Below are 72,089 nucleotides of genomic sequence, written 5' to 3' on the forward strand. Positions count from 1 at the left end.
TAATAGGGTACGATTTCTCCTTTCAGACACACCATTATGTTGTGGTGTTCCAGGTGGAGTAAGTTGTGAAATAATTCCACAACTCTTAAGATGATCTTGAAAAACACCACTTAGGTATTCACCTCCTCTATCACTACGAAGTACTTTGATTGTGGTCTTGAGTTGTCTTTCTACTTCAGTTTTGAAGTCTTTGAACATTTCAAAAGCTTCATCTTTGTGTTTCATTAAGTACACATAACCATATCGACTATAATCGTCAATAAAGGTAATGAAGTATCTTTCACCATTCCTAGTCATTGGTCTAAAAGGACCACATACATCCGAATGTATGATACCCAATAATTCTTTTGACCTTTCAAAAGTTTTATTAAAGGGTTGCTTTGTCATTTTGCCTTGTAAACAAGATTCACATACATCAAATGAATCATACTCATTTGTTTCTAGAATACCACTCTTGCGAAGAGTTTGCATGCGATTCTTGCTTATATGTCCAAGGCGACAATGCCAAAGATAGGGATCACCCAAGTCCTTCTTGAGTTTCTTGGTGTTGACATTGTACATTGAACTACTATGTGACATACCACTTTGATCTATTTCATATATACCATTCATGGGTATAGCTTTAAAATAAAATATGCCATTCATCAAAACATGAATATCATAATCCATAAATTTAAAATCAAAGCCACATTGTTTTAAAAGGGACACGGAAATAATGTTTCTCCTTAACTTAGGAGCATACAAAACATTCTTCAAAATTACTTCCAAACCACTTGGAAGCTTTAACATGTAGTCTCCTTGAGCTTGGACTTCAACTTTTGCTCCATTGCCCATAAAGAGACTAATGTCCCTTTTGTTGAGTTGTTTACTTCTTTTGAACCCCTGCAACAAATTGCAAATGTGAGTTCCACATCCGGTATCAAGTACCCATGTATTTGAAGAAATAACATTCAGTTCAACATATATAGTAAAGATAATACCTGAGGTATGCCCCGCATCCCTCTTATCTTTTAATGCATTGAGATAGGTCGGACAATTCCTTTTCCAATGACCTATCTCTCCACACTCAAAGCATGGATCTTGCGTCGCAACCTTTTGCTTCTTTTCCTTCGGTTTGTAGGGCGTGATGGCTTTCCTCTTTCCCTTTCCTTGGACGTGGCCCTTGCCCTTAGCAACACTTGCTTTGGGTTTGGAGTTATGTCCCCTTTTCCCTTCATCGATTGTTAGAACGGGTAAAACCTTTTTACCCATTCCCGCTTCGGCCGTTCTTAGCATTGCGTGAAGCTCACCAATGCTTTTGTCCCATCCATTCATGTTATAATTCATGACAAAGGTTTCAAACCTTTTGGTCAAAGAGTTGAGGATCAAATCCGTAGCCAACTCATTAGACACGGGACAATTCAACCTACGAAGCTTTTCGATGTAGCTTTTCATCTTTAGGACATAAGATGAGACGCTTTGGGTTTCCTCCATACGACATGCATGAAACGCTCGAACCGTTTCGAAACGTTCGGCTCTAGCTTGTTGAAGGAACATTTCCTTCAATTGAGTTATCATGTCGTATGCCCCATGATGCTCGAAATCCTTTTGGATTTCGGGAATCATAGTCGCTAACATGAGGCAAGAGGCTTGCACCGAATCTTTGGTGTAGTTGACCCAATCGTTATAAGCCTCCTCATCTTCCACGTTAGGCTCGTCGGGAATGGGATCGTCTAAGACATATGATATCTCTTCTTGTTTGAGAACTATTCTCAAGTTGCGATACCAATCCATAAAGTTATTATGGTTTAGACGATCCTTTTCAAGGATGGTTCTTAAGGATAGGTTACGGGTGTTATGGGTAGAGGTGTTTGCATTGTTAGCGGCCATCTACAAAATTTAACAAAGTTTTATTTTAGTATTATAAACAATTTAATTATTAATACCCTTTTATTCCAAATTTTAAAATAATAATTAAATTCTAGAATCCAATGATAAATCAAATTTCGGTTAGGTGACCTTTATCCCGTTATTTGATTTAACAAGGTAGTCAACCTTGACAATTGCAACCCTTTGCAACTTCTAGAGGTATGGGACCATTCGAAATCCTTATTTCGTGTTGGCATGTTTATCCCATCAACACCATTGGACCCCATGCTTAGGTGACCTTTATCACATGGTTTCCAATTCAAGTCGTCCTACTTGTATAAACATGTAAGATTAACATACAAGTGGTTAGGTGACCTTTATCCCACAAATATGTTAATATTACCCTAAGTATATTAGTTTGCTCAAAATGGTTAGGTGACCTTTATCCCATTTAAAGTTCCCTAATACGTTAAGTGTCATACAAAAGGATGGTGTTAGACTTGTTTCCTTGGTAATTATGAAAAAGGGATTTTTAAGTTTTCCAATATTCTAGTTTGAAAAACATTATGCCATATCCTAACATGCATTTAGTAATATGGCGATTTTGAAAACCAATTTTCAAGGTTCAAGTTATAATAAAACCAATTTTATTATATGTGAGTAATCGCTTAGTTTTAATAAACCCATTTAATTAAACTAATTGACGCGATATTACCAAATATATATTAGAACCCGTTTCATGCTTGTTGTCGTTCCTATGTGACGGTTTGGATATCCTAATATCTATCAACCACACATTACATAAAGTAAAACAAACAACCAAGCATACATATGCAAAATATAGTCATAACCGAGAACCGCTAAGTTTGACCATACTTGTTAGCCGAAACAAGTATAGGTCATAAGTCACACCTAAGGGACAAAACATGACACAAGGATGGAATGTTGACTCCCACTTGACCTTGCATCCAAATGCTTCAAGTATCCTTTCCAAGTTGTTGTGTTCTTGTTGGGCTTGTTAATGGGCTCCAAACTTCCAAAAGTCTTCTTGGGCCCAAGAGTGAAATTTATGGGCCTAATGGGCTTGAATCCCATGATGGGCCGGTGAGGCCCAACAAGCCCAAAATTTCGGTCCAAGGCCCAAATCCACCAATTCTTGCATCTTCAATTTTTACAAAATGTATCCTAATACATATTTTTCTAAAAAAAAGAAAATGCAACTAATCTATTTATTACAAACCAACTTATGAATAAATAAATTACACAAGCCTAAGATTATGAATTATTACAACCATATTGAATAATAAACATAATCAACACATCCAAGGTCTAGGTTTCGGTTATGACACATCCAAACATACCAAATGTTCTAAGCATGCAACCTAAGCAACCAATGCCCAAAATCACCAAATAAAATCGGCCCCCCCCCCCCCAAGAGGCTACGGCCCAAAATTTTTTTATTATTTTTTTTTTATTTTCAATATCCAAATGTTAATAATGGTTTCCTAAGATCTTTCATGCATGTCAAGATCTTACAAATCCATGAGGGGTAAAATCCACCAAAATTTGGGACCCCTTTTCACCCATGAAAAAACCCGAAATTTATGAACACAAAAGAAGCATAAGTCCTTGTAACCGGCTCTTGATGCCATTGTTGGGTTTTATACAAGATTATCAAAGTTCAAGTTAACCATATTTAACTAGAAAACGCAACGGAAGCTTAGATTTTAAAACTTGTTATGAACATACCATTATGTTAAAACTAAAACCCGAAGACAAGGATCAAAATTACAAGAACAAGATGCTCACAAAATGTAAATTATACCTTCTTCTACCTTTAGAAGAACAAGAGGGTTGTTGAAGGGATGGTGGATGAATGACAAGCCTCCAAAGAAGAAGACCTCAAGAGTGTGATACCCCAAGCTATTTGTGACAACCCAAGTTGTTTTGCTAGGATTTATGAACACTTAACAAGCTCACAAAGACCCCTTTTTTTCTGCTGCTGCTGCCGTGGGTTTTTGAGAGAGAAAGAGAGAGAGTTCTTGCTTGTTTTACACTTGAAATTCAAAAGGGACAAGACACACATGCATGTGAGTTGAATGGAGGATCAAAAAGAGAGCCCTTGTTAATATGCAAAGAGCATCTATATTTTGATTGGGTAAAACCACCACCCCCACATGGGTGGCCGGTTTTGTTTGTTTTTTCTTTTTTTTTTTTTTTGTATTTTGTTTTAACCATTTAAAACATCTCCATTCATTTTATAAAACTCATTTTTATAAAATGTACATACATTTATATATAATTATTTAACCAATTAAATAATTAATTTATATAAACAAATTATCCAGATAATTTATTTAAATCCTCAAGTGTGTTTGTTTAGAAAACCAATTTTCTAAACACGTAGTGTTCGGTATTCGTTTAAATGATCAAATCATTAAAGGAATACATTTGGTGTTGTCTAGCTTGTTATTGGGTATGACCCGACTTGGATCAAACACAGTTAGCCACATTAGTATAAGTATGTGTCTCGGGTATACGTAATTCCAACAAATTTTGGGCGGAGATCTAGAGTGTACCGAAGCGATACATTTTTTACGGCGACGTACAAAGTTGGCCAGGCACAAATTGTTGTTCCCCGGGCGAATAGCACAGCCGTTGGTTCCAGGTTCCTCAATTCCTTTTAGAAGATAATATAATTTTTAACAAAAACAAACAAACAAACAAACAGTATATATACACACACACACACGTAGCACGTGCTCGTGCTCGTGGAGTTTCTAATATTATAGCATGCTACGTGTTTTTGTATGTTGAATATTTTGTCTGTTTGTTAACTATCTTGCAAATTAAAAAAAAATAGTTACTTTTTATGTACTAAATATTCTATTAACTCAACAATATTATTTTTTACAACACAAACTTTAAATACTATTTTATAAAAATAAGGTGTGTTGTGGATTCCTTTTTGTGTAACCGGGTGTTCCTTGACTTTGTGTGTGCTTACCGGCTTGTTGTGTGTTTTACATAATTGCGTTTGTGTGATTAGTTGCAACCATAGAACGTAGGAGCCATGACTATTCCTTGAGATCATGTCCCAGGAAGAGGGGTGTAGGTAAGGGTAAGGATAGGGATCATACTTTGCGTGTGGCGTCTTGGAATGTAGGATCCTTAAATGGTAAGTTGCTAGAGTTGGTAGATGTGCTCAAAAGAGATAGGGTTCAAAATGCATGCCTTTAGGAAACTAGATAGAAAGGGCATAGAGGGACCGAGTGCAATGGGTATAAGTTGTGGTACTCGGGGTCTAATGAGGCTAAAAATGGGGGGGGGGGGGTGGTTCTAGTGGCTAAGGAACTACTCACTAGTGTGGTATAGGTGATAAGACATTATGATAGGATTATGGTGTTAAGGCTAATACTAGGGGAAGTAGTGGTGGCAGTGGTTTGCGCTTATGCTTAACATGCTGGACTAGGGTAGCAGGAAAAGAGAGAATTTTGGGAAAGCTTAGATGCGATTATGAGGGACATACCGAGGAATGAGAGGATTTGTATAGGAGGTGATTTTAACAGACACATTGGTGAGGATAATGATGGCTTTCAATTCGTACATGGGGGTTTTGGTTTTGGTGATAGGAATGACACCGGCATGGATCTTCTAGACTTTGTAGTGGCTCATAAACTTGGTATTATAAACTCGTTCTTTAAGAAGAGAGAATCACATTTGATCACTTTTAGCAGTGGGGGACGCAACACGCAGATCGACTACCTTTTAATGAGGCAAGGAGATCGACGTTGGTGGAGGGACTGCAAGGTTATACCTGGGGAGACGGTCGTGGCTCAACATCGATTGCTTGGGGCTTATATAGGCTTTAGAAATAAGTTGACGGAAAGGGCGAGGAAATTTAGACCTAGGATTCGCTGGGGAGCTCTGAAGGACGACAACCTTTCACTTTTCAAAGATAAGCTAATATCATCGACTCTGGTTCAACTAGATGGGGACTCAAATCAGATATGGGAAGCCTTGGTGACAAAGATTACTCAAGTGGCAAAGGAGACTCTTGGGGTCACAACAGGAAAGGCAAGTGGTCATAAGGAGTCTTGGTGGTGGAATAAGATAGTGCAAGACAAGATTAGGGATAAACAAGGAAGTTTTAGGGAGCTTATGAGGTGCATAGACGAGAGGGAGCGTGCCGGATTGAGGGAGAGGTAAAAAAGGGCCAAGAAAGAGGCGAAAAAGGCAGTGTCAGAAGCAAAGAACACAGTCTATAAACGGATGTATGAACGCTTGGAAACAAAGGAAGGGGAACACGATATGTTTAAGATTGCCAAAGCTAGGGAGCGTAGAAGGCAAGATCTAGGCGGCGTGAAGTTTATAAAGGGTGAGGATGGGCGTGTTTTAGTCAAGTAGCATGACATCAGGTTGAGATGGCAAACCTACTTCCACAACCTTTTCAACAGCAGCAGCGCTCACCAACAACAAAATGACAACACATTCATACATCCTCAAAATCATTGCTACTGTTGACGTATCACTCAAGAAGAGGTGAGGAATGCACTTAGGAAGATGGGAAGGGCTAAGGCAGTTGGTCCAGACAACATACCAATCGAGGTGTGGAAGTGTTTGGGAGAGGAAGGAGTTATTTGGTTAACTACTTTATTTAACACTATTATAAAAACCAATAACATGCCGGATCAATGGAGACGTAGTGTCGTAGTCCCGATTTATAAGAAGAAAGGAGACGCACAATGTTGCGGTAATTAGAGGTATCAAGCTCCCAAGCCACACCATGAAGCTATGGGAAAGAGTTATTGAGGCTAGACTTAGACGGGAAACTCAGGTATCAGTGAACCAGTTTGGATTTATGCCTGGAAGGTCAACTACAGAGGCGATACACATCCTAAGAAGATTGATGGAAAAGTATAGAGAGAGAAAGCGTAACCTACATATGGTGTTCATTGACCTAGAAAAGGCGTACGACAGTATTCCACGCCGACTTCTATAGGATAGCCTTGAGGGTAGAGGGGTTCCTGGGAAATACATAGAGATAATTAAGGATATGTATTCCAAGTCTGAAACAAGCGTTTGCGCACCTGTGAGGGATACTGACTTCTTCCCTGTGAAGGCAGGACTTCATCAGGGATCAGTGTTGAGCCCATTTCTTTTTGTAGTAGTCCTAGACGAGTTGTCAAAGTCAATCCAGGAGCCTGTCCCATGGTGCATGCTCTTCGCAGGCAATATTGTGTTGATCGACGAGAGTAAACAAGATCTCAACATAAGGCTAGAGGAGTGGCGAGCTGCTTTAGAGAGTAAAGGTTTAAAGATTAGTCGGTCAAAGACGGAGTGTCTTTACTGTGACTTTGGTGGAGTAAATGATGATGAGGACATTCAAATCACCATTGAAGGCCAAGAGGTTCTGCAGTCAACCAAGTTCAAACACTTAGGATCGTTTGTACAAAGTGATGGGGGGCATAGAGAGCGATGTAGTTCATCGTGTCCAGGCAGGATGGTGTAGATGGAGAGCTACCACAGGGGTATTGCGTGATAGGAAGTTCCTAACTAAATTAAAGGGAAAGTTTTATAGGGTCGCGGTTAGACCGGCGATGCTATACGAAACAGATTGTTGGGCCATCAAAAAGACACATGCGCGTAAGTTTGAGGTAGCAGAGATGAGGATGCTAAGGTGGATGTGTGGGCACACAAGGTTAGACCGAATAAGAAATGAGGCGTTTCAGGATAGACTAGGGGTAGCTAGTATGTCAGATAAAATAAGATAAAATAAGAGAGGGCAGATTGAGATGGTTTGGATAAGTAAAAAGAAGACAACAAACGGCTCCCGTGAGATCAGTGGAAACTATATTTGTAGAGGGGAGAAGGGGTAGAGGTAGACCCAAATTGACTTGGGACGAGAGGATTAGGTATGATTTGTAGATTTGCACCTCTCTGAGGACACATGGTTCAGGATAAGACTTCCTGGAGATGTAGAATTAAGGTTAAGGACCAGTAGGAGGAGGGGTTATCTCTTGTTATAACTTTTTATTATATTATTTTCATTATTAGTGTTTTCATTTCCTATTTAGGGTTATTATCTTTATTATAGTAGTTATTATTCTTATTATTATTGTTATTACTATTACTATTTATTATTATTATTATTATTGTTATTACTATTACTATTTATTATTATTATTATTATTGTTATTATTTTTGTTATTATTATTATTATTATTTAGTCTATCTACTATAAATGTTGATTAAATGCTACCACTAGTATATTGTTTCTAGTATAGTATTAATAAACTACTATTTTTTTTCTTATATATATATATATATATATATATAGGGGAGGGTTAACGTGCAAATGAAATTAACGTGCTAAACATGAGAATCAAGTAGAGTAATTATATATATAAGTAGAGTAATTATGTAATTACACCATAGAGTAACACGTAATTACTCTATGGTGTAATTACATAATTACTCTACTTGTATATATAATTACTCTACTTGATTCACGTTAATTTCATTTGTATTTGATCCAAACCCTATATATATATATATATTATCTACTTATTTTTGAGTTGGGGTCTCACTGGAAGCAACCTCTCTATCCTTAGGGATAGAGGTAACGTTTGTCTACATCTCACCCTCACAGACCCAACAGATAGCTTTAGTTATTTGTAGGATATGCTGGGTATGATTGTTGTTGTTGTTATTGTTCTGCAAGCAAGGAGGTTCGTAAATTTGTGATCTAAAAGCAGTGAAAGTATAGGTGCGTATTACTTGTTTTCTGATTTCATTGATTATTACTTTTTTCTGATTTCATATATGATCGTTCGTGAATTCGTGCCTAATCCAAATCTTATATTTGATTATTACTTGTTTCTGATTTCATTGATTACGCATGTTTAAGCTGTTACGATTTGATTGTTGATTATTGATGATACGTAACCGTGTGCAATCGATGTGTCAAAATCGTTCTATGGAGTGTAAATCTGGTGCGTGTGAATGGTAATTAACTTGCTTGTATTGTTTTTTGACAAATTGGTTTTCATGACCTGAAGGAATGAAATTAGAAGCCCTTTACTTAATCATGTTTCTGTATATTTTAGATTAATTGCCTAATAGGAAGCCCTTTACTGATTATTGACTTAATAATAACTTGAAATTGATACATATATTTAGATAATTTGGGAATGATTGTTAGGACGTCGTCTTGTTGCGAGGCATAATGTGATTATTCAGTTGCAATCTCGTTAGGGGTGCAAATGAGATGTGGTATCCCCGGACCCACATTTAGACAACTGCATATTAAAGGAGTTAGGGAGGTTATTTTTTTAGCCGGCCCTAACCCTATTGGGCCCAATTGGGTTCTAGCTTGTTTAGCAAGGGAGTAGCCCTAATATGCGGTCTATAAATAGTCTCTTGTACTTGTTATTATATATCACCAAAATAATACAAACCTAATTACCCCGTGGACGTAGGTTGTACACCGCAACCGAACCACGTAAAATTCTCGTGTTCTTTATCGCTTTGATTTCTTGTTCGTGTGTGCCTTTTGTTCCTAACAACTGGTATCAGAGCAAGGATCACACTATAAACCCCAGCCGCCAGTCGCCACCAAACCCTAATCAGAAACCCTAGCCGCCGCTACAGTACCGCCGCCGCTACAGTGTTTCCGGCGTGTGAACAGTGCGCGCTACAGTACAATCTGTCTTTTGACCAGAAGAGGTCAAACAGTTCTGATCATTATTGCAGGTTGCTTCCGTTAGAAACTCGGTAAAGATAATGACTGAGGACGGTAAGATCAGAATCGAGAAGTTTGATGGGCAGGATTTTGGATGGTGGAAGATGCAAGTCGAGGACTTGTTATGCCAGAAAGATTTGCTTCCATGTTTGAGAGGTCAAAAACCCGAGAATATGAAGGATGAAGAATGGGCCGATCTAGACAGGAAAGCCCTAGCAGTCATCAGATGCACGTTGGCTAAGAACGTTGCTTTCAATATAGTGAATGAGACCACTGCTAAGGGTTTGATGACCGCGTTGTCAAACATGTACGAGAAACCTTCCGCGTCTAATAAGGTATTCTTAATTAGACAATTGGTGAATACGCGTATGCGGGAAGGTGCGTCTGTTACCTCTCATATAAATGAGTTCAATTCTATCATATCCCGGTTATTATCTGTTGATATTAAATTTGATGATGAAGTGCAAGCTTTGCTATTATTGTCCTCGTTACCTGAAAGTTGGTCAGGAACAGTCACTGCCGTTAGTGGTTCAGCCGGAACCACCAAACTCACGTTCGAGGGTATTCGTGACTTGATCCTAGGAGAGGATATCAGGAGAAAGAATGCAGGTGAATCATCCAGTACTTTGCTAAGTACTGAGGGAAGAGGTAGAAAGAAAGATAAGAGGGTAAGTAACAGGGGAAGATCAAAATCAAGAGACAGAAAGGGGAGTTCAAAAACAAGAAACGACATAAAGTGTTGGAACTGTAATGAGAATGGTCATTTCAGAAGTCAATGTACAGAACCACCCAGAGACAAGAAAGAAGTGAATGTTGCCTCCTCAACAGCATCAGATTCTGATGATGCATTGATCTGCTGTATTGAGGATATAGTCGAGTCCTGGATTATGGACTCAGGTGCGTCGTTTCATGCTATCTCAAGCTCGAGAAAGATGAAGAATTTCAGACGGGGCAATTTTGGTACTATAAGTCTTGCTAATAACCAAATCTTGGAAATTACTGGGTTGGGAGATATTGACTTGAAAACAAGTTTTGGAACAATTTGGACATTGAAAGATGTCAGGGTAATTCCAAAATTGAAAAAAATGTTAATTTCCATTGGGCAATTAGACGACCAGGGTTATGATGTAACATTCGGGGGAGGACAATGGAAGGTCGTCAAGGGTAGCATGGTAATTGCAAAGGGAAAGAAACGGGGGTACTTTGTATATGGTTGAGGTTTCTGCAGGTAGTGCTAATGCAGTAACGAGTGGACCGAGTCTATCAAAGTTGTGGCATCAACGACTCGGCCACATGAGTGAGAAGGGCATGAAGATGCTTGTCGCCAGAGGAAAGCTTCCAGATCTTAAAAGGGTTGAATCTGAATTCTGTGAACCATGTGTTTTTGGAAAAAAGAAGAGGGTATCTTTTGTGAAGACAGGGAAAGCACCTAAAGCTCAGAAATTAGAGCTTATCCATTCAGATGTTTTCGGACCAACACGTGTTGAATCCTTGGGAGGCTCGAGATTCTATGTGACTTTCATAGACGACGCCACACGCAAGGTATGGGTTTACTTTCTTAAAAATAAATTTGAAGTATTTGATGTTTTTAAGAAATGGAAAACTGCTGTTGAACTTGAATCTGATCTGAAGGTAAAGTGCTTGAAGTCAGACAATGGAGGGGAGTACATTAGCTCAGAGTTCACTAGCTTTTGTGCTGAGCATGGCATTCGGATGATAAATACAGTTCCAGGTACTCCTCAGCAAAATGGAGTCGCAGAAAGGATGAATAGAACGTTAAATGAAAGAGCCAGAAGTATGAGGATAAATGCAGGGCTCCCTAAAATGTTCTGGGCAGACGCTGTTAAAACTGCTGCCTATCTTATCAACCGAGGTCTATCAGTTCCGTTGGGTTACAAAACACCTCAAGAAGAATGGAAGGGGAAAGCGGTTAATTATGAGCACTTAAAGGTTTTTGGGTGCAGTGCATATGACCTAGATCCGAATGCTGACAAGATAGATTCAAAAGCCAAGAAGTATGTTTTCATTGGTTACGGGTCAGACAAGATGGGCTACAAGCTTTGGGACTCGAAAAGCAGAAAAGTAGTCCGCAGCAAACATGCTACATTTAATGAGGCTGAGTTGTACAAAGATGTGATAAATCCAAACTCTAGGGTTCAGAAGCAACAGGTTGAATTCAAAATTGAAAACCAGAGATCTGAACCGATCCCCGAACCGGTTCAGGAACCCGCTACAGAAACTGAAGTCGACACAGTTCCTGAGTTTGAAGCTGGTGGAAATAATGAGTCAGAAGAAACTTCTGACAGTGGGAGTTCAGAGTCTGAAGACGAGGAGATCCCACAACAGCCTGACCAGACTGAAAATTGGGTCAGGAGATCCACCAGAGTTACTAAACAGCCAGAAAGGTATAGTCCCGGTCATTCCAATCCTTCAGTTAACTATATTCTTTTGACAGAAAACGGTGAACCCGAAAGCTACTCTGAAGCAGTCAAGATGAAGGATTCTCGCCAGTGGGAGAATGCTATGAAGGATGAAATGAGCTCTCTAGAAAAGAACAAGACATGGGACTTAGTCAAGCTTCCGCAGGATAAGAGAGCGTTGCAAAATAAATGGGTCTTCAGGGTCAAAGAAGAACATGATGGGTCTAAACGATATAAAGCCCGTTTAGTGGTCAAGGGTTTTCAACAAAAGAGAGGAGTTGATTATGATGAAATCTTCTCTCCCGTGGTGAAAATGACTACCATCAGACTTGTTTTAAGTCTTGTAGCAGCAGAAGATTTACATCTAGAGCAACTAGATGTGAAAACGGCATTTCTACACGGTGATCTTGAAGAAGACATTTATATGATGCAACCTGAAGGGTTTCGGGTTGTGGGGAAAGAAAATTGGGTCTGCAAACTAAAGAAGAGCTTGTATGGTCTGAAACAGGCGCCTAGACAGTGGTACATGAAGTTTGATAATTTCATGGAGAGGTCGGGGTTTAAAAGATGCCAGATGGATCATTGTTGTTATCTGAAGAAATTCAACAACTCTTATATCATATTACTGTTGTATGTTGATGATATGTTGATTGCAGGATCTGATATGAAGGAAATAAGCAAGTTGAAGAAACAGATGTCCCAAGAGTTTGAAATGAAAGACTTGGGTGCAGCAAAACAGATACTGGGAATGAACATCACTAGAAACAAGAAGGCAGGTACTCTAACACTATCCCAGGAAAAATACATAGGGAAAGTGTTAGAAAGGTTCAAGATGAATGATGAAAGAACCAAGCCTAGGAATACTCCATTGGGAAGTCATTTGAAGCTCACCAAAGATCAGTCTCCTAAAACTGAAGAAGAAAGATCGAAGATGACCAAAGTCCCATATGCATCAGCAGTCGGGAGTCTAATGTATGCAATGGTTTGCACTCGACCAGATGTTGCTCATGCCGTTGGGGTTGTTAGTCGGTTTATGTCAGATCCAGGAGAAAAACATTGGGAGGCTGTCAAATGGATACTTAGATACTTGAAGGGTACTCAGAAGATGGGGTTATGTTTCAGAAAAAAGGATGCCATACTCAGAGGTTACACAGATGCTGATCTGGGTGGTTGTAAAGGGACGTTCAAGAGCACTACCGGGTATGTTTTCACAGTGGGAGGGACAGCAGTTAGCTGGATGTCTAGACTTCAGAAAAGTGTGGCTCTGTCAACTACAGAAGCAGAATACATGGCTGTTGCAGAGGCCAGCAAAGAACTAGTTTGGTTGAAGACTTTTCTTGAAGAATTAGGAAAACAACAACCCGACTACTCATTGTACTGTGACAATGAGAGTGCAGTTAAACTTGCAAAGAATCCAGTGTATCACGGAAAGACAAAGCATATAGGGATGAGATATCACTTCGTGAGGGGGTTGATCAGTGAAGGAACAATCAGTCTGAAGAACATCCCAGGTGCTAAAAATCCAGCTGATATGTTTACCAAGTGTGTGGTGCTGGATAAGCTGAAGCTTTGCATAGCTTCAGCTGGTCTCCAGGAATAATGTTGAGGAGACAAGGGTAATTAGGATGGTTTGAAGATCAGGAGGGATTTTCATTTACAGAAGTACAGAAGAGATGGTGCATTTCTAGGTCCGAAGACACCAAGTGGGAGATTGTTGGGCGATGTGGTATCCCCGGACCCACATTTAGACAACTGCATATTAAAGGAGTTAGGGAGGTTATTTTTTTAGCCGGCCCTAACCCTATTGGGCCCAATTGGGTTCTAGCTTGTTTAGCAAGGGAGTAGCCCTAATATGCGGTCTATAAATAGTCTCTTGTACTTGTTATTATATATCACCAAAATAATACAAACCTAATTACCCCGTGGACGTAGGTTGTACACCGCAACCGAACCACGTAAAATTCTCGTGTTCTTTATCGCTTTGATTTCTTGTTCGTGTGTGCCTTTTGTTCCTAACACGTATTACTTGTTTTCTGATTTCATTGATTATTACTTTTTTCTGATTTCATATATGATCGTTCGTGAATTCGTGCCTAATCCAAATCTTATATTTGATTATTACTTGTTTCTGATTTCATTGATTACGCATGTTTAAGCTGTTACGATTTGATTGTTGATTATTGATGATACGTAACCGTGTGCAATCGATGTGTCAAAATCGTTCTATGGAGTGTAAATCTGGTGCGTGTGAATGGTAATTAACTTGCTTGTATTGTTTTTTGACAAATTGGTTTTCATGACCTGAAGGAATGAAATTAGAAGCCCTTTACTTAATCATGTTTCTGTATATTTTAGATTAATTGCCTAATAGGAAGCCCTTTACTGATTATTGACTTAATAATAACTTGAAATTGATACATATATTTAGATAATTTGGGAATGATTGTTAGGACGTCGTCTTGTTGCGAGGCATAATGTGATTATTCAGTTGCAATCTCGTTAGGGGTGCAAATGAGCCCAGTCGAGCCCGAGCTCGACTAGGTTTTAGCTCGGTTCATTTAATTTACCTAGAGCTCGAGCTTGGCTCGTTAGTTATAGTTAAGGATGACTGTTCTTGAGGAGCATTGAATGCAAAGCTTTAGGTAAACAAACTTGTGGAGTAAATAAGCTAATAATTCAATCTCTCTTTTAGTAAACAAACAGCTACCAAACTAATAATTCAATCTATCTTTTAGTAAACAAACAAACTTGTGGAGTAAATAAGCTAATAATTCAATCTATCTTTTAGTAAACAAACTGGTAAACAAACAGTTCATGGGTTTATTAGTAAAAATAACTAGGTAACAGCTGCTGCATTGCGGCGGCGCACCGATGCGGTTTGATCGGTATCGTTTAAACTTGTTACGTATCCGACACTAAGTTCTAGAAATAAATCAAGAAAAATCTAAAATGGTATGTCATACGTATAACTTATGATCAAAACGACACAAATTTATTCGATATTGGTTTGGTTCGTTACATCGGCTTTAAAGTCAAAAAATGCAGAAATGATCAAAAGAAAAATGCTTATTTCTAATAAGCCAAACTTATAATGGGCACACCTTTTGAATAACTTTTCTATGATATAACACATACATGGAATGCTCGTTAAACCCGTTCACCATCAAATATGTACGGTATATTAAGGATAAGGACATAATATTAAATTATTAACACAACATAATAAAAAAGAAACTAGTTTTTACCTTGCAGAGTCTGCAATACAGGTAGCATAAAGTAGAGCATTTGATCACACAATTAACAAAATATAATTAAAACCTGTTAGGAAACAAATTTGATCTCAAGGAAGAATAAAAGTAAAAATTGGAAAACAAATCTAATAACTTTAGGACAAAACGGTTCACTTTATTAATTTGTTACCTCATAATTGCCAACAGTTAGTTGAAATCCTCTGCAAGCAGTTAATTTTAATTTGTTACTTCATAATCGCCATTCCACCTCTACCGGTATCGGTACCGAAAATCACAAAATCTTGGTACCGGTACCGGTACCGAAATATTCGGTTCTTCACAGCTGCCCGTCGGCAAACGCCTAAGCCTCGACCGATTCCAGCGGTCAAAGTCAAACAAAGCACTGAAGCAGTGTCTTTCTTCACTTGCTCACTCACTGCAAATGCAGTCCAGATTCCAAAAATCAAGATTATATTTTCTTTTACCAAATTTTGCTTCTAAATGAAATACTATAAATTTGTTTTTTTAGTGTAAACAAGAGTCTCTATCATATAATACAATAATATGTAGAGTTAAACACAAACATAACAATATCTAGAAAATTTAGAATCTGATAATTGAGTAAGTCATTATCAACAATTTGTAGTAAGTCCTAAACCAACAAAATCATACTATACTATTGGGATCTGGTAATTAATTATTATGATCAAAAGATAACATGAAAATTAAAAAGAAAATAAAGAAAAAAGGTAGGGGCTATTTGTCCTTTGATGATCCAAGGGGAAAGTAACACAACATCCATCGGCACCGGTATTGAAGGTAAAAATTCGGGAAATACCGGTATCGTACCGATCCCGAAACTCAAAACTTTGGTACCGATTCGGTACCGCTGGTACCACATCGGTACCGAACAAAAAGGTTTACCCCTGCAACCAATACACAAGAAATCTAGTAGAAATGGTGGCCAGAACCTAATAACTTATTTAACAAAAACGGAATAACTATCCAATTCTAATGGTTTAAGTTTGACGGGCTTTAACGAATTAGAAATATCTGGTTCTAACTATATATTATTGATTAAGATAATTTGTTACTCTGTTAGTAATGATTAACATAACTTCTTTAATAATAATTGTAATTCACATATTACATACATTTTATACCTGCACTATGGTTGTTTAGTGTTATTCTGTAAGTTTGACATGTGGAGAGGGTGGGGCTGGATAAGTAAAGACCCCAATAAGTTAAATAGTTGAAAAAAATTATAATAAAGTAACAAAAAAAATACATGGAAGAAGTGTGAATCGAACACAAGTCTTGAATTTGGAAGCAAAGATGTTTACCACAAGGAAACTTTTTTATTCGGTTTTCTTTTCCAATTTTTTATTTGTTGAATTTAGTCTTGTGTATATATGTATGCATGGTTGCTAGATGGATTCTAAAAAAGAGAAAGGGAAAAGGGAATGTTGGTCAAAAGAAATGGTATTAGAATTCTGTCGGTTCTTAAACAAATATATCACGAAGCATGGTCGAACTTCCTCATTCAAATGGGTTTCTCTTCAATCAGAGTTTGAAAAGGTTATAAATCACAAATTCATTAGTGACAAAGCTATGAAGAACAAGTATGACGGTATGAGAAAAGAGTACAACCTTTGGAAGTCACTTAAGAACGAAGAGACTGGTCTAGGTTGGAATGAAAGTACCAGGCAACTTAATTGTTCTGATGAATGGTGGAAAAGAAAAATGAAGGTGAAATAATATAACTCATTTAACATTTAAATACTGTATAATATTATACTCATAATGATAAATAACGTTTAACCATTATATTTTGTAGGAAAACCTGAAAGTTCTAGCAATTCATAATAATCAACCATCTATACAACTATAAGAAGAGTGGGATCAGTTATTTGGAGATGCAGTTGCTAGTAGGGAAAATTGTGTGACATCCTCTATGGATCCAACGACATTAAGTGAGGTGCATGTTGAGAACCTTGAGGATGACAATGTTGACGGAGGTGATAATGCAGGCGATTATCAAGTATACAATGATATACCTTCTAATCTAGAAAACTTGGAAACCCAAGAAAATAATTTCTTCAGTGACTAGATGAAAGAAGTACGTCAACCTAATGCATCAACATCATGCCCAAGTGAGGTAGCAAAAAATTTTGAGAAGCCTACCAAAGTAAACACTAAGCCTAAACCAGTTAAGATGAAACGTAAAGGGAGAGACTCATTGGGAGATTCAATGCTTAAAGACTATTTGACTCAAAGTAACATGAATCAACAATGTGCTCTAGAAATATTAGAATCAGATTCTTCCAAACTTAGTCAAAGTACTAAGTTTAGTATTGAAGCTGCTATAGGTGTGCTTAACCGGATGGTAGATGCAGGATTAATGAGAGAAGATGAGGAGTTGTGGTTCTTTGCAATGGGTTTATTTGAAGATACCGTTAAAAGAGAAATGTTTATAAATATGCAACATGATGATAGTAGGTTAGCGTGGCTGCAACGAAAGCAAAGGCTCACCAACTAAAGTTTTCTTTGAGGACATGTTACGAAGACATTATTGTTTCTATTTATTTGAGCTTTATTGCTTTTGGATTGACTTATTGTTTTTTTACCTTGATGTTTTAGTGCCATGACTATGGAAGTTATTTGATATCTTTTCATTTTAATTTATATTTATTCGAGAATATTATTTATGTATTTATATTTATATTTTAATATTATTTACGTCTTTATATGTTAAGCTATATATGCTTTTATGTTTTAGCTATTTACGTGTTTATATGTTAAGCTGATATTGAATTTATTATCAAGGTTATCATGGATAATGAAACAAGCAAGAAGAAGCACAAATTACATTGTTATAACTTTTTGTTGGATTCAACTTATACAAGTGATCTAGTTGGTGCATACTATTATAAGCATATATACAAGGAACCATGCATGACATCATCACAAACGGGGCAGGCTTGGATAATGGAAGTTTTAAATGACAATCCTATACGATGTGTAAATGCATTTAGAATGCATCCAAACGTGTTTATGAAATTATGTAAAGAGCTTGAATCAAACTATGGATTGCAATCGAGTGATAGAATGTCAACTTGTGAGAATGTGGGGATATTTCTATATACATTGGCATTGGGATTATCTAACAGGGATGTTAGGGAGCGTTTTCAATGTTCTGGGGAGACTATTAGTAAAGCATTTCATGAAGTTCTAGAGGCAATATCTGGTAGAGATAAAGGTTTTCAAGGTCTAGCACGCAACATTATAAGACCAAAAGATCCAACTTTTCAATTTGTACCACCTCAAATATTGAACGACAAAAGATACATGCCGTATTTCAAGGTATTAAATTGATTAATGTCATTTATGCTTGTTTACTTTGTTATTTAACTAATTTCAAATTATATTTAAGATTGTATCGGATGTATTGATGGTACACACATAGGGGCCTGCATCCCAGAGAGTTAACAACTACCTTATATTGGTAGAAAAGGGGGTACCAACTTTCGTAATGGCAACATGTGATTTTGATATGTGTTTCACATTCATATCAATCAGATGGGAGGGTTCAGCACATGACACACGTGTTTTCATTATCGCGACCCAAGATAGTAAATTCAACTTTCCACACGCACCTAAAGGTAATATTTATAATTTTTTACACATGTATTTGGAACTGTTTCATGTTACTTTTAATAAATTTCAACGTCTTTTGTTTTTCAACTCCTTTATCAGGCAGATATTATTTGGTTGATAAAGGATATCCAGGCAGAATAGGGTACCTTCTATATTCCAAGACAAGATACCACCAATCTCAATTTCAAAGGGAGCCCCTGAATAATATGCAAGAAGCTTTCAACCGATCACATTCATCTTTACGAAGTTATATTGAGAGGTCATTTGGAATTTTGAAGAAACGATTTAAGATACTTGGTACAATGCCAAAGTATAGCGTGAAAACACAAATTGATGTTATCATGGCTACATTTGCATTGCATAACTATACACGTAATTCTCAAGAAGATATCATGTTTACTACAATGGAGCAACATCCAAACTACATACCACAAGATGAACTTCATGATGTTAGTAACCATGACACAAGCACCAGCGGTCTATTTAAAGGAACAACAAATGAGATGAAACATGTTCGCAACAATATTGCTACTTTGATATGGAATGCACGACAATAATGATTTAATAATATTATATTTTATTCTCGACTGTTTGCCAATGAATGTGTTTTATTTAATAAAAAATAACGAAGCTTTATTTATTTGAGAAAAAACTTACACACACACACACACACACATATATATAATATATATATCTGTGTGTGTGTGGTTACGTTTACCATTATGTTTTTTATTTATGTCCATTTTGGTCATTTTATACATTTTATTAAAAGCTTCAGCTACTCTGCTAAACACCTAAATATATCTAAAAAGCTACAGCTACCAGCTTCCAGCCACCAGCTAGTTTTGCCAAACATACCCATAGTAACATATATATCCTAGATATAAGTTTGCTACATCCCCACAATCAAAGCAGGAGGGGAACAAATGCTAAGAATAAAGAAAAAATCTTGAAATAGTATATAGTACTGTGGGAGACCTGTAGTGAAGATATTGTAAGAATTAATATAGTTTTTATATATTTATTTATATGATCATCATTATCATTCATATAATATTATATCAAAATATTAACTATACCTTAATGTATATTAGTTTTGTAATTATTGATAGGTCATACAACCTTTAATTAACTAATAAATGATTTCCCCTTGAGTGTATATAAAAAGAGATAAAGATTAACATCATAACCTAATCACATACATATAACAATTTTATGTGTCTCCTCTCTCCTAAGACCGGGTTCTTCTCAAAAACCCTAATTTCCATCCTTAACTATGCATCCTAAATGGGAACTCGACTAAGCTGACAACCATGTTGTCTACATCCTTCTCTATTGCGGTTACTACTCTCCCTGCTATAACGGGTTCATAGGTTTAATATTTATCATATTTTTTTTATTGCTTATATGAATAACTGAGAGCGATGTTGATTAATCAGTTCTTCATTGTTTTCCCTAAATCTGGAATTAAAATCGAAGACATGAATTTTGATTAAAACCCTAATTATTTTGGTTTTCTGTTTTCATGTTTTGTTAAGAAAACTGGTTATAATTACTAAAATTCATATATAAAACTCCAGTATACTCGATATTTGTTACAATATGTTTAAGATTTCGATTCCATAGAAAAGTGACTAAAGATTCTTCGAAGATGTTCTTCATGTACATTATAAAATTCGAAGAGTCGTCCTTATTTTGGATAAATCGTAGGACTAAAATGTGTTGTTTTCAATTTTGATTAATTTTGATCTATTAAAAAATTTTGAAACATGATATTGTTTATCAATAAAAGATTTCAAATCTTGAATAACTATAATTAAATTATTTAAATCTGGAAACAAAATAATCCATTAAAATTCGAATTCCATCTTTATCATAAATTAATTTATGCGATTTTAAAATAATTTATGAGATAAAATAGTTTATGGGGTAAAGGATTTAAAAATAGATTTTGGTTTTTTCTAAAATGGTTTATGAGTTACCAAAATCCCGAAAACCTTATAAAACCCGAAAACTCTCAAATCCTGAAAACCTACTAAAAGACACTCAAATTTCTGAGAACTCATAATTTCGGAGAACTTCAAATTTCCAAGAAGTCAAAATTCCCGACAACTAATTTCCAGAGAACTCTAATTTTCCCGTAAATTGTTCCTATCTAAATGTTTTGTAAACAATTAAATCTTATAAAATTTTATAAAACATAAAAAGCTTAACTTGAATGAATTTTGATGTATCACTTCTGCCCAAAGGTGATGTGTTACATTTACCATATCATTCAAGTCTAACTAAAGCTTTTGTTAGTTTTGCTTAATATGATCAAAATGTCTCACTTCTTGCCAAAGGTAATGTGCTACATTTATATCTAGCAAAACTAGCTTGTGCATAATTAAAATAATTGTCTAACTTCTACGCAAGTTGATTTGCTACAACTGTTTTGCATACACACTTAAATAAATTTTAATTTTGCCAAAGGTGATTTATTTTTTGTTTAAGTCAGTGACGGATGTTGAAAATTTTCTCACAGAGGTCGAAAATTTTTTGAGTTGTTACTCAGTTGAATATTAGTATAAAAAACGGTTCAGTTCGGCCATTCGAGTCGGATTAAATTGGTATATAAATTTTTTACCGGTACGGTTGGGCTGTTCCGCTCGAGTCAAATCGGGCGGGGTAATATAGAAAAAATAATCATACAAAATCTCATATAACCAAAAAAGATACGTGAAACGTCTTTAAAAAGGCATAATCAAAACAAAATATACTTAAAGTCATTCTCCATAAATGTTAATTTTTTTGAAATCTAGCCACAACATTATCTAGTTTGACATTCATAAGTAACTAAAACAAGTGTTTTTCAAAATACAACTATTGTATAAATATATATACACTAACCATTAAAAGAAATTGTTAAAAACTAATAAATCATCTACTAAATGAAAAAATAGACAGTGAAGAAATGTGATAATACAAACTAAAAGTTTGTTTTTCAGCCTAAATTAATTAATAAAATAAATAAATAATATGTCTTTCACCTTAGTATGCATTTACTATTGGACCAGACTTTTGCAAAAGTCTATTTAATTAATTAATTCACCTTTAAATATTTTAATATTACCATCTTCTTCATATCGATCTTAACCTACCTCCGCCTTATCTTCCAGCCACCGAAAAATTTCAGAGTCCAAATTCAAGCTTTTGTTTCCACCTTATATTCTCACCAGTTTCACATGGGTCGGCGTTAAAATTTCACAGGGGTCGGTCGGAATTTTAGCACACAAGTAGTATAAAAAAAGAAATTTCGCAGGGGTCGGCCGACCCCTGTAGCACCATAGTAGATGTGCCTCTGGTTTAAGTAGAATTTTAATTATAGTCTATTAGTTTGATGTTAATAATAGACATATCACATCTTCAATAAAATATATGATCATCACATTAATGATCCTTTATTAATCTAATAATCATAAATTTTAATTTGTATTATTTTAATGCCCCGTAACATTGCTCACTGTAACTTTCTTCTATAAATTAGTATCTCATCTAAATCATCTACTCTAATCTACAAAACCTAAGATGTTTTGCTAAAAAGTTTCTATAAATTTTGCTCTTATTGACTTATGATTTTCCCTCAAGACATGATATGACAATCCTACCCGCTCTTTCTGATAATAGTACTATAGAAGAAAACTAGAGCATGACAAGTTGGACGAGTCAAACATAATGCCTATTATGATAATCAAGAACTTATTTAAATAAATGCAATCACTAAAGTTATTCTAGATTCAGTTTTTCTTAAGACTAATAAAATAACTCCTAAGATGCGTGTATTTTGTGACATTCGTCAAATTTGAGTCTCGTTCTATATTCATTTTTTTGTAATCTTTTTGTAACATGCTGATTTATTTCGCGTTTATTTTAAATAAGTTATACTTCGTAATTGTGTTTAAACTTGTAAATTCGAATCGGAATTCATCAACTCATTGATACTATCACTCTAGCGTGGGCGAGGTTTGTCAAAATAAAGTTATTTATAGTTTATAAGCTCGGTTAAATAAACTCTAGGGGCTAAAGTGCATTTCCTTAAACCTATTCAAGATTTAAACCATTTATAACTAAATACCAAACTTGAGGGGCCAAAAACGTAACATTTATACCCACCTATAAAAAGAACAAACCCTAACCCTATTTCATAAACATCAAGCCGCCACCCCTCCCTCTTGCCGATTTCCGGCGACCGGTGAGGAATTCCGGCAGCCGCCGCAGCCACCTTCGCCGGCCACCATCATCTCATTCCTCGCATCCGAACACCACCCACCACCTCCACCGCTGCCATCACTCCAGCCGCACCACCACCACTTCCCTTTTCCCCTTCTCGGCTTTCCGGCAGCCCACAACACCCCCTCCTTCCCTCCTTTCGTTCTCCAGCGAGCTCTCCCCCCCCCCCCCGCGCGTTTTTTTCAGGCAGCTGCCATGGCCCCCGGTGCTCCGGCCACTATCTTCTCCCTCTCGGCTCTCTCCCTCTCGCTCTCTCTGTCTTCGTATCTCTCTCTCTCTCGTGTTGTCTCTCTCTCTCTTACTCCATCTCTCTCTCGGATCTGCCGGAAATTTGCTCCGGCAACCCTTCGTGTCTTCATCTCCGACGACCTCATAATCACCTAATAGGTAAACTAATTCGGGTTTTGTTATTATTAATTTTCATGTTGGTTGTCGGATTCAAATTTTTAATAAATGGATATATTGTTTGGTTATAACGAGTTGGATTGGATATAGTGTTGTTTTGAATTTGATTAGGGGTTTAAATTTAACAATTGTTATTTTGGTTCGGTTGGTTATACACAAGTTGTTGAGCTAGAGGTCTCGGGTTCGGGTCTCATCCTAGACCGGTTTTGGCATTATTTTTATATTTAACAAAATTGTATTACTATTAATACTAACATTACTACATAAAAACTATTATTAGTATTAATATGTTGAGTTTACTATTATAGGTATTTATTATTAATATTATTATAAATATTGAAGTTAAAACTATTATTAACAAGATTATTATTATTATTATAAATATTAAAATTGTTATTAATATTATTAAATGTCATATTATTATTATCTATTAAAAATCATATTTTATCATTAATTACTAGCAATAATATTAATATAGTTATTTTGTGAACTCGTTTAGAAATCGAACTGACATCGAGTATATTTTTATTATTTATTATCAATATCATTACTTATTATTATTACTATTTTTATCAACAACACCTTAAAATTAATACCAAGATTTTATTCTTTACTATCATTATTAGTAATAATAATAATAATTATTGTTATAATTATTATACTATATTAGTATTATTAAAAATAATTATTGTTTTTATTATTAACATCTTTATCTTATGTATATATATATACATATAAACATATATATATATATATATATCATATCTTTTTAGAATTATTATTATCATTAATAATATTATTATAAACTTTATTATCAATTCTTTCTTTTTATAAAAAACCGAACCCTTGTTTTAAACCCGTCTTGCTTATATTTAATATTGGTTAATTATTTAAAAGCTCAATAAAATAATATTATTTTATTTTAATTGTCATTTAAGTACGAGTCCCTAACCATTAACCAATTAACCGATAATCCGATTTACAACCGAACCTTTTGTTCAATGTTTCAAATATAGTTTCACAAAAGTTCAAGTTCATTAATATATTTTATTTATTTGTTTTCAATTAGCTTTCAAGTCGGATTTGTTCATTTCGTTCACAAGCTTTTATATGTCGATCATTTATTATTTCCCGATTCGTCAATCGAGGTGAGTACTTTCATACCCCTTTTTCCATCTTTCGTTTTGGGGTGACATTTCATACTTATCAAACTAAATGTTTTATTTACTTGAGTCTTAAACCCACAAACGTGATTGTATACTTGACTTGAATAATTGCTCGATTTGGTGTTCTATGTTTATTTGTCTATGTGTTTACAGCTTTTGGATGGTGGAACTATAAATCCTATACCATTTGGCAATGGCAAGGTATCGTTAACGTAATGCAATTAACGATAACTATAAAATCCTAGACTATTTGGCAACCCCTTGTAGCTAGGTGGTGCTAATGTAAGCTTATTAGCAATTGTCAATAAAATCCTAGACTAATTGCCAATAGCTAGGTGTCGCTAACTTGTTTAGCGATAACTATTTTATCCAGGTTTATAGCTCTTATTTATTGTTTTGTATACAAGTTTTGTGGCTTTTTATTACTATATACTTATATGCTCAAACTTATGAATTGCTCACCAACCTTTGTGTTGACAAACTTTATTTTATGAAATGTTACAGGTTTGACTTTTGTTGACTCGAATGCTTGATGGAAAACGTTACCAAGACTATTAGGGTATTAGTAAAACGAACAATATGAATGCTATTTGTTCATATGAACGAGATGTGTTGTTATTGATTTGTTGAAATAAATTGAGTTGAATAAATATTGTCACTTTAAATAGTGTCTTGTGTAATTGTCCAATCACGTTGCACCCCGGCATGTTCCGCCGCCTTTGGTCGGGGTGTGACATATTTCTTCTAAATTCTAACTATAAGGTTAAATGGTATCCCTGAAAACATCATAATTTTAGTATTATGACCTATAAAATTAAGGGCTCACAAATGAAAACAAGTACAATTTTCCATTACATACTAAATTTTTCAATAGTATACTTTGATGTCTTAAGAATCAACTACAACACTCAGAAGTACCAAAGGAAAATGAGTGTGTTGATCAGAAACATATGTATAAGAAAAAAAAAAGAAACGTCTGGTGTTGGAAAATAAGATGATATTCAACTCACTACCACTAAAACCTAAAAGAGGATAATTCTAAGGTTCATAGCCGAAATACAAGTATTACTTCCAGCTTTAAGTTCTCTGAGGAGAAGTCTTATTGCAAAAATATGCTATCAGACTAAGCATAAACAACGAAACTATCCATAATTCAAAAGAACAATTGGCTAAAATAGGTAGTTTTGTATTAATGATATTTGAATACGCTAATCTTATTATTCCAATTAACAAATGATAGGTTGAGTCTATTTCTATACGTTTTTTTTACCGTAAATCAACAAATAACTATCACGAGAGTTAGTGAAAACAATAAATGTTAAACCTATTAGAACCATAATGAAATGTCTTCTTGTTATGCTTTATGATACCTTACAGATTTTAAAGATTAATCAGAATTTAGTATCAATACTTAGGGGCTGTTTAGGATTCCTTATTTTTACCTCCTTATAACTTATGATAAGTTAAAAAAAAGTGTTTGGGTTTCCTTATTATGTGAGAGGAAATATTGATAAGTTACACTTTTGTAACTTATGACTTCTCCTTATAAGTTATAAGGAGGTGAAAATAAGGAATCCCAAACAGCCCCTTAAGCTACATTATGACAGTTTTTGAGGTTTACATAGCCAACATAAAGTCAATCTTACCTTAAACTCTCATATTATTTTTATCAATATCTGGATAGAAACATTTATAAGATAGAACTAGATAATACTATACATTTTCACATATTTTGTTATCATGCAAATGAGATTTAACGAAAGGCAAATGAGACCTAAAAAGATTTCATCCATTGAAACCAAAATTCATGAGAAATCATGACATGATTGATGAGGATAATTTTGCATCTAGTCTCATTCTCAGGGATTTAAATAATGTGTTAGATGCCTTAAATATTACTCGAGGAATAAGTATGGGCCCATCAGAAATATTCAGACTTAATTCATTATTATTTATAGACTATTTAGTTGTATCTAATCTATCTTCTATGGTCCACAGTCTTAAAAAAAGATCCATTTATATATACTTAATACGATTTCTTCTAAATACGCCCCTAAGTTTCTTATGACATATAGACGTTAAGAAAATCAAATCAATTGAGCTTGATTAACATAATAAAGGAAAAGGCTAAAAAAACAATAACAAGAATAAATACATAAGCGAGTCAAGTTCGTTTTTGATAAACCAACACTAATGCTAAATCAATTTTAACATTAAGTTCTAAACGACCCAAACAAGCAGAAACTACAAACATGATATACCCGAAAGCTGGGTATTCGCTCAACATCGCTCGAATTTTACCACCACCCGGGTTTGCAGATCAAATAAACATTATTTTAAATATCTAGTTTTTTTAATATGTTAATCTTTTTATATGATAATTTGACAAATTAATTTTTGGTTTTAACGCTCAAATTTTATCAGCGGTGTCTATATCGTAGCGAGCCTAACCGATACCAACTGAATTCGCTTCATCTCACCGTCGTAATGCCTAGGTTTTACCAACGCCCGGGTTTTAACACTGAGGTTTTTCCGTTGGGCCGGGTAAAAAACTAGTTTGATACAAATGACCAAATTTGGGACGACCCAATTTGATATAAATGACCAAATTAGGTTAGGGCGACCAAATTTGATAATGACGGTATCAAATTTGATATGGACTTTCAACTTTGATACTGAAGATCGAATTCAACCAACTTTTGGCAACTTTGTGATTCCATAACATGCATAACAAAATAAGAAAAACAAAAGTTTCGATCTAAGCTAATAGGAAGCTTAACTCAAGGGGCATGGCCTTGCTGTTTAGCAGCTTCGTCCATTTATTAAGTATATATTATGAATTTCTTAACCTGTATCAATGTATATTTTGTCCTCTCGTTTGGTTTCAAGTAAATTAATATCAATATATCAAAATGACACGATGAAGTTTGTTTCGTCAATGGTAGTATGACTAATGAATTTGTTGATGCTTTGATAGGGGTTTAAAGTGTAGGGTTGCTAGACACGTTAAAATTAAATAGCATGAGTACTGTGCATGACATTGTTGAAAAGTCATGATTCGTTTGCAAAACTGATAATGTTTAATATAGGCACCTATATTAACTGAAAAGATAATCTTTTGCTAAATATTCGATAAAAATAATGAATATTTGTATGGTGGGAAGCCACCAAAATAAGGCATGTGAGTCTGACGCCTTTTGCTTCAAACAAGCGGGAACACACCACTCAAATCAAATGGCTCCCTCTCCCCACACCAATGTTCCACTCATTAATTTATGTTTCTTCCACTTCAGCCAACTTATTTTTCTCATTAATATTGTGATCATTATAGAAGAGCCAACATAAATCCTACTCACACTTTCACTGATCCATTCTTTCATTCCTTGTGATTTTATTTTTTGGATTTCATTAAACATATAAGAAATATCATTTATCTAAAACATATATTTTATTTCTTAATTATCGGACAAAAAAATATTATTTCTTTCACCAAGACTCCTGTTTTTCCAACAATATTTAGGGACACTAATTTAAACACTAATCTCTAATTTATTCCAAAAGTTAAAATACATCATTATGCTTAAGTTGTTTGACTTAGTAAATCATAAAATCAACTTTTTTCAAGCTCTTTATAAAATCTGAGTTTGAGTTGTGAACAATTTTAAAACTTGTGCAGAATCTTAAATTCATCTTGAATCAACGAATAATCACAAATACATAAATTTTTATTTTCCTAAAAATTATTATGATCTAATTACTTTCATCAATCAAATCAAAAATAGAATTATGACAACCAACATTTCCATTTTACACAATAATAATTTTGTCAAAAGATCCTTTAACCACAACCAACTAAAGTTCCCATGAATGATTAGGCTGAGAGGTGTGGGGCTTCAGCGGGGGCGCGAGAGCCACCACACCACCGAGGCGCGAGAGGGGCGCGAGCACGGGAACCAAGGCGGGCGCAAGGCCGGTGGCGTGAGGAAATGGCGTAAAGGTGGCTTGGGAATGCGTGAAGGAGCCGTTGGGATGAAGAAAAGAGCCGTTGGGCTCTTTAATTTTATTAAAAAAAAAAAGTTTTTCCTCTATATAAACCTTACCACACCCAATATCACATACCACACCCAAAATCACATAAAATAATTACCACAACTTCAAAAAAAACCCAAAATCAACCCATCTTCCAAACCTTTTTTTAAAAACATGGCTGGAAATTGGTACCCAAACCTAGATTCAGATTATATTGACGATTTATGGTCGTCACCGGACCAACCGATGTTTTATTCGGAGCCGCAACAATCATCCGGCTTTCAACCATCCAACATACAACCGTCTCCTAACTTTGTTGTTCCGGAGACACAAGAATCACACGGTGAAGCTGCGGGACAAAGAAGACGCGTCCACCGGAAAAAACAAGTTGCAACGGACGGGTCGGGTTCGGCTTCGACTCCGAGGACGAAACGTAAAACCACTCCGTGGTCATCGGATGAGAAGGAAGCCCTGTGTCGGGCTTGGATAGTCATTTCTGAGGATCGGCGTTGCGGTAATTGTTTTAACGTTTTTAAAAATGATTTTTAATAAAAAAGTTAAATAAAAAAGTTAAATGACTTACAAATTTATTTATGCATTTTGCAGCCGACTACCAAAAGAGCAATGTCTTTTGGACAAAGGTTAGGGAGACGTTCTATTCGCTCGTTGGGAGTACAGAGCGGAACGTCGATATGATTTCGGGTCGGTGGTCCGAAATCAGAAAATTTGTCGGCTTGTTTACTAATCTTTTCAACAGGAACGCCGGTCGTATGAGACCAAGTGGCAGTGATGATTTGGCGGTTTACAATTTCACTGTCGAAGAGTGGAAGCAGGAGTGTCTGCGGAGGTATGGGACGGTGAAGACGTGGGACGATGTAAAGTTGTGGGAGAGGTTGAAAATGTGTTCCAAGTGGGTTGAGCTGGTGGCGCCGGACCATGATGCGGAAGTAGGGCCGAAACGGACTAAAACTAGTTCGTCTGGAGCGTATAGCACTTCTGCCGCGTCGGATTGCCGCGTTGGATTCGACCTAAACATTGCGGGGGAGGAAACGTCTTCACCGCCGAGGAGGCGGCCATTGGGACGGGACGCCAAGGGGAAAAAACCGGCTGAGGGGGGAGCCGTAAACATCGTCGATCTTGTTGAATCCCTCAATAAATTCAACAAAACCATGGAGGTGGTCTCTAATGACAAAAAGGAAAAAAGTCGAATGAGAGATTTGGACTTCCTTACAAGAGACTTCAGTAACCTAAATCCGGTCGATCAAATGCTGATGGAAAAGCAAAAGGAACGTATCCGAAAGAGGTTGATCGAAGAAGACCAAGCCGAAGAATAAGAATAATGTTTTTTTAGTACTTTAATTTTTATTTTATTTTTAGATATTAATGTTTTTTTTTAATGTGTGTTTTTTTTAATAATTTATGAGTTTTTTTTAATAATACGTTTTTTGAATATATTTATAAAAAAATAAAAAAAAAATCCGCTGGAGCCCCTGCTCGCGCCCCTCCACACCAGGGCCAGGGGCTCCAGCGGGGGCTCCAACACCCATCCAGTTTCTCTCTCTGCCACACGTCACAATATTATTGGCTGGAGCCCCCACTCGCGCCCCCGTTAGAGCCCCCCACACCCCTAAGCCTTACCAAAAATTTGAATTTAAACAAACATTTTTTATTTTTTTTTCTTGAAGAGAGAGAAAGAAAACCATCTCACTCATCACGGGCTTTTCTTATTTCTTTAATTTAAATTTAAATTCCACTTTTTTATTTTTTAAATAAATAATTTCATGCTCAACGTCTCTCTCTGTATTCTTCACACTTGGCTTCCAACCAACAGCAAATTTGAAACCCTAATTCTTGAATTTGTTGTTTATATAATAGCATCGCATGTAAGCTTTTATTACCACTTTTCCTTTCTGGGTTTTTGTTATTTATGAATCTTGAATTCAATTTCCCATCAAGAAAATGTTTACAGAAGGACTGGATACAAATGCTGTCAAATGGGCCAAACAGGTTGGTTTTTAACTTGTTTCATCATTTAAATATGTTTTCATTATCTTGAATTCATATCTGGGTTGCTGTTATTTGAGGTATGGGTGCTAAAGTGCACAATATCTTGCTAAAATGAGCTGGTTATGATTAAATTAATAGGGATCAGGTAATGAAGTTACTCACTCTGCATCAAACCAGCGGGCCCGAACCAACCTGGTCTCTTCGAGAACCGGGCCCCGAGCATTCGGCTTGCCTCCACCTTCAAAGTTCAAAAGTGGAGTTGTTCCACTCTCTCAAGTTTTACCACGTGACGACACTAACTCCACATCAGAAGACATGTCAACAGACTCAGACACAGAGGAAGTATATCTTGGACCATACTCACCTCAAGATTCTGTTAGTAATAATAACAGGCATCATGATCCTGTACAAAGGCGTCCACAGTATCACGTGTACTCAAGCGACGTGAGCTCTTCGATTGAAACAGGAAGAAATGGGACCGTGAGTGATCGGTTGAGGGGGGCCAATAGGTATGATGTTAGAAGCAGTGTCTATACAGAGGATGATGAGTCAGATGATTCTGTTGAAAGCTCAGAGTATTCAACTACTCAAGTGGGAGCTAGTATTGAGAGTTTGCCTCATAAAGATTGTTATTCTTCAAGAAAGGTTAAATCTTGGTTCATTTTCATCTTGTTCAAGATTGTGTATTCGCTGAGTGTTAAAAGATATCATTTTTGTGAATATTTTGGTAAGAATATTCAGAATCAGCAGTGTTTGAAGGAAGATGTTCCTAGTGCGCCTCCGATTTCGAATTCTTTTGGTGAAATTAAACAAGAGGAATATTCTCCGTGTTCTAAAACAAATATTGCATCGTCTCAAGTTGACTCACATGATTTGGAAGCTAATGCAAGTGTAGAGAAACAGACCGTTGCAGCTTTAAACGAGGGTCATAAACACGAGACCTTGGATGCATCTAGGTTCGTTTCTTGCTTTCTTGATAATGTGCCTAGTTGTCCACTTTGACTAGTTTGCTCACCTGAACATACGAGGGTGTGAAGGTTTGACACAACACGAGCCTAATGCAAAATTCATTTATTTAATTTATAGTTTTCTAAATTTTGTTTATGTAGTAACTTAAATTATATGGGTGTTTTTATGCCTGAATTTTAGAGCTTAAAAAATAATTTGGCATGCTTAAACATAATTGCTTTTAAATTATTAAATTAATAATTTAGAAATATGAAGTGTTAGTATGTAAAAAAAGTGTTAATTTTTTAACGTGTTAACGTGTTAAATCCATGCTTGTGTCAACCAGCGAATACATGTGTCGTGCTTAGGTTTGGGTTCATGTAAAATTTTCGAGTTTGTATCGGGTTCAACACATCAACCCGTGGACATGACCCGCTTAGCATGTAATGGGTTGTTTTTCGTTGCTGGCCAAAACGGGTCTGGTCGGATTAATCACTAGGCCTGCAAATATTTTAAAGGGTGCTTGGGATTGCTTATTTTCACCAACTTATAAACTTTTTGAAAAGTAATAAGGTGTTTGGGATTGCTTATATTGTGAGAGGAAAAGTTCCATAAGTTACACTTTTGTAATTTATTAACTTAATGAAAAGTTATAAGGAGGTAAAATAAGGAATCCCAAACACCCCCTTAGTTGCTGGTCAAAACGGGTCTAGTTTTTCCAAATACAAGTATCAAAAATATACTTCGAGTGATTATCAACATGCTTGACCCGTTTACCTTTAGCTCAATTTTTCATTTGACCCATTTCATCCATCAGTGATAGATCATAACCCAAACATACCGTTCAGAAGTAAATGGGTTGATTTTCAAACTTTATGAATTTAAGCATTATAAAATAATGTAGAGTTTGAATATTTTTAATAGTAAAAAATGAACCTTTGGTTCGGCTCATCGAGTAAACCAAATCAGACCTCTTTGTGACATTCATTCATGTTTGTACAGGAGCATTGGTGTCAAAACTGGTTCAGATTCTATCGCTACTCGTCTTCCCACGTTTCATGCAAGGTACATTACGTAAATAACTAGAAGTTAGTTACATTAGTTTCTTTATAAAAATAAGCATTGTGTTTATTCTTTCTTTTTTTTAGTTCACTTGGGCCTTGGCATGGTATGATTGCATACGACGCATGCGTTCGACTCTGCCTACATTCTTGGGCTAAAGGTTGCATGGAGGCCCTGGTTTTCTTGGAAAATGAGTGTGCTTTGCTTCGACGCGCCTTCAAGTGAGTTTCATTTTCATCTATATCCTATTTATAGTTACCTAATTACCCTTCGTTTGGCCTAATTTGTTGAATTTTTACTCCCATTTTACTATATAGGCATGTAAACGAAATGAACGAACATAAACGTGGCATGTTCATGTTCGTTCATTTTAACTGAACAAACGATCAAACATGAGCGTAGTTTGGTTATACGTGTTCATTTGCTAAGAAAATGAACTCTTCGTTTTGTTATTCATTAATTATGTAAACAAATGGTTCATGAACGGACATAATTGAATATAGATGAATAAGCATAACTGAGCTAAAACCATAGAGAAGTAAATGTGAACAACGATGTGTTGGTCCTAAAAGGCTATTAAAACTAGACTAAATTGGAAACAATTTAAATGAATATATTAATGAACTAACTCAAACAAACGTAAAATAACAAACATGAATGAATGCAAATAGACGAATTTAAATGAACGAACATTCACGAACATAAACGGATGAAGAATTCATGTGTTCATGTTCATTCATTGACTAAGTAAACGAGCATAAACAAACAACATGTTATTTATGATCATTTTATTTGTTAATTCTTAAATGATAACATTTACTGGCAGTTTGCAACAAGTGTTACTACTACCAGAGGAAGAATTGCTTGTTACACGCGCATCTAAAGTTGGTAGCGAAGTGAATGTTCAAAAACCAAAGAAAATGGTTGGGAAGATGAAAGTGGAAGGTGAAGAGGTATGCATCCGCCTTAACATCGAGCGGGGCGGGTCAACCCACAAGATATAGACAAGAGGCTTGAAATCAGGATGTCATGAAGACACAAAGCCAAAACCTATGCGCGTGGCGCATATCACATATGCTCACGCATCGCATATGCTCACGCATCACATATGCTCACGCATATCACATCTGCGCGTGGCGCATATCACATATGCTCACGCATATTACATATGCTTGCGCATATCACATGCTCACGCATATCACATCTGTGCATGAAACATCTGCGCGTGAGAATAAAGAGGACCTCGCGCATCCCCAGGATAGGCGCATATCACACATGCACACAATCAACCACGTCCTTATCCAAATCAGGATAAGGACAACCATGATTGTGCTCATCAGACAACCTTCCAGAATGTATCTTTTAAGGAATAAAGAATATGCTGATGTTGACAGCTGCCAATGAAGGATGGACAACTCAGCAAAGCCCATGTGCTACCACGTGATGGCACATGGGTCAGGTGAAATACCTTGGTCAGAGAATAATCAATAAAAAAGCACCAGGTGTCCTAAGTACACGTGGCGCGAAGCAATAGGAGGAGGCCAAAAAGGCCCTAATTGGGTCTGAGCCCAATCATTGGAAACCCTAATACTATAAATACCACACCACCTCCACAGTGGGAGGTAAGCAAGAAAATATATTCTAAGTCCTTACTCATTTTCACATTCTCATTATCTTCTCCTACAATATCTCCTACAATATCTTATTCTCACACCGGAGGGTTACCCCAATGAGGACCCCTCTGTCCCTTTCTGAGGGGTAAGTTCACGGTGCTGTTCGTTTTGTAGGTGGAAGAACTCATATTCCGGAAAACCGTCGGTGATATAGCACACTCACACCCGAGGAACGTAGATCGAATACAAGTAAGTCGATCCATGCTTCTTCATTGGCGCCATCACCTGTTACAACGGCAACAAAATCACTATTTCATCAGTTTTCTCTCTGAAAATCTTCACCATGGTTTCCGGTGTTCGAAACAATGATCAAGTTCTGGAGGATAATGAGCTTGAGGATTAATGAGGGGCATCGGGTTCTGAGGGCGCCGCGTGACACTGCGCGCACCACCAGTAACCATCCCTTCAACACAACACCTCATAGCCAGACTGAAACTCCTCCAGACGATCTCACGTTCCAAAATCTGACTGGTGCAAAACAAAAAGGACCAATGGGTCCGGAAGTTGAAACCAATGACCCTAAAGAATGGCTCATAAACGAACAACAGCGTTTAATGGACAAATACAATGAGCTGGTAAAACACAAAAAGTTAGCCGACTTAACACAAAGGCTCGCATTTGATAAACAAACCATTCTGAGAACAACAAAAAAGGCGCGCGCGCCGGAAGATGGTCATTCTGTTCACACCGAACACGCTGATATTAGTGATGAAGAAGAGGTGCACAGCATGAGGAAGACGCGAGACACTCATGCAGGAGGTTCACAGCTTCGCGCACACATGAACATAGCACCTGGAGCCAAAGCTGATATGGATCTATACACACCATACAACCCACAAGCGAAAGAGCAAGTGGACGTAACCACACCGTATAGGCCAGCCATCTTGGTAAAACATTCAAAATTCACTGAGCGCATTGCGAAGGCTCCTATACAACACAAAACCAAGATGCCGAGTGGTTTAGGCAAGTACGATGGTACAACAGATCCAGATGATTTCTTACAAGGTTTTTACAACACTGGAAACCTAGAAAGCTGGACGATGCCAACATGGTGTCACATGTTTGCTCGCTGCCTCACGGGCGCAGCGCGTGTCTGGTTCGAAAGCTTGCCGACAGGACAAATCGATGGGTTCGAAGAGCTATTGAAAAAGTTCCAGGCTCACTTTGTACAGCAGCGCAGACACACGCGCGACCCCGATGACATCATGCACTGCGTGCGCAGGAATGATGAAACCATTGAGGACTACATAACTCGTTTCAATCAAGAATCTCTTGCAATTGGAGGCATTACTGAACAACTCTTGCGCGTTGCCTTCATACAAGGTGCGCGCAGTGATCAACTCCGCAGAGCTCTCGTGAGCAGAGAAGGCATGCCAACCACTTGGGCTAAGCTAAGCTTATGGAAGCATCGCGAGTCTTCGCGCGAAATGAAAAACAAATTGCCCAAGACAGAGCAAGAGATAGAGGGCATCAAACAGAGGCACCACGCAACAATGAAAGGAGGGGCAAACAAAACTCTGTATGGTCCAGGTTGCAACAAACCAATTATTCTCCCGCAGAAAAGCAAGCGCAACAAAGTTCACCCAGCCCCAAAAAGACATTCTTAATCGCGGAGAGGGTGACAAGAAGGAAGGCGGCAGAGAGCCTAATAGACCTCTACCAAGAATATGGACTCCCCTTACCAAAACGCCTTCGCAAGTATTAAGCACAGAGAATGTCCAGTTTAAAAGCCCCAGGCCATTACTCCATAAGGGACCACCAAACAGTGGCAAATATTGTGAGTTTCACAAATCCACAGGGCACAACACCGATACATGCCATCATTTGAAGGATGCGATCGAAAAAGACGTGAAATCAGGCAGGTTGGCTCACCTAGTAAAAAACCCAAGACCAGAGAATGAACAACCAGACGGAGCCTCAGCCAGTAAAAAATTCAAAAGAATCTGTGTAGCTGAAGGAGGAAGGCAAAGGCAAGGATCGAGGAAGAGAAGCGCGCAAATCCAAGGGGATTGGCGCGAACAACAAGTAATCTTTCCAAGAATCAGAGGAGGCTCGTCTATCAGCAGTCCCCTAGTCATCACTGCACACATCGCTCATTATGAGGTGTCAAAAGTTCTGGTGGACACCGGCAGTGAATCAGACATCATGTATGAGCAATGTTTCAGGAAGTTGGATCCAGCAGACCAAGCAAGGCTTGAAGTTGTGAATGCGCCAATCTCGGGTGTCTCAAACGAAATTATTCACCCCCTAGGTCAGATACAATTCGAACTGACCATGGGGGATGAAAAGCACAAGCGAGCTGAAATTGTCAACTTCTTGGTCTTGCCCACCACTTCATGCCCTAATATGATCTTGGGTAGAGGAACGATTGCCCAATTCAATGCCATACCGTCACCAGCGCACGGCGCGTTGGGGTTCCCAACACCAACAGGAGTGACATTTGTGTATCGAGATCATTTATGCGCAGTAACAAGTACACCTCGAGAGGGGAGAATGAAGCTTCCAATGGCAAACAACGCGCCAGAGGAATGGATTCTCAACCCAAAATTCCCAGAACAAACAATCACAATCGGAGCTACGATATCAGATGACACAAGGGTGAGAATGAAAAGATTGCTCACAACGTATATGTCAGTCTTTGCGTGGCAACATTCTGATATGACTGGGGTTCCGCGAGACCTGGCGCAGCACTCTCTCAACACATTCAAGTCCGTGGAGCCAATTGCTCAAAAGAAAAGAGTCATGGGAGACGAGAAGACAGAGGCCATGAATGAGCAAGTAGAAGATCTACTGCGCGCGAATATCATTCGCCCAATACGATATCAAACATGGGTAGCCAATCCTGTGATGGTAAAGAAGAGTAATGGGTCATGGAGAATGTGCATTGATTTCAAGGACCTCAACAAGACGTGTCCAAAAGATTGTTACCCCCTCCCAAACATTGACATGAAGGTGGACTCTGTGGTGCCATTTAAGCTCAAATGTTTCCTGGATGCCTATAAGGGCTATCACCAAATTCAAATGGCACCACATGATGAAGACAAGACTGCTTTCAGAACTGACAAGGGTGTTTTCTGTTACACAAAAATGCCCTTTGGTTTGAAGAATGCAGGAGCCACTTACCAAAGACTCATGGATGCAATTTTCAACGAGCAGATTGGAAAAAACTTAGAAGTCTACGTGGATGATTTGGTGATTAAAAGCAGGGAGGAAAAACAAATGCTCAAAGACATCGAAGAAACCCTTCGGCGCCTAAAGGAAGTAAACATGAAGCTCAACCCGAGCAAATGCACATTCGGCTTGGAAGAAGGGAAATTTCTCGGCGTAATGGTCACCAAGGATGGTTTCAAGGTGAACCCAGAGAAGGTGGAGGCTATTCTTAGCATGCCCTCACCATCCACCATGAAGGAAGTTCAAAAGTTGAATGGTAGATTGGTATCAATTAACAGGTTCCTAGCGAATCATGCAAGCAAATCTACCCCATTCATTAACACATTGAGAAATTGCCTAAAGAAAAGCCAATTCAAGTGGACGCCTGAGGCCGAGCAAGCTTTCAGTGAAATAAAAGAATGTCTGATAAACCTGCCTGCGCTCACAGCGCCACTACCTGGCGAAACTCTAACGTTGTACCTGTCAGCAGGAGAGCGCGCCATTGGCGCAGTATTGTTGGTGGATCGCAAGGGAATCCAAACACCAATCTATTATGTAAGTCGGGTGCTGACAGATCCTGAGACGCGCTACACCATCATAGAAAAGTTAGTTTTATCACTAACGCATGCGTCGCGCAAGCTTCACAGATATTTCAATGGTCATCCTATTGAAGTCCTGACTGGTTACAACATCCAGCAATTCTTGCGGCGTCCCGCGCTCTCAGGAAGGCTGACGAAATGGGCGCTGGAATTAGGGGAGCACACGATCACCTATAAGCCTCGTCCAACAATCAAGGGACAAGTCTTAGCTGATTTCATCGCAGAAATCCCTGAAGGAAAAGTTGAAGAGGCTCAGCGCGAAGTAGACCCTCCGCAAGCCAATAATGAAGAAAACGTTTGGAGATTATTCACTGATGGAGCTTCAAACAACGAAGGGTCCGGCGCAGGCCTCAAACTGGTGGATCCAGAAAATCATGAATATACCTACGCAATCAGGTTGGATTTCAAGAGCACCAACAATGAAGCTGAGTATGAAGCCCTGCTGGCTGGATTGCGCATCGCGCACAAGTTCGGAGTTAAAAAGCTAGAGGCTCATGTAGATTCATACCTGGTAGCAGCACAAGTCAATGGCCTTTATGATGCCAAGGAGAACACCATACCTCTGTATCTAGAGCAGGCGAAGAAACTCACTGAACAATTTGACTTTTTCAGAATCATACACATTCCGCGCAGTGAAAATAAGTCCGCCGACGCGCTAAGAAAAATGGCATCAACCAGCTTCGATCATTTCGGCAAAGATGTCAGGGTGGAAGTAATGAGCAACCCGTCAGTGGGAGCGAAGTCTGTCCTTGTAATTCATACAACACCTTCATCATGGATAACTCCAATAATGGAATTCTTGAAGGAGGGAAAGATACCAGATGATCGCGCACAGGCGAGGAAGATAAGACATAAGTCGCAGAACTACGAACTGCTTGATGGTACGTTATATCGACGCTCTTATCTTGGACCGCTCATGAAATGCCTAGACGCTGAAGAAGCAAGCTATGTGATCAGAGAGATACACGAAGGAATCTGTGGAATACATGCTGGCCCGCGCATGGTGGTTGCCAAGGCAATGAACGCAGGTTACTATTGGCCAGGCATGTACTTGGACGCGTTAAAAGAAATCCAAAAATGCAAAGCGTGTCAGAGCTATGCGCCAAACACCATGCGGCCAAAGAACAACTTGATTCCGGTGACCTCTGCATGGCCTTTCCACAAGTGGGCAATCGATATTGTGGGTCCCTTACCGCAAGCGCCAGGGCGAGTAAAGTTTTTGGTAGTGGCAGTAGACTATTTCACAAAATGGGTTGAAGCCAAGCCACTGGCAAAAATCACAGCTGAGGCAATGAAGCAGTTTATTTGGAGCCACATCGTATGCCGTTTTGGCTTGCCCATGGAAATCGTGAGCGACAATGGCAAACAATTCACTGACAGGAAGATATCCAGTTGGCTCAAGGAATTGCGCATCAACCAGGTCTTCACTTCAGTATACCACCCTCAAGGGAATGGCCAAGTGGAGCGCACGAACCAAAGCTTGCTAAATGGGCTGAAGAAAAGGTTAGAGGGAGAGTCCCATGCATGGGTTGAAGAGTTACCTAATGTCCTGTGGGCGCACAGGTTATTAACCAAAACCAGCAATGGCGAGTCCCCGTTCAGCCTAACCTATGGAACGGAGGCTATGATTCCAGCATAGATTGGATGCCCATCCTATAGAGTGCTCATGATGAGTAAGACGGATAACGAGCGCGAAAGGAGGTTGGATCTCAATTTACTTGAAGGGCGCAGAGAGGCGGCTATCATCAGTGAAGCCAAATACAAGAAAAAACTAGAAAAATATTACAATCAGCGCATGAAAGAATGCCACTTCAAGAAGAATGATTTTGTCCTGCGGAACAATGAAGCTAGTCGCGCAATACCCCCGGGAAAGATGTCTCCTAACTGGGAGGGACCTTATCAAGTCTCGGAAGAATTGGGAAAAGGCGCATACGCTTTAAAAGATTTAAATGGAAAGAAGATCCCGCGCACATGGAACGCAGCACAACTCAGAAAATGTTTCATGTAAAAGTCGTTAAGTTTGTAATCAAGGCTTTTTAAGCCATTATGAATAATGATACGCGCTATTTTTTCTTAATATGCGTTCTATTACCTTTTGCATACATGTTTCACACTTCCCTTTATTAATTTTGAGCAATACGACAACATTGTATTGACATCAAACTAAAAATAAAACGAAGTAAAACATACATGCGCGAGCTTCAAGCTCAAACGCGTTAACGAGTTTTAACTCTAAAACGTCAGGGCCTTAGCCCAACAATATGAGCCTTAGCTCAGGTCCTTAGCCCAATAATATGAGCCTTAGCTTAAATTACTCATAGCATCCATCCTACGTATTGCGCAGCTGGACCATAAAAATACCTAAGCACAGCTAAGGCAAAGCACATGCCAAAGCATAGTTGTTAAGGTCTCAGGGCGAGGTCGCGCATGGGATTATAATGGATATCAGAGTAACACATACTGACACATAAAGACTAAAAAAAAAAAAAAACTCATTCATAATTCCCTATAATAAATGCGCGATAACGTCGCGCAAAAGAGGAATAATGAAATGCCAATGCACGTGTCAGCATATTCAAAATATCGCAAAATAACTTGAAATATGACAACTGTTAAGGATTAAGTAATAATAATTTCCTTACAACCTTGTTCAAGTTTCAATGTGTAAACATACGTTATATTCAACAAGCACACACATGCAATATAAAGAGATGAATTGGGAATGCGCCAAGATGCGAATAAGGGAAAAACAAAATTTCATTCCAAAACATAGAAGTTTACAAATTTACAAGTGATGAGGTAAAAATTACAAAAAAAAAAAAAACAAGAGGGGCTTTTCAAGTCTCTATATCAATATCAGCCTCTTCATCGTCCTCATCATTACTTCCTCCCTCAGCATCTGGCGCAGCCCGCTCCTCATCTCCAAACTTACCATAATCAAGCTGTTCGTCTTGAATATAGTCGTCTTCTATTATGATAGCGTCAGGAGTAGGTCCTTTGGCCACGCCAGAGCCGCTAGCAGAGGTAGCGTTGCCCGCGCCATCATCATTGCCACCAGTCCCTTCACATTCATCAAGTAATTTCTTTAAAGCGCCAAGATCGGGCTGGTCAGCAAGCGCGGCTATCTGCAAAGTCACAAGGAAAAGTATGAGTACAAAAGATTATGAAAATAAGTCAAGTAAACTCATTAAGGTTAAAATACCTGCTCAAGGATGGGAATTGGAGTATTCAGGTACTTCTCCCCCACCTCAGCCATGTCAGCGCAGACAACGTCGAGCTGATAAGGATAGTCGGATGGATTCTTCTTTATCATGCCATATTCATAGCCATCCTTAAACCCTTCAGCTCGACCCACCAAGCGTGACGCTGCATTACAATCCATCACAAGGGTCTGAAACTCGTCTGAGTATTTCATCGCATAAGCGCAACGAGTCACACCCTGTGAAATTAGCCATTGACGGTCCTGCGCAAGGGAAGAAACAGACGTCTCAAGAGCAGGAATCTGAGAGTTTAACAACTCAACAGTTTCCTTGGCTTGTTTTAGCTCTTCTTTGTCAGACGCTGCTGCCGCCAAGGCTTCATTCTTTTCCGCTCACGCAGCATCGAGCTCTTTCTTCAGGCGCGCAACCTCACTCTCCAATAAGGATTTGTCAGTATTAGCCTGCGCAATAGTTTGGTCACGCGCCTCTGCTTCTAACTCCAAGTCACGCGCTCGACGCGCGTAGTTGGCCGCGTCTGCCTCTGCCGCCTGCAGCTTCTCCCGCGCAGCTTGCAGCTCATGCCCGCGCTTCACAAAAGCAGCGTTGGCACTTGCCCGGTTCTCGCTAAGTTCTGCTTGGAGTTTCTCAGCCCTCTCTCGGGCATCAGAAAGATTCCAAGCAGAAACCTTAGCCTCTCGCTTGGCCTCCACAAGGGCATCACGCACTTTTATATAATCATTGCGAAGCTCTTGGGAGGCAGCAAATAACGCAGACCCAGCAAAAAGGTGGTCATTAAGCAAGTCCACGCGAGCGCGGTCCTCTTGAAACCTCCTTTCAGCTGGGGGAACAGAGTGAGCCCAAAAGTCTTCACATACGCCCATGGATTGGAATGAGCTCTCTTCAGTGATATTCCAGTTCGGGCGGTATATGTGATCGGCTCCCTACAAACACAAAGCAACGCCAAAAAACGTTTTAGTTATCTAAACACTAATTTGGAAGTCTGCGCAGCGGAGCAAAACAAACTTATACCTGCGGAGAACCAGCAGAAAGGTTAGCGCCAGCTGATGGGCTCCTGCCTGCCCAATGGGAAGAAGGCTGCGCCATGAAATCTCGTGGCGCTATAGGGCTTGCGCGGCCACCATCAGAACCTTCAGAATTAACCTCTTCATCATCCTCTACAACAGGTCTCTTCTCCTGCGACTTAGAAAAATCAAAAATAGTCTCGCGAGGAGGGCTGCGCGCAGGAGGTGAGGGAGGTCTTGACGCTGTTAGATCAGCGCGTAAAATGGTCTCCTGCTCCTTAGTGATCCCAATGAGAGGAGATTCAGTACTTGTTGGAGCAGGAGCAGAACTAACGGCGCCAGCGCCAGCAGTGCCACCAGCAGCTTGTGTGCCAGCTATAATTCCTGTTAAAAAACCAACAAGGAGAAATGATTCATGACTTGAACTAAAGAAAAATCAGACGATAAAAGCGCAATAAATACCTTGGCGCACCGCAGTCCGCGAATTAAGCATCGCCATGAAGTCCATTTTCCCCCTTTTCGAGGGTAAAACAGGGGACTTCAAAACAACCTTTGGCATAGCCTCGGCACCTTGCTGCGCCTGAGGTTGAGCCACCAACGTTGCCGGCTCTACAAACATTTGAGTGAACAAAGCTTCATTAATAACTCTATCGGAATCACGCTCATAAAATCACAAAATATGAACAAAGTATTACCTGTTGGAGAAGACGGAACAGCAGGCGCAGCGCCGCTTCCCTTGTCCGCCGCGCGAAGAGATGAGGTGGCAGCACCATACCTCGTGTGGACTGGAGGATTGCCCACACCTCGAGGCAAAGAAGACGAGGAAAACTTGGATGTAAAACCCTTGGTTTTCTCAAGTCCCTTCGCTTGAGTAGGAGGAGGATGCTGGGCAACAGATGCATCATCTTTTTTCTGTTTTTTACTGGCCCCTGCGCCAGTCTTGCCTTTAGCCTTGCGCTTGAGTCGCGGCGCTTCAGCTTCTTCCTCCTCCACTTCCTCTTCCACAAGCTCCAACTCATAATTCTCGAGCGCATCTACAATACGCGCAACAGAAATGGTAAAACAAAACGCAGGTATTCTAAGGGCCTAAGCACAAATACAAAGGCTCACCAGGCGCATCGCTGTCAAAACAAAATTCTAAATCGACAGGGATGAACATATCATCGAAGCGATCAGGGAAAGCAACTTCCCCAGCGCTCAGCGCGACAGAGCCACCCTCCATATGCTCGTCATAGGCGGCGTGGATGTATTCCTTGCTTTCTGCATAAAACAAGACAAATGATATCAGCAAAACGAATTATACTCGCGCAAAATTAACGCAATGAACAAACAACCCACCTGAGCCATCAACTTGGATGACAGGCTCAGTCCCGCTGTCAATCCACCTCTTGCTCATGCCAACCCCCACCAACGCTTCCTCGCAAATTTTCCTGGCGGGGGATGGTTCAGCAGATAACTTGTTAACCCATGCGCCCGTTGGGTTCTTAAGAACATTGTCATCCGAAGGCGCAGAAGTGATCGCGCGCATAGTCATGCGAATTGGGATAACACCAGCCTTGATGAAAAGAATTTTTCAGCCCAGTCATGAAGGCTTTTGAAAGAAACAGTGCAGCACTTAACCTTCTGACTGCGCGGTGTGAATGAGAACCAAGAATCTTGGATCTTTGGCTTATAAAAATATTGAAAGCGCCGAGGGGTGGGCTCCTCGCGCTGAGCTTTGCACATGAACTCAAAATGAGTCATGCGCACTAATCCACAGGGATGGACTTGGGATATGTGAATCCCATAAAACTGAAGGAGCGCACCTATAAACCTTGTCATCGGAAGACGAAGGTTACAGTGAGTAAAAAAATGAGAATATAGAGAGATGTAGCCGGCAGGAGGATCTGCCGCCGTCTGCCCGGCTGCCGGAAGCAGACAACCATACTCAGGGAGAAAACCCTGAGAAGCAAGGAGACTATCAAAGTCAGCTTGTTTCAACTTGCAGGGAATCTCGTCCCATCTCTTCACTGCCTTATTCTTCCCTCCCTCCTCCGACGAGGCCTCGGCAACCCGTTTACCCTTGCCGGTCTTCTTCAAAGTAGACATAACAACTGATTTGACACGGCGTTTACTAGGGGAAATTGTGGTGTCTGGGTTATCAGACATACAATTGTGAACCAAACAATATGCTTACTTTAAGCACGGAGTTCAGGGACAAAGACGAAAGCTTTTAATCGGAATGTAAATTGAAGAAGCAAAAGCTCTGAAAATGACAATGGAGATGAAGAAAAAACCGTTCAAAAGGTTTGGTTTTATAGGCCCAGGAGGGAGAGAGAAAAAAAAAAGTAATAATCAGATCTACGCTCCCGCGCCCCCACTCGCAAGCGTAGGCCAACATAAGCGCGACACGTGTTCCTGACACTGTATGAGGAGACGTGAAAGGCAACTGTAGCACCTCGAGCACACGAAAGGTCTGACACACAACGCCTCCACCTCTGATGCATGTCAGCACCAACCAACCACGTGTATTGACGATTCGTTTTAACCAAAGGGATAGAATTTCGCGCAACGCACATATGAGAAATGAAAAAGAAAAGACAAACCCTATTAAAAGAGCAAACTATTAAGTCTAATATCTATCTTACCTCGCTCGCGCGAGACAAGACACACATTAGACTGGGGGGGCTTGAAGAGGTATGCACCCGCCTTAACATCGAGCGGGGCGGGTCAACCCACAAGATATAGACAAGAGGCTTGAAATCAGGATGTCATGAAGACACAAAGCCAAAACCTATGCGCGTGGCGCATATCACATATGCTCACGCATCGCATATGCTCACGCATATCACATCTGCGCGTGGCGCATATCACATATGCTCACGCATATTACATATGCTTGCGCATATCACATGCTCACGCATATCACATCTGCGCATGAAACATCTGCGCGTGAGAATAAAGAGGACCTCGCGCATCCCCAGGATAGGCGCATATCACACATGCACACAATCACCACGTCCTTATCCAAATCAGGATAAGGACAACCGTGATTGTGCTCATCAGACAACCTTCCAGAAGGTATCTTTTAAGGAATAAAGAATATGCTGATGTTGACAGCTGCCAATGAAGGATGGACAACTCAGCAAAGCCCATGTGCTACCACGTGATGGCACATGGGTCAGGTGAAATACCTTGGTCAGAGAATAATCAATAAAAAAGCACCAGGTGTCCTAAGTACACGGGGCGCGAAGCAATAGGAGGAGGCCGAAAAGGCCCTAATTGGGTCTGAGCCCAATCATTGGAAACCCTAATACTATAAATACCACACCACCTCCACAGTGGGAGGTAAGCAAGAAAATATATTCTAAGTCCTTACTCATTTTCACATTCTCATTATCTTCTCCTACAATATCTTATTCTCACACCGGAGGGTTACCCCAAAGAGGACCCCTCTGTCCCTTTCTGAGGGGTAAGTTCACGGTGCTGTTCGTTTTGTAGGTGGAAGAACTCATATTCCGGAAAACCATCGGTGATATAGCACACTTACACCCGAGGAACGTAGATCGAATACAAGTAAGTCAATCCACGCTTCTTCAGAAGGTATTGTTAGCATTCCACTAATTAACACACCATTAATATTATTTGACTTTCTTCACTTAACAATAGCATTATATGTATGATCATTATCGTTGCAGTGCGTAAGGTGAAGATGACGGTGGACCCACCCGCAGGGTGCAGTTTTGCATCCATCAAACCACCAAAAATGGAAACCTTTAGACGCTACTTTGGTACTTTACAATCAAAAGTGTCTTCTGGATGTAAAGTGGTTAAAAATATTCATTGCTCACCTCGGGCGCCTGCAAACGGTTCGTTTTCCCGCCATAGTTTGGCTTACATGCAAGCCAGCACTCAATATATTAAACAAGTTTCTGGTCTTATTAAAATTGGAGGTTCATCTCTACGTAGTCGTTCATCCGGATTTGAAGTACAAGGTTTGTGGTTATTTATGTCATTAAATTCTGTAACTTTTAATAAATATTTCTCATGAGTCAGTTTGATTTTTAAAGAATATTCAAGTTAAGCTCAAAATTTGATTTTTTTTAAGAAAAGTTAGTAGCTAGTTATAGTTATTAAAAAATATCACAGTTTGAATTTTAAGGAATATTCAAATTAAGCTCAAAATTTTTTAGATCTTTCTGAGAAAAATTGGTAGCTAATTGTAATTGTTCTTTATGTTAAACAGAGTCATACTTATGTCTGCTAAGACTTAAAAGTTCAGCTGAAGGGGATACTATTCGCATGCAACCTGGCTCTCATGAAACACATACATTGTACATATCCTATGAATCCCAAATCTTTTTTTGAGGTTTATGAATGTTATGTTTCTGACAATGATGATGCCACAGTTTGCCAGATAGTCTCGGGGATGATTTAATTATTGAAGTGCAAGACACGAAAGGCCATCATTATGGCCATGTGTTGGTCCAAGTTGCCACTATTTCTGAAGATCAGGTGAAGCTTCTTTGAACCTTTAACCCTTTTATATCTAATACGTTTGTTAAATATATATAAAATTATGACAAATCTGTTACTCTTTTATGCAGAATGACAAATTAAGATGGTGGTCTATATATAGAGAACCAGAACATGAACTTGTTGGAAAGGTTCAACTCCATATAACTTATACGACTCGGTTAGATGAAAATAGCATCAAGGTGAGTTGTTTACATCTTTGTGTAGCTAAAAATCAACCTTTTGACCCAACAGTTTACTTGGTTGACAGTGCGGGTCTATTGCTGAAACAATGGCGTATGATCTTGCATTGGAGGCTGCTATGAAAGAGCAGAACTTTCAACAAAGAAATTTGATGTTGCACGACCCGTGGAAATGGTTACTTAGTGAGTTTGCATCGTATTATGGTGTTTCAGAGGCTTACACGAAGCTAAGGTACTCAGATGTTTATTGGCCTAACTTGGATTGTAAACAAGCTGAGCCGATCCGAGCTATCAAAAGCTCAAGGCAATTCACAGCCAGTCGAGCCGGCTTGTTTATTGTTGAAATTATAAAGTTTTTTAGCTTTTTTATATTTTACACATATTGTTATATATCAAACTAGGGGAGTAAACGTGCCAAGCCATCTCGCGAGCTACCTAAGATTCGGCTTGTTAAAAGCTTGAACCGAGCTAGGCTTAAACGAGCTCGAGCCTTAGCTTGAGCTTTAAGTATAAGCTTGTTGTAATACATGAGGTTGAGCCCGAGCTTCACTTATAAAGCTCGAGTTGACTCGCAAGCCTAAATTTTCCTATTATATATATAATTTTTATGTAATGTAATAAATACATATTTATATAATTTTATATGTTTATATAAAATTATGGTAACAATAACTAAATTAAAAGCTAAGAGTAATATTTGTAGCATACACATAATCCAAAATTTATAAACTACATAATTTATAATTTATATATGTTAAAATTTGGGCTTTACTTGACACGAGCCAAACGAGAATTTTAAATATTTCTTTCATAAAAGATGCCATACGCCTTTAAGTTACAAGATACACACATATATACATGTACGCTTGTATATTTAGCGTTAATGTAAACGAGCTAGTTAACGAGCGAGCGATGAGCAGAGCCGACCTTGGCTTGGGCTCGGTTCAGTTCAGCTCGTTTATAAATGAGACGATTTCGAGTGAGCTTTTAGAACATCCCTAGTCTTGACCAAACTGACCCGTTACCCAACCAACCTATTTTGCCACCTCTAATTGTGATTCTAACACAGTGCACACATTTTATTTGCTCCCTTCAGATACCTCTCCTACATCATGGATGTTGCCACTCCAACAAACGATTGTCTCTCATTAGTATACGAATTACTGCTGCCCGTTATGATGAAGGGACATGCTAAGAACACTCTGAGTCATCAAGAGGTTAAAAAAATTACACATACCCTTTGATATTTATAACTTTTAACTTGTGTCCTACACTAAAACAGTATGTTCTTTTGTTGGTTTTTGCAGAATAGGATTTTGGGTGAGATTGAAGAGCAAATTGAACAGATTTGTTCTGTTGTTTTTTCGAACTACAAGTCATTAGACGAGCAATCGCCATCTGGCATCATTGATGTTTTCAGACCAGCTTCTGGCGTGTCTGCGCCGGTTTTGGAGCCTGCTGTGAAACTGTATAATCTGCTTCATGATATATTATCTCCTGAGGCACAAAAGAAATTATACAGCTACTTTCAGGTTCACGCGTCTACCATTCTTGATACTTGATTATAAAATTAGTTTTTAGGCAAAGTGGGCGGGTTGGGTTGACACATAACACTTATTGACTTATTGTTGGGGGGTTGTAAACGAGTCAAGCCAATCATGAGCTACTCGAGATCAGCTCACTAAAAGCTCAAATCAAGTTGAGCTTAAACAAGCTCGAGCCTAAAATTGAGCTTGTTAGTAAACGAACCCGGACTCGAGCTGGCCCATGAGCCTATTATTTAACACCTTTAATATATTTATGAATGTTATTATTTATAAAATTATGGTAGAAATAGCTAAATAATATAAATTATGTTATATATACAGTTTTTAATTATAAGGTATAAAATGTATATAAGTTACTTAATAAATAATAGATGAACTGAGCCCGAGCTGACCTCGATCTTGAAAAAGTTACACCCGAACCAAGCTCGAGCTTTGGTGATCTCGGACTCGGCTCGACTCGTTTACACCACTACTTATTGTCCAACTTGTCGAACATTTTTTTTTTTGTAAATAAATTGTTTTATTATGATTATAAGAAATACATTTTGCAGAAGTAACAAACTTTTTTAGTAAAACGATTTATTTTAGTTGACCCATTGTCTTTTTAAACTTTTTTATTCATATGAACCATAAGAAAAAATATGCCCCAAATCGACCCATACAAATATGCAACAATATTTTATGTTAATTTATTTATTTTATGCTTATTTGTTTTTCTATTTTTAGGCTGCTGCTAAGAAAAGATCAAGAAGGCACTTAACCGAAACAGACGAATATGTTAGTGGCACGGGTGAAGGAAATGTGATGGACCCTGTTACCGTCTCAACCGCTTATCAAAAGATGAAAACTCTTTGCCTAAACATTAGGAATGAGATCTTCACAGATATTCAGATTCATGATTGCAATAAACTTCCAAGGTAATTACTTTCATCATCAAAATTATTCTAATTGAATAATAGAAAAAGCGGGTTGATCAGACGGGCCAAGTAACGGGCCAAAACTGGTTCTGGTGAAAACAAACAAGTAACATTGTTACCTTTTCTTTTTCTTTTGTTTTTTTTTTTTGCAGTTTCATCGACCTACCGAATCTTTCATCTGCAATATACGGTGTTGAACTTTGCAACCGATTGCGATCCTTTCTAGTTACCTGCCCTCCAACGGGTCCTTCTCGGCCCGTGACAGAGCTTGTGATCGCAGCTGCAGACTTCCAGAAGGATCTTGCCAGCTGGAATATCAAGTAATTAGTGCATCTTTTTTCCTTCTATTTGTATTATTCATGATTGTTATTCTTTCCATAACGAAATAAAAATTGTTTTGCAGTCCTGTGAAAGGTGGCCTCGATGCGAAAGAACTGTTTCATCTTTATATCATCATTTGGATTCAAGATAAGCGCAGTTCATTGCTTGAGATATGTAACTCAGACAAGGTATCCCATTTTGTTCTCAAGATTTCGGTACGTGTTTGTAAACAAGCAATATCAGCTTAGTCTGTAAACGAGCAGAGCCCGAGCCAAGGTCGGCTCAGCTTGTGGCTTGCTCATTGGCGCGTTTAAATTAAAGCCTTGATTATTCAAACTTAAAGCCCGCATGAAATTTTTTTAATGGAGTAATTGTGAACTAGTAACCATTACAACTTGGTTATTACTGATTTCATATATATCAATCTTTGCAAAATACAATTTTTTTTTTATAATAGTTGAGCTGGCTTGTTGAGCCATGTGCTTTTCACGAGCCGAGCTTCAGCTCAACATTTCATCTTTTTAAGAATATTTCGGCTCGGATTGTTTACAACCCTAGGCATACTTCACTTCTTATAGAACCCAGAAAACGGAAGCTCTATTTTATTTAGAAACGTAAAGATAGTTGGCCCTATTCGAGATGGGTTAGTCTCCGGTTAGCCGATTCGAGATGACAATTCTCCAAAATACAAGGTTAACAAACCCCAATATTTTTAATATATAAAATATGCATATCCTTAAACTAAAACCTAGACACTTATATAGACACAATTTTATTAATAAATGTTGCGGTTACGTAGACCTTTCGGTGTCCTCACCCATTCGTCTCCCTTGGACCCCTTCAACTTATGACGGGTTCATATCAACTTCCCAGAAAAAAGTACGAAAGCTCAATTTTTTTAGGTATTTAACTAATATTATATGTCGTTTCAAATACTAAAATTTTAATCAGATGGATGAATTAGTTATATTTTAACCAAGTTTAATAAATATATCAGAAAGCACTATGCATCATGGCTATTGAATATACAATGAGTGGATGATAAATATATATTGGGAGATAAAGTTTGAAAAGTGAAATGATGAGAATGTTTGTGAATTTGCAGGTAAAACGGTCTGGTGTTAGAACACAACATTCAACAACTCCGTTTCTGGATGAAATGTATGACCGACTTAAAGAAAGTTTTAAGTGAAATGATGAGAATGTTTGTGAATTTGCAGGTAAAACGGTCTGGTGTTAGAACACAACATTCAACAACTCCGTTTCTGGATGAAATGTATGACCGACTTAAAGAAAGTTTAAATGATTACGATGTCATAATCTGCAGATGGCCAGAGTATACCTTTGCTTTAGAGAATGTATGCCCTTAATCATATCTTTATTTCTTATAAACGAGAGTATGGGACCAACAAAATGAAAATGATATTCATGTGTACTGCATCAAAAGAGTTTATGTTATAACACACTACTTTCATTTGAAAAAATTGTAGGCCGTTGCAGACGTTGAAAAGGCGGTAATCGAAGCTTTGGACAAACAATTTGCGAATGTTGTAGCGCCTTTGAAAGAGAACCTAACACCAAAGAAGTTTGGCTTCAAGTATGTCCAAAAGCTTGCCAAAAGAACAACAAATCCTTATGTTGTGCCTCATGAGGTATGATTATAGTTTGACTTTTTTTAAGGTCAACCCCGTCATTCTTTAGTTTGAAATCGATTTGCATAATTGCATGTTATTAAACTATGACACCCACATTCCTATATTTTGAGATTCTTATGAAAAGTAAAGATACCTTTGTATATCTTTGTAATGGTGAGAATAAAGAAAGGGGTCATTTTTCTTGTGATTTATCCTTCTAAATTATTATCATTATATCAACCAAATATCTAAATTACAATAAATGCAAAGTAAAAAGAAACCTTTGTTTATTTTTATGGTGACAATAAGGAAATGAGTCATTTTTCTTGTGACTTATCCTTCTAGAAGTTTAAAAGGCTGTAACTTATTTTGTGGGCATGCAAAATTTATTAACTTTATATTAATGTTTGTGTTTGTTTTTTATATTATTCAGCTTGGCATTCTATTGAACTCAATGAAGCGAATGCTAGATGTTTTGCGCCCCAAGATTGAAGGTCAAATAAAGTCATGGGGCTCGTGTTGTATCCCCGATGAAGGAAATACAGCAGCTGGAGAGCGTTTAAGTGAAGTGACCGTGATGCTTAGATCAAAGTTTAGAAACTATCTTCAAGCAGTTGTAGAGAAACTTGTTGCAAATGTAAGTGTCTTTCTAATATGTAGGGATGTGTGTGGGTCTGTTTTCAGCTGAAACCATACCAAAACCGAAAATCCAGTAATTAGGTTTTTAAAAACTGTTCGGCTTCGTTTCAGAACGGGTTCGGTTTGGTTTCAGTTTTCCAATTTGGGCCAAAAAGTAATGAATTTGAGCCTGTAACTTTGTGCGTAAATATTTATGTTAAATAATTATTAAATATTTGGGAATAAATTTTTCTGGGCAATACAATTTATTATATTTTTTATAACTAACATCAAAAGTACAAATTATAGTTCATAATTTGATAAGAAAAGTCATTTTCTTTACGGGTTCAGTTCAGTTTTTCCGGTTATTGGAACATGCAAAACTGAAACCCAACTGTAAATTTGGAACTGTTGGTTTTGGGTTGGGTTCGGTTATTTCAGTTTGATGCACACCGCTACTTTTATGGGCATGTTTTTTTTGTTTTTAAAACTAAAGTATGGATTGGATTAAACCTTAAAATGTTTATATACTATCTTTATATTTTATGTGCACAGTTTATACTTTATATACTAATTCAACTTATGTCCACTCCCTGGTTCTCTGGCAAGTTGTTGTTGGAGTTTTTTTTAAATAATATTATTGTTTAATTGAGCCTTTGTTTTTTAACCTACAGACGAGAATCCAAAACGGTACAAAATTAAAGAAAATTCTTCAAGATTCAAAGGGAAGTATGACTGAATCTGAGATCAGAAGCAGAATGCAACCACTAACTGAGCAGCTTATTAACACGGTGAATCATCTGCACAACGTCTTTGAGACACACGTTTTTGTTGCAGTGTGTCGAGGGTATTGGGACCGCATGGGACAGGCAAGTATTTTTTTTTTTATTTCTCTGTAAGAAAAAAAGGCAGGATAATTCTAGTAAATTGATATTTAAATATGTTGTTGTTGCAGGATGTTTTGAGTTTTCTTGAGAACAGAAAAGAAAACAAATCAGTGTACAAAGGGTCAACAGTTGCTGTCTCTGTAAGTAGCTCCATTTTTATTATTCTTTTAGAGTACTTAAATAAGTATCAAGTATTTAAATACTTATGCAGTATAGGTGCTTATGTGTAACAATTTTCTGATAAAATTTGCAGATTTTGGATGACACTTTTGCATCACAAATGCAAAAATTGCTTGGCAATGCACTTCAAGATAAAGACTTGGAACCGCCAAGATCAATCACTGAAGTCCGATCAATGTTATGCAAAGACACGAGCTCTTCGAGCCACAAAAAGAACACTTACTTTTATTAAAAATTGTTATTCATAGTTTCACAAAGCCGATGATGCATAGCATATATGATCATCGTTCTTGGTTGTCACACGCTCGTGAATAAGAGTAAAGTTGTTAAAATTGCTTATATAATGAAAGTGATTCGTTATATATCATGTATGATTCATATGCATTTGAATGAACATCCTTTGTTTAGTAAATCTCACAACATGCTAACAAATTAACTTCAATCTGAATCATTATGACATTAATAATGAGCATAACAAGAACTTACATTTTACTACCACTGAACAAGAACTCAAAATGCTATACATTTACAGTCCTTTTAGATATCATCACATCAAGAAGATTGTAACAAAATATGATATACAAGTATAGCATATGCAGATAGATAAACGAGTGGGTATACCCAAACCCGCGAGTTTACCCTATACATGACTAGTAATTACCCGATAGATACCTGACAGGTTTGGGACAAGCTTTTATAACCACGTATGAGGTTAAGATTACCTAATTCCGACTCATTGTCATCCCTACCCGCATGGAGCTCAAAGATTTGTCCCCATGGAGACTTCCTAAGAGATCGCTCGTCCTAGTACTGCTCCACCTGAGCACAATTAATTGTGGAGTTATCATCTCATCTAATTCCATTAATTTTAAAACACATTGGTGATATTTGAGGAAATTAATTACTTATGACCCAATATCTCTCATGTTGATATATCAAAATAGATGATATAAGATTTGCCTACGATGTTACATAATATGCAAGGTGGGTTTTACTTAAAACCCTATAAATTACAATTTTGTTAAATTAAAGAATACTTATAAGACAAAATGGCAAAAGACGTTCTTTACGTTTGACCTGATTTTCATTAGACGTCCTTTAATGAAAGAAATAGCAAAATGCATCACTCATGTTTCAGATTTGTTTCACGTTACGTCCTTCGTCACTAACCCAGTTAAATTTTTTTGTTAAATCTGGTTATGTGCCTTGCACATGAGGGCAGTGTGGTCATTTTACCCTTTAAGGACTGTTTGTGTAATTAGACTAAAGGTTTGACCTTTTAAAGAAATACTTTTGTTTTTTAATAAAATAAAATATATATAAAATATGTTGTCTTCGTCATCACCATACCCTCCCCATTATCTTCATCATCACCATCCAACCCATCACCACCAAACCCCATTGTCCATCTTCCACCATTGTTTGGCCACCACCACCACAGCCACATAAAACCGTCATCACCACCGTGCTCCCACCACCACAATCTGGAACAACCATCACCACCGTGCTCCCATCACCACCGCAATCTGGAACCACCATCACCACCGTGCTCCCACCACCACCGCACACCACCGTGCTCCCATCACCACCCAATCTGGAGCCACCATCACCACCGTACTCCCACCACCACCACCACAATCCCATCGCCGGAAAACCGATCCTCACGTATAACTTACCTGTTGTCTATGGATTCGTCACTTGAACTCCCGATCTGAGGGCCGGAGGTCTAGATCGGAACCCTATGTTTGCGCCGTCGTGGTTCGGCCGCCGGAGCACACCTTCGTTGAAGGTTAGGGTTTCGCCAGGTTCGGAATTTGTCTGGTGGGATGGTGGTGGTCCAGTGGTGTGGTGGGTGATTTGTCTGGTGGTGTAGGGAAAGAGAAACAAGAGAGAGAGAGAGAGAGATATGTGGTTCATTGAAATGCAGAAGAGAGAGAGAGAGAGGATATTTATTTTTAATATATTTATGTTTTTATTTTTAATATTAACTAAATATGTTAATTTACAAAATTACCCCTCATGTGCCTTGCACATGATCAGATTTAACAAAAATATTTAACTGGGTTAGTGACAAAGGACGTAACGTGAAACAAATTTGAAACATGAGTGATGCCTTTTGCTATTTCTTTCATTAAAGGACGTCTAATGAAAATCAGGTCAAACGTAAAGGACGTCTTTTGTCATTTTGTCTACTTATAATTTTGCCCCTCATCTTTAACCATTTACTAATATTTATTTTTATTTTAAACAACTAACGCCACAGTATTTAAATCGACATAACATTTTCATACGTCAATATTTTTTTTAAAGTTTGCATCGTAAAAACAAACATTTTATTCTCTTTAATTTGAATATGATATTGTTGTAGTTTTTTTTTCAATTAAAAAAAATTAGCATGTTATGTATGGGTGTTCAATGCCGGTTTTGACGATATTTAAGCTAAACATGCTAGTCAAACTGTTAGTAAACAAGTGGTTTAAAATCACATGGCCCACAAAAAAATCTATTTAACTATCATTATCTCCTTTTATTTCTATTTACTTCATTTGATAACTCAAAGCATTAAAAGGATCTATTCACTTCTAGCCACAACCAGTTTTTCCTTATCAATTTCTTCTTTCAAAAATCAACATGGTTAAATTGTTTGGTCAAAGTTGATTAAACGTCTATAGTAAATAGAGGAGAGGAGCGCAAATAAAAATGATTTAGTAATTTATAAACTATTAAGCATATGATACAACCTATATAACATTTTAAAGAGCGGCAATATAGTCTTTAGAGCATGAAGTCTCATGTCGACACTTTCAATTTAGTTAAAATATTTATAACTTTTCACTCTTAAATTTTGTTAAATTAAAGAATACTTACAATTTTGCTCCTTATCTTTAACCATTTACTAATATTTATTTTAATTTTAAACCAACTACCGCCATCACTTTTAAACCGACATCTTTTTCATATGTTAATATTTTTTTAAAAAGTTGCATCATAAAAACAAGCATTTTATTCTCTTTAATTTGAGTATAATGTTGTTGGAGGTTTTTTCAATTAAAAAAAGTGGCATGTTATGTGACACTCCGTTAAACAGGTCATTTTCCGTACAATGTTTAATTATGATTTCTTAACGTTAATTCTCGCATGATTAATTTTGTTAAGTTTATTCATGAAGAGTCTAGCATAGGATGCATATACACGATACATTGCATACAAGTAATTTATTTTCTTTTTTAAATTACTCGGAATTTCAGATTTTGTCCAACGAACACGGACGTTGGTGCTAATTTTAAACGACTCGAACATACACACACACACACACTAGGAAGTTTAAATTCTTTTATATACGACTATATTTTATAATTAGTTTTATGAAATATCCGAACAACAAATACGAAATGGGTCTTCAAGCGTTTAGGTTTATTACAAGCCAATATGTGTGTACATGTGAGTACGTAACATTGTACGTTAAGAATACATGAGCTTAATATCTTCAACCATTGGATAACTAAACAACCAAATACATATAATAAATTGAAGTACATTATAATTAGCTTGTAACTAAAATTCAATGAATTAATTAACAAAATTAATCATTAGTTGAATACTCATACCAAACTTACGGCCAAAAACCCATTTCCTTAGCCAACTATGAATAAACACATGTACTCATCACCATAATTGTTGGAATTCAAATATAAGATTTGTTTGCAATATAACAAATATAGTACAGCTAACATCATCCTACAGTGTGACCAAGTTCACAAATGTCACCATCTATCACCACCAAATTATTTTACTTACCCACCCCACCCTTGTGTTTTGATAGCTGCATCACCAAAATCCCGAAACCATACTTCTTTTTATATATTTGTTGTTTCCTCTTTTGTTAGTCAAGCACACAAACAATCTTTTTTAGATTTATTTTAACCACAACCATTCATTCACTCTAATATTTATATAACATGTAAGAACCAAGAGTCACAAATTAACACAAACTTATAACACCTACTATCCCTTCATTCTCTCTCGGTTAACCACCACCAACCGCCACATTCACCACCATAAGCAACCACACACCCTAGCCTACCGTCTCACCTTCACAACATGAAGCAGCCACCATAGCACCACCACCTTTAACCGCCACAACCATCTCCACCATCCTCCCTTCCTTCACGGCTATTGCTTCATTGCCACCTCAGCCACTTTCACCACACACCGTCTCCACCGGAACATCACCATAACATCCCTAGTCTTTCCTGAAAAACCTCGTTTCTTATTCGGTCTAACCTTGTGTGCCCACACATCCACCTTAGCATCCTCATCTCTGCTACCTGATGTTCGGGTATTTTGTATATATATATTAGTGTGCTAATTATGTAGTTTTATTAAGAATATTGCTAGAACTTTGGTACTTCATACGTGCTTTTGTATTTCAGGTCATTGATCATTAAAGATGCTAAATTAAAGACTTGTACGAGCATGAAATGATATCTCGGGACAACCGGAGCATAACTTGAAGTCTTGGGAAGTGTTAGAAGGATTTGGGAAGAGTTTGGATCAGAAACCTAAAGCCGATGCGAAAACTGAACAAGATAGATTGACGAAAAGCGACCAAGAAGTAAAACGAGCATACCCTGGTCTAGAAAATGAGTTATGGAACCCATAATATATGAATTTTGGGTTTCTCAACGACAAGAATCCATAAATGTGGTTATTTTCCATCGCGCTACGCGATTGGATGGGTATATGGCCATCACGCTACGCGACAGGCCTAAAAAACGGGAAAAAACGGGGTTTGACCTTTATCTTCTATTTTACGAACCCTAATCAGTTATCACGACTTCCAGCCGTTTTGGAACGGCAGGGGGCGATTCCGGGAGCCCCGGATCACCTCTGATCACCTCGGGATTCGTAGTTCATCATTCTGAATCAATAGCCGAAGACTAATCGAAGATCATGAGTGGCTGAATCCTCTTGAGTCATTCCCGGGATGTAAAATTTGTAATTTTTCAGTATTTTCTTCATGCATTAGAACAACTATTTGTAATTGTCTTTTGTTAATCTATGAGTATTGATGTTTAGTATTGCTGCCATTCAGTCGGTTTAAATTTTTTTCGATCAGAACGATTAGTTTGTCGGTTGCTATAATAATTGCTCGTAGGGTTGTGTTGACCAGTTACTTACAAGAAAGCATACAATTGCCCTTAGTTGAGTCACACTGGCAGGGACCGTTTGATAACCAGTGTCGTGTGTTAGCGATTGTAGATGCCTACGGTTTAGCTTGTTAAACAATATTTAGTGGACCTAGGATAATTATTCTGTTAGGTTGAATGAGAATACTGTTAATTGCTTACTTGGATTCCCGGGTGTGATTTTCTTTGTTTATTGATTGAATCTTTGCTAATTACATAATTGATTTTAAAACGAATCATTTGCTAGTGTGATTAGCACTTTTGACAAATCTTCATAATTGTTTATTTATAATCGCTTTGTAAATATAGTTAAATAAACGAACAAACATATGAAATTGACCACATGCTCCTCTGAATTCGATATCTGACTTACTCTGTCTATAGGTAAAATTAGGTTTTTGCATGATCAGTACGACATGGTCATCAAAATGGCGCCATTGCCGGGGTGCTAGCGTGCTTAGTGTTATATCGTTTGTTTGAGCTTTTTGAAAAACAAAATAATAATAATAATAATAGTAATAATAATAATAATAATAATAAATTTTCAAAAATACAAAAAGATTTTTCTTGTTTTTTTGTTTATTTCTGTTCCATTTTACCTCGGGCATTTTAGTTCTTTTTGCATGTTATTTTTAACATAAAATCAAAAAACTCGAGCACGCTATTATCACCATGAGCAATGATGGTGATTTTTGTTATTGTGAAGGCCCGTATCACTATCGAGATTGTCCAGTAGTTTCACAAAATTGGCAAGAGCGCCGGCATGGGCAAAGATATATGATGACATGCTATGAAGATGAAGAGAATTTGTCATATTATTCACACTCTGAACAACACACAACACCGAATCATGATGAATATTGTCAATCAGACATGGATTACCAATATGATCAAGAGCCGTATTATAACAACTGTGAATAGGAGATTTCCTATTTCTCAAGTTACCGAGACACAGTGGAATCCAAACTTGACAAAATGATAAATATGATGGTTGAGAATAACAATAAAGCAGAACAACAAAGGAAATATCTTGAGGCTAAATGGACCAATCAAATTAATGAAGAGATTATGCACACTAAACCAGAATGGGATGAGGATGATTATGAATATCCTTATTGTTAGGGTTCGGATTTTCAGTATTCTCAACAAACATTATATTCAAAATAAGTCTAGGATGCGGTATCCTCCAAGGTAACAGGTATCCTAAATAGATTATATTACTAACAATTCGCTTGCAGCCTTTTCTTGTTTACCAGGTCAAAGAACGTTGCATAGATTCCCCAAAGACTCGCACTTTCAGTTAATAGAGCGTGGCAAGAAAGGAAACGTGCTAATTAAAAGGGTTAACGGCTAATTGGACTCATTCTTTAGTTTCCTAAATTATAGGCCATATAGTTAGCTTTATTTTTGTTATAAATAGAGCCGAACTCGGATCACAACACACACTTCTTAGCACTCAAGACTTACTAGTACTCGCTCTCATTGTAATCACGATCCGATTAAGCTCCACCACTTGTAACCACTTTATTATTAATAAATCGATGGTTATAGTTTTCACCACCCGGGGTTTTTTTTCTTGTTATCCTAAGGATAACAGGTTTTTTCCTCGCAAAAAATCTCTGTGTTCAAACCATATTTACAAGCACCTAGTCCCATTTTACTAATTTGGTTGTAAAATCACATTTGTCAATTTTTGACCAAAACAATTTGGCGCCCACCGTGGGGCTACGGTGCTTCAATCCTTGAAATCTATTTATTTCATTCACTTTCATTCTCTTTACAATGGCCTCACAACCAAAAACCAGTTCAATCTTTGCTCCGGTGGTCACCGCTGCTTCTAATGTTAACTCAGGACCTCCACCAGTGCCAAAGAAGAACACTCAACCCAGAGGAGAACTTCCACCGTTCGCGGGATCCTCTACACGGGTAGACCCGGTTATTTCTAACAATGACATTTTTGCTTTGATGAAACAGGTCAAAACACACATGGAGCAGTAGGAAAAGACTAACTTAAGGCTATTTAAGGAGATTGAAGGGATCAAAAAAAGGCCAGGGCAGGAGGCTACTCCAATCATGCCCAGGATTCTTGATTTTAGTTCCCCAGGATCATCCATCCTTCAGAATCCCGGATCCTTGGGGACACAATCAACAAGGAATCCGTCTCAGCAGCAATCATGATACGAAGGAACTTGTCTTCCGGTATCCTCGGAATTACCTAGACCAACGAGGCCAGAGTTCATCAACATGCAGCCTCGTTCAACCATGCCAGCTGGCGTATTCTCATCAGGATCTCCCATGGTGTCCTCTGAAGTGCATGTCGGGGACGATATCCCAATGCAGGCATCACCGTATCCTGAGGATACCCTCAATGGAAATATTTATCGTCAAGGCTCAGGATACCAGAGGCCTAACCACGATCTCGGTAACAGTTCATTTAATGCAAATTTATACACTAATTGTGTCTGTGCAGGATAAGGGGATATCCCCCGAGATAGCCAGGGAACTGCAGAAAATGAAGGATATCATTTCCAGTATCCCAGGGATAATATGTCCCATAGCAGAAGTGCCCACAGGTAGCCACAATTTATCCAGGTTTACTTAGCTTATATGCGACGTAGAAATCCCCAAGAAGTTCCAAACTCCCAGCATGAAGCTGTACGACGGCACTATGGATCCTGAGGAACACGTAGCTCGGTATAGAGAAAGGATGGAGATCAACCCCATCCCCATTGACATCAAAGAGGCTTGCCTATGCAAGGGATTCGGTTCAACATTGACAGGGTCAGCCCTCAAATGGTTATTGAGTATTCCTTCCAACATTATTACTTCATTTTCTCATTTGATTAACCTGTTCAATAATCAATTTTCTTGTAGTAGATCCTTTGAGAAAATGACAGGTGACTTTTATAGAATTGTTCAGCATAACAATGAATCCTTAAGGGATTACATAATCAGATTTAGCAGAAAAGCTTTGGAAATCCCCAACCTTGATATGGCAGCTGATGTTGAAGCCTTCAAGATGGGATTAAGGAAGGATTCTCCTTTCTATGATGATCTTGTCATGATTCCATGAAGGAATCTTGATGAAGTCAAAAACAGGGCTCTAAGATACATTCGGTTAGAAGATGACAAAAAGGCTCAGGGAAATCTAGTTATCCCGAAGTATGACCAACAAGAAGTCAGATTCTCCACAGAAGTTCTCTAGGCCCAAGCCTTATTCCAAGCAGGATAATCCCAGGATAAATGTTGTGGAAGAAGATGAAGGTGATGAAGAGTATCCTAAAATCTCTTAATATTGTTTTAATATTAATATTGATGGTGTGATATGTGCCATGCAGGATTTAGGTGACAAGGCCAGATGGCCTAAGAAAAATGAAAAGCCCGGATCCGTCAAAGACAAGTCCAAATGGTGTGCATTCCATGAAGACTTTGGTCATCGCACTGAAGATTGCATAGCACTTCGGAAAGAAATAGGATACATTCTCAGCAAAGAATACCTGAAGGAACTGTTTGGAAGGAACAAGGATAAGAGTCAGGATCCTGTAAAGATACCTGAAAGGGCACCTTCTCTTCCACCCAGGGCTAAGGTTGTATCCTGTATCTCAGGAGGATCAGACATCTGTGGAACCTCATATTCAGCAGCTAAGAAGCGTTCCAAAGAAACAATGATGGACAACGGAGAAAGACCTCTCCGCACTTCCAGTCTGACAACTCAAAAAATCATATCCTTCGATGAGGAGGATCGATGTGATCTTATGGATCCCAACCATGATGGTTTGGTAATCACTTTATGTATAGCTAACTGTTTGTGCGCAGGATACTCGTTGATGGAAGAAGCTCTGTGAACATTATCCAAATGGATGCCTTGAAGAAGATGGACATCCCAGAAATAGAGATTATGCCAAAATCCTCAGTTCTCGTAGGATTCAGTGGCAAGACCAAGAACACTTTGGGAGAAATCAAACTTCCAATATATATTGAGGGAACTAATTCTCTACAAAAATTTTGTGTTATTGACTCATTATCTTGTTGTAATGTGATATTAGGCAGGCCCTGGATCCACAACATGAAGGCAGTACCCTCAACTTATCATCAATATGTGAAACTCCCAAGTCCTTGGGGAGTCATCAAAATTGAAAGTGATCAGCAAGATACCAAAGAATGTTATGCTTCATCAATGAAGTTGACTACAAAGCCCACTCAAGCATAACAATTACAGAAACAGCCAGGGAAGGTCCTGCAAGCTAGAGAGCAAGATGTAAAGGAAGTATCTTTGGAACCTCAGGATACTGAGATCAAAGTATTATTAGGATCAAGTATTCCTGAGGATATTTAGATGGAGTTGATATCCTTCCTAAAGAAAAGAGCTTCTACCTTCGCATGGAAACATGAAGATATGACAGGTATCTCTAAATCTATAATTACTCATAAACTTGGTATAGATAAATATTTCAAGCCGGTACATCAAAAGTGAAGGAAGTTTGCGCTTGAGAGAAACACTATCATACAAGAAGAAGTGCAGAAGCTGCTCCAAACCAAGATGATTAGAGAGGTCCAATATCCTAGATGGTTGGCCAATCTAGTTGTTGTCAAGAAGAAAAATGGAAAGTGGAGAGTGTGTGTGGATTTCACAGAACTGAATAAGGCCTGCCCAAAAGGCCCATTTCCACTCCCACACATCGACTCAATGGTAGATGCAACTGCTGGCCATGAACTGCTAACCTTCATGGATGCATCCTCAGGATTTCAACAAATTCAAATGGAACCTTCAGATCAAGAAGATACAACCTTCATGACTCCCACATGTATATACTGTTATACTGCAATGCCTTTTGGACTAAAAAATGCAGGTGAAACAAACCAGAGGCTAGTCAACATGATGTTTAAAGACCAACTGGGGGACAAGATGGAAGTCTACATAGATGACATGGTGGTAAAGTCAAAGAGGGCCGAGGATCATCTCAAAGACTTGGCAACAACATTTGATATCTTGGATGAATACAACATGAAGTTGAATCCCGCCAAGTGTCTTTTCGGAGTTAAAGTAGGAAAATTCCTTGGATACATGATCACCAAAAGAGGAATAGAAGCCAGCCCTGAGCAGATTAAGGCTATCCTGGATATCAAATCACCAAGAAACATCAAAGATGTCCAAAAGTTGACAGGAAGAATAGCGGATCTCAACAGATTCATCTCAAGATCTTCAGCGAAGTGTAAAGACTTCTATGATATCCTGAGGAAGAATCAAAAGTTTGAATGGGGAGAGAAGCAAGAAAGAGCATTGGTATCTCTAAAGGAATACTTATCCTCAGCACCACTCCTGATGAAGCCAGTTGATGGTGAACCATTATCTTTGTACTTAGCTGTTTCGGGGAGTGTAATAAGTGCTGTCTTGGTCAAAGATCATGAAGGACAACAACATCCAATATATTATGTAAGTAAAAGTCTACTAGATGCTGAATCTAGGTACTCTTATCTTGAAAAATTAAATTTAGCACTTATAATGGCTTCTACTAAATTAAGACATCACTTTGAAACTCATGATATACATGTAAAAACTAACTATCCTATTAAAGTTGTTTTGAGAAGACCATAAATGTCAGGTAGGATGACAAAGTGGGTTGTAAAACTTAGTGCATATGATATTGTGTATGAACCAAGGACAGCCATCAAATCTCATGCGCTTTCCGACTTTGTGGCTAATTTTAGCCAGGATATACATGTAGAAGTAGAAAAAGAAGTTCAGCAGTTGGAGGTTAAGGAGAGTTGGACTTTGCATACCGATGGTGCTTCCAACATAAGAGGAACATGCCTAGGTACCTGCTAAAATCGCCACTGGGGGACATAATACCTCTATCTATATCTTGTGAATTTCAAACTACTAATAATGAGGCTGAATACGAAGCCTTAATAGCTGGTTTGCAATTAGCTAAGGATATGAAGGTCAGGCATCTTCAAGTTTACGTTGATTCTTTGTTATTAGCTAACCATTTTAATGGCTCTTATGCAGTGAATGCAGAATACTTAGTAAAATATTTAGAAATAGTTAAGAAATTAGCTATGTGTTTCAAAACATTTGATATAGTACAGGTACCAAGGGAAGAGAACACTGAAGCAGATGCCTTAGAAAATTTGGCATCAGCTCTCAAGATACCAGGTGATGTCAAGATACCCATTGTACATATCTTGACTCCAGCAACGAAGGAGAACCAAGAAGTCCTGGAGACTTCGAATCCTGAAGATAATCCAATATCCTGGACCCATCCCATAATGCGGTATCTTCAGGATAATGAGATCCCAGAAGGAGAAAATCCCAGAGCTTTCCAAATGAAGGTAACCCAGTATATTATCCTAAATAATACTTTGTATAGAAAATCACTTGCAGATCCATACTTGAGATTCTTGGAACATCATGAAGCACAAGAAGTTCTCAAAGACATACATGAAGGTGATTGTGGAAACCACACTGGGGGGCAGAGCCTTAGTATCCAAGATACCGAGGACAGGATACTTCTGGCCAACAATGAAGAAAGGCGCAATGAATTTCTCTAAGAAGTGTGATGCTTGCCAAAGACACAGCAACATCTTGTATCAACCAGCTGAACCATTATATCCTATCATATCCCCATGGCCATTTATGAAATGGGAATGGATATTGTGGGAAAGCTGCCCAAGGCTCCTGGTGGAAAGGTCTTTATGCTGACCATGACAGATTACTTCTCCAAGTGGATCAAAGCAGAGCCATTTGTCCAAGTTAAAGGAAAGGATGTGATCTCATTCATCAAACGCAATATCCTGACAAGATTTGGTATCCCGGTAGAAATTGTTTGTGACAATGGATCACAGTTCATCGGTAGTAGAACAACCAACTTTTGTGAAAGTTGGGGAATCAAGATGGTAACTTCAACTCCACTACATCCTCAAGCTAATGGTCAAGCAGAATCCAGTAACAAGATCATCATCAACAATTTGAAGAAGAAATTGGGATCCAAGAAGGGAAAATGGGCTGAAGAACTACCATTTGTTCTTTGGGCTGATAGAACCACTTCAAAAAGTGCAACGGGACAAACACCTTTCTCTTTGGTGTTTGGGGCCGAAGCTGTTATCCCTACAGAGATGGTGATCTCCACAGCAAGAACCAGCATCCAGGATACTGAGTCCAACAACCAAAGCCTTACTGAAGACCTGGATACCATTGATGAACTCAGAGATCTCGCCAGGATCAGAATGGCAGCATACCAACAAAGAATAGCCAAGTCCTACAATAAGAGTATCAGGATTTGAAGATTCCAAGTAGGAGATATGATATTAAGAAAGACATTTCAGAATACCACTAACCCAGCAGATGGAAAGCTAGCTCCAAAGTGGGAAGGCCCTTACTTGATTGATTCAGAACCAGGAAAAGGGGCCTACAGATTAATCACTATGGAAGGTGTTCCTATACCAAGAGCTTGGAACGCTATCCACCTTAAAGCATATTTTTGTTAGTATCCTTGACTGGTATGTTCGTATCCTCAGGATAAAGGTATGTTCCCTCGCCTATTTTTACACTTTTGAACTTTATTATCTCTAAATCAAGTTTACTGACTTAAGCATCGGAGGGGTGTTAGCCAGGCTAACACCCACCCCTCATTAAGAGCTTAGTGTTTTGCAGTTATCCCGAGGATATATTGTCTTCACAACAGTCAGAGGCTGATCACCTCACACACGAATAAGATATCCTTGATATCTCCTAAGGTTTAAAGGTTTTCACCTTTCCAACGAACGCCTGGAGAGAACAAATAAGATATCCTAGATATCTTCTAAGGTTTAAAGGTCTTCACCTTTCCAACGAACGCCTGGAGCGCACGATGATTCGGATATAGTTCGAGGCAGGCGGACCAGACCAGCTGATAATCCGTTTGTTGTTGGCTATATACCAAATCCTTAAGATAAGTGGCAGACGTGTCACACATACGGTTTATAACATTTTCACGTTATCTAAGGTTTATAACATTTTCATGTTATCTCAAGTTTTGGCATTTACATGCCCGTACGTTTGGGACTTTCCCCAGTTTTATCTCAAGCTTAGACATTTTCATGTCTCTCAAGTAAAGGCCTAGTCGCCAGTGAAAAGGCTTTATTGCCAGTACAAAGGCTTTGGGTATGTTTGGCAAGGAGCTTTTAGGGGCTTCAAGCTTTTAAGAAAAAGCTCCTATCTAACAAAAAGCCTTGTTTGGTTCAATGGGTTTGAAGCTTTTATATTAGGAGAAAAAACTCTTTTTCTAAACGCTACTACTACTAGCGTTTGAGTGAAAGCTACAAGCTTTTACAATTGAATTTACAATTTTGGTACTTGAACTTTCATCAACTTTTGTTAATTTATATAATAGTTACATATTTTACCCTTATTCAAACTAACTACCCTGTGACTTTTTAAAGTCCATAACATTTTCACTCGTTAATATTTTTTTAAACACATTACATCATAAAAAAGAGCATTTTATTCTCTTTAATTTGAGTATGATATTGATATACTTCTTTACCGGTTATGATTGGCAACAAGTCGAGTCAGACGAGCTCGGGTCTTGTGTAAGACCAAATTAGGGTCAGAACGAGTCGATAAAAAAGGGTTAATTTAGTTCGGTTCGTGTCGGTACTGTTTTGGGTCGAAAGGGGCCAGGTCAGAATATGTTTCAGATTAAAACAGTGTCGGGTCGGAAAGGGTTTCAAATCAAAAGAGGTTGGTTTAAAAAACTATATATTTGAAATTACTGTATATTTTAGCTTTTGTTTCTTGATTTTCTCCTCGATTACACGCTTGCTACCTTTGCACAAAGTACACGTCTGCATTCGGGTTATGCGTGCACTAATATCAAGTGAATCACGTACTGACACTGATTATACGATTGATCTCAGGTTGCACGCGCACTCCGACGCACCACGCTAGCACCCAATTAGTTTTATTAAAAGCTTCAGCACTCTGCCAAACACCTAAATATATCTAAAAAGTTCCAGCTACTCTGTCAAACACCTAAATATATCTAAAAAGCTACAGCTACCAGCTTCCAGCTACCAGCTACCAACTACCAGCTTTCAGCTTCCAGCTAGTTTTGCCAAACATACCCTTTGTCGCCAATAAATGGGCTTTATCGCCAGGATTATCTAACTTTGTTTTGACAGATCGAAGATCGGACAAATCGCTAAATGTAGAAATATTACAAAGTTGTTTTTAACTTAGCAAAGTTCCAGAAACATGATGCTTCAAAAAGCTCAACAGTTGGGGACATCATATGTAAGCTAACTAGACTTATAAATGATCTCCACAAAGGTACTCTTTACACTTAGTTTTATCACACAATTTATATTTCAATATATGATCTTTTGGTTTAATTGTGACAACTCACACAAGACTTAAGGATATATTATCCTTAGATACTCTACTTCGATTCCATTATCCTTAAAATATTTTATTTCAATTGCTGATAAGTCTTTTGATCATGTTTTCTAAAAATATATATAATCCTTAGATATTTTATGTTCAGGATACATGATCCTCGAGATACTTTAACGAAAATTCTTAAAGATATATTTTCTGAAAATATAATCCTCAAAATATTTAAGAAGCGTGTTTTCAGGATGCATTATCCTCAATATAACTAATTTTAGAAAATTGAAGAAATGAAATATCTCAATTGTAACTTATTCAGATAAGCTATGTAAAAATAACATACATCTTGAACACAATGATTAAAGCCAAAAGATTATATTATTACTAACGATAAGTGCAGATAAGCAAAAAGACAATGCCCGGATTTCGTCTTCAACAAACGAAAGATCCCTCCACCTAGGCATTATAACACAAGTTATGTTCAAGAAAACATAGGCTTCGTCTTGAAACTCAAGATCCCTCCGCCTATGTTACCTTATTGTCATTTATCCTAAGCATAATTGTTCAAAACAGGAAAATAAAAATTGTTCAACAGACCAGTACAACCCAACATCACAAACCATAAACACATAAATAATTGGGCTCAAGCCTTTTCTTTACCGCTATCATCGCCCAATGCACCTTACCACCGACTGCCTTCACTGCATCCTTGATCGCCACTTCCACAGCCTCCTCCGCAGCCTTCTTCGTCCCACTCGGACTAGCATCCTCCACACTTTCACCATTAAGCTCAGCCAAAACTTTCTCCCAAGCAGCCACATCCCAGAAGGAAGTGTCAACACCAGCATCTTTGGCCTCCTTAGCCATCTTGAGCCGAGACTGGAAGATGGAGATAGCAGTAGACCTCTTCGCCCTCTCAGTAACCTCTTGGATCTGCACAGACGATCCGATTCTTGGTGGACGAGCTCTTTCTTGGCCATCAAGAGTTCCTGCTTCAAATCCTCAATTACCTTGGTCTTCTAGTCAAGGAGATTGGTTTTGGAAGTGGCAATCTTCAGCATTTTGGCTATGCGTGTGTTGGCATCAAGAAGTTCATAATGCAGATCGTTGAAGCAGAAGGATAGCTGTTCCAGTCCCTGTCCAAAATAAACTTTCCTCAGCATATATTATCTTCAAAATACGAGGATACTAAGGGGAGGCATACCTTGTTAAACTCTAGGTTGCAGGTCGGAGAAGAATCGGACACTTCCTGGGTCTTCCTCTTTCTGGAGCCCTTAGCACAACTGCTCTCAGGTTTTGGCTGGGGGACAGGAGCGACTTCCTTTTTTTTTGGTGCTGCGAGTAGAGACCATGCTGTCAATATCGTCCAAAGCGAAGACTGAGGCAGATTTACCTACGAGTACACAGGTTAGTATCCCTAATCCTTAGAATATTTATACTAACATTTCGATATTCCTTACCAGACATAACGGAGCCTGCTGATGGCGATGGTTCTTGGAGGATTGGCTAAAAATGAAACGTCCTTTCCTCCTCGTCAATGAGAAAGAAAGAGCTAAGCTTGGTCTCAGTCTCTCTGGTGGGAGGGGCAATCTCGAAGAACTTCAAAGCTGCAAAAAACAAAAAACATATCAGTCATAAAAATTATCGGCATACATCTTCAAGATAATGTATCCTACTTTTGGCAACCCAAAAATACGGAAGATCCTCAGGATGAGAGAGACTATCTCTCCTGACAAAGAAGAACTGTCGCTTCCACTGATCGTTATTTTGGGTATTTTAGAAACAAGTGGGGTACGACCGGATCTAGTCTTGAGAAGGTATCTAAAGGAACCATGACTACGAAGATCATACACAGAACCAAGTTCAGAAAGGGTGAAATCAAGGGCGTGGGCATCAATTAATCTTTCCAAAAAAAACAAGGTCCTCCAAACCATAGGCATGGTTTGAGCAAAACTAAGACCAGTTCTGCTAAAGAACTTGGTGGTAAAAGTAGGAAATGGATAAGAAAAACCGATTTTAAACGGCAAAAACATAAAGCAAATCTAGGTTTTTGAAACAAGATCAGAAGAAAGCGCGGCATCAAATGGTCTAAAAACAGTTCCAGCAGGAAAACAACCCCGAGATGAAGGTTCGCGATATCGGTGTTACCAAAAATACATATTTCATTCGCACGACTTGCGAGGAGATTCCGAGACACAAAATCCTCAATACCGGAAGGACAAGTCTTCGGACTCATGATTTAAGAAGAAGAAGAAGAAGAAGAGCAAGAGAGATCAGAAAGATTACCTATGAAGACAGATGAATGACATAAGAAATATTTATCTTGGATAAATATAAACATTCAGGGGTAACGGACGACTGACACGTGCAACAAGAATCCGCCGCACATGCAGGAATTCAAAATTTTTTTCAAAATGTGAAAATTTTACAGTTGTAACTCATATCTACAGCTGTTAAATTTGGGGACAATTGTTAGGGCTCGGATTTTCAGTATCCTCAGCAAACATTATATTCAGAAAAAGTCTAGGATGCGGTATCCTCCAAGGTAACAGGTATCCTAAATAGATTATATTACTAACAATTCGCTTGCAGCCTTTTCTTGTTTACCAGGTCAAAGAACGTTGCATAGATTCCCCAAAGACTCGCACTTTCAGTTAATAGAGCGTGGCAAGAAAGGAAACGTGCTGATTAAAAGGGTTAACGGCTAATTGGACTCATTCTTTAGTTTCCTAAATTATAGGCCATATAGTTAGCTTTATTTTTGTTATAAATAGAGCCGAACTCGGATCACAACACACACTTCTTAGCACTCGAGACTTACTAGTACTCGCTCTCATTGTAATCACGATCCGATTAAGCTCCACCACTTGTAACCACTTTATTATTAATAAATCGGTGGTGATAGTTTTCACCACCCGGGGTTTTTTTTTCTTGTTATCCTAAGGATAACAAGTTTTTTCCTCGCAACAAATCTCTGTGTTCAAACCATATTTACAAGCACCTAGTCCCATTTTACTAATTTGGTTGTAAAATCATGTTTGTCAATTTTTGACCAAAACACTTATGACAAGGATGATTATGAATATCCTTATGACGAAGATGATTATGAATATTCTCATGATGAAGGTGAGTATGAATATTCTCAGTCGGTTGATGAAGAGAAGCAAAATATACTGAACTTTAAGCTCGATACTATCATGAACATGTTAGTGGAACATAACAGATGGATGATGAAAGAAGAAAAGAAATATGAGCTAAGCGATAAAAGACTTGAGGCCTTGCTCAAGCAGAATACTGAGGATATAATCGAAATCAAATGAGACCAAGGGTAGTTGGCTAATGGTACTATGTCTGATAGTGATGAAGTGGATGAATTTGTTTATCTTACAAAGCAAGAAAGTGAAAGTGTGACTAAAGTAGAAGACACAACTCCTTTAGAGTATGAAGAGCCTAAGGTAGCCCATGTATATCATGTGCCTTCTCCAGTACTTATTATTCCAAACAAAAAGTATGGGGATGAGGTTTTGGTAATGAATAACATGAAAGTAAGCTTGCATGATATTGAACAAATAATCAAGAAGCGGCCCCGCAACAATCATTCAAGCAGCATGCCAATCGCTGTAAAGTGATTATGGACTCGGCATGTAAGCTACCGAGCGTATATTGGAAACTCACTGTGTAAGTGTTCACTTCGACCACCATGAGGAATTCAGGTATTGTCGAGCTGTAGACATTTAATTCAGCGCTAACCGGGAGGCAACCTGGCTTTGTTATTTGTAATTTATTTTTATTCTGTGCTTTTGTTTTTATTTTTGTATATTAATAATCGTTTATTTCAAGTGTGCCATCGTATTAGAAATTAAGTGTGGGGATGCCACATGGAAAAAAATAGAGTTTGAAGTGTTCGGTGAAGATGTTAGAAAACGAGGTTTTAGCCATTCGAGCTACCTGGAGTGCGTTCATGCTTTGCTACGGTTAATCCAGGTATGTGTCTATTATTTTTTTTTTTTGTATTGAAACTTTATGGGTGTAGTTCACTATAAACTCTCACGAGATCTCACTCGTCCACCCGGGCTACCGAGGGAGGGGATTTAAAGGGCTTGTTGCATACGCTAAATGCAACCGTGATTCCTACGAAAGTGAGTTAGGTTATTTTTTTTTAACATTTTTAACTTGTTTAACAAAAACTATTATGGAATTAATTAATTCGGCTTGATAATTGTTTTTATAAACTTAGTAAAAATTAATTTTTTATAACTCTTAAAAGACCTATGTCTTACACTGGTGAGAAGCTTGCTTC

General features: G+C 38.0%; 2 protein-coding genes and 1 pseudogene across 2 annotated transcripts; all 3 read left to right on the forward strand.

Annotated features, from left to right (window-relative positions):
- Positions 1–16,673: 16,673 nt before the first annotated feature.
- On the forward strand, positions 16,674–17,781 carry LOC143622060 (uncharacterized; annotated as a pseudogene).
- A 293-nt stretch (positions 17,782–18,074) lies between these two features.
- LOC143622107 (uncharacterized) lies at positions 18,075–19,456 on the forward strand. Its single transcript, XM_077093346.1, has 3 exons — positions 18,075–18,605; positions 18,709–18,904; positions 18,999–19,456. The coding sequence occupies exons 1-3, from the start codon at positions 18,075–18,077 to the stop codon at positions 19,454–19,456; spliced, it is 1,185 nt and encodes a 394-aa protein (XP_076949461.1).
- An 11,254-nt stretch (positions 19,457–30,710) lies between these two features.
- Positions 30,711–53,582, forward strand: LOC143622108 (uncharacterized). Its single transcript, XM_077093347.1, has 21 exons — positions 30,711–30,775; positions 30,914–31,731; positions 32,726–32,788; positions 32,872–33,006; positions 33,612–33,730; positions 46,107–46,403; positions 46,655–46,742; positions 46,818–46,923; positions 47,016–47,126; positions 47,195–47,358; positions 48,223–48,343; positions 48,434–48,658; positions 49,400–49,590; positions 49,743–49,910; positions 49,994–50,099; positions 51,132–51,269; positions 51,402–51,563; positions 51,979–52,182; positions 52,838–53,032; positions 53,119–53,190; positions 53,304–53,582. The coding sequence occupies exons 1-21, from the start codon at positions 30,728–30,730 to the stop codon at positions 53,460–53,462; spliced, it is 3,690 nt and encodes a 1,229-aa protein (XP_076949462.1). The 5' UTR covers positions 30,711–30,727; the 3' UTR covers positions 53,463–53,582.
- The last annotated feature ends 18,507 nt before the right edge of the window (positions 53,583–72,089 follow it).

This window comes from Bidens hawaiensis, unplaced genomic scaffold, assembly GCF_021521415.1.
Source record: "Bidens hawaiensis isolate Kalapana, Puna unplaced genomic scaffold, B.hawaiensis_p1.1 tig00003022_1, whole genome shotgun sequence".
Classification (NCBI taxonomy): Eukaryota; Viridiplantae; Streptophyta; class Magnoliopsida; order Asterales; family Asteraceae; genus Bidens; species Bidens hawaiensis.

What these genes read in the sequence shown, in the direction of transcription:
- LOC143622107 (XM_077093346.1), top strand. Translation starts at nt 18,075, where the DNA reads ATGGATAATGAAACAAGCAAGAAGAAGCACAAATTACATTGTTATAAC. An exon ending in GATACATGCCGTATTTCAAG is followed by an intron (nt 18,606 to 18,708) that starts GTATTAAATTGA and finishes GTACACACATAG; the next exon opens with GGGCCTGCATCCCAGAGAGT. An exon ending in CTTTCCACACGCACCTAAAG is followed by an intron (nt 18,905 to 18,998) that starts GTAATATTTATA and finishes CTCCTTTATCAG; the next exon opens with GCAGATATTATTTGGTTGAT.
- LOC143622108 (XM_077093347.1), top strand. Translation starts at nt 30,728, where the DNA reads ATGTTTACAGAAGGACTGGATACAAATGCTGTCAAATGGGCCAAACAG. An exon ending in CTGTCAAATGGGCCAAACAG is followed by an intron (nt 30,776 to 30,913) that starts GTTGGTTTTTAA and finishes TTAAATTAATAG; the next exon opens with GGATCAGGTAATGAAGTTAC. An exon ending in AATTATACAGCTACTTTCAG is followed by an intron (nt 48,659 to 49,399) that starts GTTCACGCGTCT and finishes TTCTATTTTTAG; the next exon opens with GCTGCTGCTAAGAAAAGATC.